We start from the raw sequence: 57,036 nt of genomic DNA on the forward strand, positions 1-57,036 counted from the left end.
ACTTTTTTATATGACAATGTTTCAGTCTTACAGTAGATTTCGAAGAGGAAGGTTCATCATAAGGTACATCCATGTTTTTAGATCATAATATACATATCTATTCATTAATTAACAATTATTTATTGTGTATTAAACAAAGTATTGTTATCTACTAATACTTCTATATATAATTGCTTAAACATATATACATGCATTATTTTAAATATTACATACTCTCTTATTAATGTATTTTGAATAAAAAATAATTTTAATATGAATTTATTTTTATGATTTTAGATGACTGTGTCTTCAGCTTGGTTGCGTTCTTGGATTGTAACATAATTATAAACTTCTCCAATTACTTAGATTGTTTTTCAATCATTGTTACATAAAATTTAATATCAAACGTTTAATAAAATTTTATTATTTTTTTTAGAAACCATTCAATGGGTAGCGGGTGGATTTCTTCTTCGCAAAGGGCGTCATTTGTCAAAAAGGAATTTACTTCAGGGATGCGACCCTGCCCACGCGAGCCTTGATTCTATCTTACTTCCAAGGATAGAATCATGTCCTTCCCTTAGCTTTTTAAAGTGAAACGCCCTATCCTTCTTTTTTTATTTTTTTTTATTTTACTTTGCTTTTTTTAACTCGCGATTTTGCAAGCATAGATGTGCACGTAGCATAGGAACTGAAACTGCATTAGAAGGGATGTCTACCACCACTATTAGTAAGACGGGCCCAGGGATTCAGTTCCTCAAGCTTGCAGTAAATATAGTACCGGTGGGCAAACTGTACGTGCAGCGTAAGTTCCTCGTAATATAGATTAGAGTCAGTGGATTAGTCCAACCGGTGGGATACCACTTAAAAAAAAACGTAAAAAGTTTCACTTTAAAAAGCCTACTTTTAAATTTCTTCCCTATCCCTTTGCTTTTCTTGTTGCAAGTTACATAGGAGGAGGATCACACCAAGACAGCACGAAGACCACACCAGGACAGCCCGAGGACTTAGTTATAATAAAGGATAGTGTAAGATAATTATTTTTGTAATTAAATGTATAATTAAATGTATAATTTACATGTATAATTTTAATCTATTTATTCTTCTCCCCTTAGCATTACACCCGTGTGACATTTATATTTAATGTATTTTATTTGTTCACAGGTTCCATGTTAATTCGATTCCATTCATATTTTACTCCTCTTTTATCATTTTGTTATTTGGTTTTCCACTTTTCTCTTAATTCTCGATAATAATTGCAAGGATTTTCCGAATAAAACTCTTAGGGTATGGCCTAAGAGTTGGGCTCATTAAAAAACCTTCTCGGGACTTTCATCTTCTATGGTTTCAATTTAATTCGGATGGGGACATCTTCAGGATGCACATCCCGGGTCTTCAGAAGCGGTTACCTCCTCGTGGTTAGACCTGGGCAATGGTATTTTACTTTCAGTATAATGTTTAACATATTTTATATGTTATTCATTCCATTGCAAGTAAAATCTAGCCAAAGACCGCTTACCATAAACATTATAATTGTAATTAGTTTCTTTTTACTTCCTAATTAATACCATATTCTTGTACTCCTTTCCTTGTTTCCTATTATCCATTTAATATACAGAAACTAATTACTTTATAATGTTTTTTAATAACTTTTATACATTTACAGGTAGTCCTTACCTAGAATTTCCCCCACCAACCATCACACATCTTCCCTACCTCTTTCACTTTCTTTCTTTTCCTTTATTTCAAGTATTCTCACATGAGTTAGCATGCATTCAAGTGAGTTTACTTAACTTTTGAGGTAGAACAACTTTTAGATTTCTTTCTTATTCACGATTTGATATGCATAGATGTGCATTTAGCATAGGGACCGAAGCGACATGTGTTGACGATTCAGTCACTATAGGTTAGTCAGGCCTCACCCCTCTGCTGTTAGAGTAATCGTCGATCGTTGCGTAAAGCCTAGGTTTCTCGTCAAAAAAAATTAGAGTCAGTGGATTAGTCCGACCGGGGGGAAACCACTTAAAACAAAAATCGGGAAAAGTTCCACCACAAAAGTTCTACTTTTCCTATTCCGTTTAATAATTTCTTGGCAGAATGAACTATGATGCCAAATTCTGTCCAAGAGAAGGAGGAAACGAACCCAAAGAGGACTAAGTTATGGTAAACGGTAGTAGAATATAATTATTTTTATAAGTAAATGAACTTTATTAATCCGTTTATTGTTTCATATAACCATTCCGTCCAAGATATAAGGAAACGAATCGTAGGAGGACTGAGTTATGGTAAACAGTAATATAAAATAATTATTTCTCAATGTAAATGAAGTTTTTTTTTCCATTTATTGTTTTCCTCGTAGCATTGCACATGTGTGATAATTATTTTTAATGTAGTTTCTTTTTTTTACAAATGCTATGGATTAACCCAAAATTATATACATTTATTTTTATTATACTATATTTTAGGTAGATTAAAAATTATTAAATATAAAATATTCGTAACTTGTGTAATTTTCGTATGTGCATATATTGAAATTATACTGAAATGTATTAGTTCTCAATAAAATCATTGATGTTGCTTGAATTTCATTCAGATGCACTCCTCGTTTTCATTTTCTTATTCAGTTTATTCAATCATTTTTCTTTATTTTTGATAGTAATTGTAAGGATTTTTTGAATTAAACTCTTAAGGTGGGGCCTAAGAGTGTGGCTCATTAGAAAACGTTCTCGGGGTGATCATTTTCTTTGGTTTTAATTTAATTCGGATGGGGACATCTTCAGGATGCACATCCCGGGTCTTCAAAAGCGGTTACCTCCTCGTGGTTAAACCTGGGCAATGGTATTTTATTTTCAGTATAATGTTTAACATATTTTATATGTTAAAGTAAAATCTAGCCAAAGACCGCTTACCATAAACATTATAATGATAATTAGTTTCTTTCATTTTCCTAATTAATATCATATTACAATTCATCTCATTGTTTTCCCTTTAATACTACCTTCATATTATATCCCACATTAAAATACTCGATTTATTTTATAGGAATACTAATTATATGCATTCTTTCAGTCGTTTTTGACGTGCAGTGCGGTCGGTAAACCACGTCTCGGTCGCGGTCGCGATAAAAAACTTTTTTATAGTTTACCATTTACTACTCATCGTCATCCTAAGGGTAGGATACCCATCGGGCATTCATCACTGAAGATTAAAAGTAAGTATAATTTTTTTATCACACATTTTCTATGATAATTTCGATGGTGTTTTATTACGACGACGATATTAATTGTTCTTTTTCATTTTCTGTTTCAGAACATCATTGCAATCGAGCGCGTAGGCAATGAGGTACTCGAGTGTTTGCATCGTTAAACAATAATCGGAAATTAGAGTCAGTGTTGTTCACCATATAATAAAATTTCGGTTTCGCGATAAGAAACCTATCTATAGTTTCTAGTTATAGTTCTAGTTATTAGATTCACGCGAGATGCATCACAATGGTGCCACTGAGCTTCATCCTATTGGAATGCATTGTAAGTATTCATTTCTATTTGCATTTTATTCGATTTCCTTTTGATACGATTTTGGATTATATTGTAAATAACTTATCGTTTTGTTCTATTTTATCGTTTTTTTATATTTTATCAACGGGTTATTTTCCTCTTCAAAGATGTGGAGAGAATTCTTCAAAGGATCTACGATGGATCTTCTACAATTGCAAACTAGGAAACTTTCCGATCGTTAGACTGCTATACTTGCTACGAAGTAGGAGTGTTTTGGAGCCATTGTAGAACTTCTTAAGACTTTACATACGTCTAGCAGCGCCAAAAATGCGCTAAAAGAAAAAAATTTTTTAATAGGGATAACAATAGAAATTAATAAAAATAAATAGTGCACATTGTTTATTGGTATTTAAACTTTCTAAAAAAATTTATTTCACTTTATTTTTACAAAAATTACTATACAAAAAATCACATGTTCCACAACACTAAGAAAAAAAAGTTGCTCCACGGTCTGCATGATATCTCCTGTAAATTTTGATCGATCTACAGAATATAAACAAATTCTTGTAAAATAAAGTTATAGTTATAGTTGTCGAGCCGGAATTTTGAATTTCGGAAAATTTAGCAATTTATGACAGTTTTAAAAAAAGTATGCGTTTTACGTCATAAATTTTATACTTTAATGATTTTTATAAAATTTTTAAATCAAAGTATTCAAAATCCGGCTCGACAACTATAGAGAAGAAGATTTCGAATATTTAAAAAAAAATCGCATTAAAAAATATTAAAAACTCTATGAGTTATCATGCCAACCATGGTGGAAAAAGTAGTTTCGAGAAAACGCGTTTAAAGTTTTAAGTGTCTCAAACAAAGGACAGCTATCTGTGCATCAAACTCTCGTCGGGCAGTCACATTTTCTACCATAACTTTGAATCTATAGGGAATTTTTACCATCGACTTTCACAGAAATAAGCCTAAAACTATAGAGAACAACAATCTGTTAAAAAAAACATCGATTTTTTGAAAATTCTGGACGTATGTAAAGTCTTAAGTGGTGAGTCAAAAATGTAAAGTCCCTCCGGTGTTCAATTATGTCGAGGATGAAAGATCCTAATCGCCACGAGCTACTGGTTGTAATTATTTATATAAATTATTGACGAGCACATGAGTAATTAATCTTTTGGAATTACTGATGAAAAGTGTATATTCTATTATCTATTTTATTAGTTCAGGATAGGGTCTTCTAGTCTCATCTGTTAAATTCGTTTAAAAAACATAGCAATTAATTAATACATTTTTTTCTCTTTGTGATTTGTTCGCATTAGTAGTGGTAAAATCGAGCATTAATTTGATCAATTTTGTGCCAAGAAAGCATGTAAAAATTGTTTTATATGCATTGCTGCGTAATTAGTTCATCAGTCGTGAATTTCAATATATCGATATTTCGATAATATCAATAAATAAAAAAGAAAAAACCTCAAGTTCGCAAAGGGATAGATTCCAGCAGTTGAGTGTTAGACGAAATCTCAGTTCTTTCACTGAAACAGCTAACTTAATAAAATGAATTATCTAGATTTTTTTATATATAAAGATTTAAATTAATCATTTAAAATCCTTAAAATCTCTTGAAAACTTCTTCCTATCAATTTTATCTATAAAACCTTAGTACTTTAAAATGAATTATAATAACATTTATATTAACACATACAGGTATCACACAAAACAATCAAGAATTGTTTTAATTAAATTTTAATTTTTCTTTTTGTTTCTGTTGATGTTTTTGATTTCAATGGGTGTGCAATGTACCTTCTTCAATCATTTTTATATTTTTACTGGTATCAGAAAGTAATTTAAAATAGTTAAAATATTACTTTCATTTTACTTTGATATAGCATCGTTTCACGAAAAAATAAAGTTACCGCTTGCGTAAGATAAAAGAATTTACATGAAATTTATTAAAATAAAAATGACGTCTAATCAAGTAAATAATGACTGGCTAAATAGTATAATCCTATACGTAAGTTAGTTTTCTCTTTCGCACTAATCTTATCTACTTATGCAATTAATTTATATTTGTCTTATCTAGAAGCTGTCCTAAATATATACATACAGCCTTCACTTTTTAGTTACGATTATTCAACTAATTCAATTTTTTTTCTTTTTTTCTTTAGATACTAAATTTGCGTAATATTTTATAATAATGACGAATACTTTAACAGTAATATATAGGCTAAAGACGGCAATAATAAACAATATAATAGATAAAAGGGCTATAACATCAGTGTCGTATCTTTGATACCACGGCTCATCTACGATGCTAGAACGGAGATGATTTGCTCCTTTATGACGAATAACATATTCTATCCACCAAATGACTTTTTCCATGGTGTCAAATGGTTTATCTTCAATGAGATTTTTAAGTTTCAACATGTTTTCTTTAAAGCTACAAATAACAAATTATAACAGTATATATTTTGTTTTTTACTATAACTGATGTTTCATGCAAAAGAATCTTATATTCAAACAAATTATTATAACTATGACTTTACCTTTTGTTATTTAAGACGTCTATAATCGCTTCGTTTAAAGCTTCTCTAGTCATTTGTAAAATGTCGACGCTCCTGCATACACCTAAGCTTTTCATTTTCATGACTATCATATCTTGATCAGCTGCTACTGGTATTCCAACAAGTGGTACTCCAAAGTGTATAGCTTCTTCAGTACTTTGAACACCACCTTGATAAACGAACAGCTTCAAATTTGGATGTGCTGCATTTTCATTTAGTAATTCATTAAACACAACATGCTAAATATTAGGTAGAAAATATAAAATCTCACAAGGATTAAAGGAATATAAAGATTCCCAGATACAGTACCTAGGATGTTTTGTTGTGGTAACCATTCTGCAGTATATATATTATTTGATATTTTTGCAAAGTTTCCCTTAAATTTCCATACAACCTTCATGGGTAAATTTGAGAAAACATGGAAAAATGAATTCAACAGTTTTTTCGGAAACGTTGATGGATTTACGTTTGTTCCAAGACTGACGTAAATGAAACCATTCGACGCGTTATCTATGAATTCTTTTAATTCCTAGAAAGAAATAATCAATACTACATCAGATTTCAAAATTTTATTATGAAAGAGAAAATTTTGATGCAAAAATAAAAAAAAGTAAAGTATTAGATGTATCATGGAAAAAATCACCTTCGATAAAGGTTTATTTCGAATATCATTTGATATGTGTAAACCACCAAAATTTATAACATTAGCAACGTTAGGCCGGGTAAATGAAATTTCTTCTTGCTGATTGGCAAATAGGATACTCATGTTCTTTTCTAATTCTATGATAGAAGGTATTTTTCCCAAATATTTTTCTGCAATTTCTTGTTGCGGTTTATACATTTTATTATTGCAAGTTACATGTATGTGCCACCATGTTACGACATAATTGTATACTCTTTTCCAAAAAGGAAAATTTAAACCAATGCTTTTACTCAACTCGAAGTTCGAAGGATGTGACGGTATCACAGGATTACCAACGATAAAATGAGATAATTGTGTAAGCGCTAACGAATACATACCTATAAATATATTAAACAAATATCAAATCCTTGGAGATTTTAAATGAAATAAGGCTTTAGAATAAAATTAATTTCTATAGTTTCCTTATCCTTTATATAAATTAGAAAATAAAATATAAGAACAAGTTTTAAGTTAATATTATAATCATTATATAAGAGAAATCATATTGTAAACTTTGCAAAGAAAGCAAATCTTGCTTTGTCTTTTTTTTACAATAAACGTTAGCAAGAAAATTAATGAAGAATTAAATTCTTATTATATGTTAAAATTACAATCGACATATCTATTTGGAGATAAATAAATATTTTATTATTTTTGGTAAAGAGATAATTATTCAAACCAGGTAAATTATTAAGGAAAATGATTAATTTGAAGAAAGAACATCATTTCTTGTGATTATTTTTTTCTTGTTAATAGTTTTGTTTATTTACTTTTCTTGCTTTTCTTTTTTTTTACTAATTTCATATTTAATCGTTTTTTAATGTAGAATTATTCATTTGCTTACCTATTAAAGGAGCTTTGAATCTGTGTCCAAATGCATAAATGGCTGGCGTTATTATTGCTTCAACTAAAACAAGATCAAACTTCTCATTGCTTTCAGGCGCGTATATCTTTTTAAAGTCAGGATGATCGAAAACATTTTCGGAGAAATTTTGTGCTATATCAAATAAATAAATCTTAACTATATCATTCCATGAGTGCGAAATTCCAGCTTCTAAGAAAATGCTATCTTTTAATAGTTTGTAACTATAACTGATGTCGATTTGTGTGAAATTTTTCAGATTTGTGTCGGTTATCGGATTTGGTGTAATTAAAGTAACTTTGTGACCTCGTAAACTTAAATGTTTGCAGATAGAATTATAAACTATTTGATGACTGTATGAAGGGAATGGAAAGATAGCTAAAATTCTTGCACTGTTTGTAATTCCAATGTTGATAATCAAAAGATATGTCACTAGTATAACGAATAATAATTTCATGATAATATATTTTCTTCTGACTTTTAAACCACCTAACAGCTATGCACTCAGGAGTGTACTGAAAAGAAAATATACGTCTGATTGTAATAGTACACAATAGACCAACTGATAAGAACTACTAATAGCTTTTTATACAATCCATTATACTTATATCCGAAATAAAATTTGCATTCTCAATTTATCCCGTTTTTGCTTCCTTTTTATACATATAGTATAATCAGAGTAATTAGAGAAAGACTATTGGATGATATAACTGCAGGAAGGTAGATATGCTAGCTCAGCTTATCTGTATACTATTATGCTGTCAAAGTTCACAGATTAGAATACTTGTAACGTTTCATTATAATTCTAATTTTTAGTGCTTACATTTAAGTTTCTTGGGCAACTATTTGTAGAAAAACTTACAAATGACTATGAGAATGTTTTCTCGTTATATGAGTAATTTTTGTACACGACAAATTTACCTAACTTAACGAAACATTTATAAAAAAATATATATTTTTGTATCATTTATTTGTGAACGATTATGAACAATGTTTTCATATAATACTTTAAAAATTAATTATTCAGAAAACTGATTTTAAATATAAAAAGTAAGTTATTATTGAATTACTCTCTAATGATAACATTTGGATAAATGGAAAAAAGTGAATTAATACAATTAGCTATTAGACGGTTCTCATCATACTCTGTTTTTACGAAGATTGTCTTTTTTTTTTTATTACGTATTGAATCTGAACATGTAATCGTTTTTGACTTTGTGTTAAATGCGTATAATACATGTTTAAAACAAATAAGAATAAGACAGCAGTAGGTTGTTCCAGCAAATTAAACTCGCTTAGTTAGTAGATCTATTCTTGACATAGTTGCTATATGTTTCAAAGAAGAACGTCCCTAGAAGGATGCAGGTTTAAAAGGTTAATACACGTGGCCGCTGTTTCATATGTCCAAGTCACTTTATATCGAAAGAATTTTCCATTTTTACAGAAAAGAATAGTTTCTATTAACTCGAAATATATGAAATAGGAAAAGAACGTGATAGTTCAAAATTAATAACAAGAAGTATAGAATGATATAGCACTAATGTTTATGACGTCTTCTTATCAACATTTTTCTTTGTATTATAGATGTGTCTAATCATTAAAATGGAGATTGTCTATTTATATCATGATTAGGAATTGGAAATATCAAAGATAAAGTTATACGGAACACGCAAATATTAACCCCCTTGACCTCAAGTCTTTCTACAGATATTTTTTCATAAGACCAAGGACGATTCCAATTATATATTTTTTACAATATTAATATGGTAAATTCCGTTAGTACTTTTTTAGAGCAAATGTCATTTTTAATCGAAGACTCTTTTCGCAAACTCGCATGTAGGAAATGTCCAAATAGCGTGTAATGTATTATAATAAACATGCAATATATTTTTTTCAATCATATTTATATTCTTATAAGTACTAGGAGGAAGCAAAAAGTTTTTTTTATTAAATTTATTTACTTTGATTTAAAATTGTTTTACGAAAAAATAACGTAAGCGTTTGCGAAAAAAAAGAATTTTCAAGAAATTTATTAAAATAAAAATGACGTCTAATCGAGTAAATGATGACTGGCGAAATAATACAATCATGAACGAGAGTTAGTTTTTTCTTTCACATTAGCTTTATCTGCTTATGGACTTATTTCTAAGTTTTCTTATCTAAAAGCTGTCCAAAAAATATATACAGTCTTCAGTTTTCAGTTACGATTATTCAACTAACTTAATTTCTTTTTCTTTTTTTATTGTATAATAAAGTTGCGTAATATTTTATAATAATAATGAATACTTTAACAGTAATGTATAAGCTAAAGAATGCAATTATAAACAATATAATAGATAATAGGGCTATAAATAACATCAGTGTCGTATCTTTGATACCACGGCTCATCTACGATGGTAGAACGGAGATGATTTGCTCCTTTATGACAAATAACATATTCTATCCACCAAATGACGTTTTCCATGGTGTCAAATGGTTTATCTTCAATGAGATTTTTAAGTTTCAACATGTTTTCTTTGTAGCTACAAATAACAAATTATAACAGTATATATTTTGTTTTTTACTATAACGGATATTTCATGCAAAAAAGTCTTATCTTCGAACAAATTATTATAACTATGACTTTACCTTTTGTTATTTAAGACGTCCATAATCGCTTCGTTTAAAGCTTCTTTAGTCATTTGTAAAATTTCGACGCTCCTGCATACACCTAAACTTTTCATTTTCATGACTATCATATCTTGATCGGCTAATACTGGTATTTCAACAAGTGGTACTGCAAAGTGTATAGCTTCTTCTGTACTTTGAACACCACCTTGATAAACGAACAGCTTCAAATTTGGATGTGCTGCATTTTCATTTAGTAATTCATTAAACACAACATGCTAAATATTAGGTAGAAAATATAAAATCTCACAAGGATTAAAGGAATATAAAGATTCCCAGATACAGTACCTAGGATGTTTTGTTGTGGTAACCATTCTGCAGTATATATATATTATTTGATATTTTTGCAAAGTTTCCCTTGAATTTCCATACAACCTTCACAGGTAAATTTGAGAAGACATGGATAAATGAATCCAACAATTTTTTTGGGAACAGTGATGGATTTGTGTTTGTTCCAAAACTGACGTAAATAAAACCATTCGACGCGTTATCTATAAATTCTTTTAATTCCTAGAAAGAAATAATCAATACTACATAAGATTTCAAAATTTTATAATGAAAGAGGAAATTTTAATGCAAAAATGAAGGAAAGTAAAGTAATAGATGTAACAGAAAAAATCACCTTCGATAAAGGTTTATTTCGAATATCATTTGATATGTGTAAACCACCAAAATTTATAACATAACGTTAGGCCGAGTAAATGAAATTTCTTCTTGCTGATTTGTAAATAGGATACTCATGTTCTTTTCTAATTCTATGATAGAAGGTATTTTTCCCAAATATTTTTCTGCAATTTCTTGTTGCGGCTTATACATTTCATCATTGCAAGTTACATGTATGTGCCACCATGTTACGACATAATTGTATACTCTTTTCCAAAAAGGAAAATTTAAACCAATGCTTTTACTCAACTCGAAGTTCGAAGGATGTGACGGTATTGCAGGATTACCAACGATAAAATGAGATAATTGTTTAAGCGCTAACGAATTCATACCTATAAATATATTAAACAAATATCAAAACCTTGGAGATTTTAATTGAAATAAGGCTTTAGAATAAAATTAATTTCTATACCTTCCTTATCCTTATTATAAATTAGAAAATAAAATATAACAACAAGTTTTAAGTTAATATTATAATCATTATATAAGAGGAATCATTTTGTAAACTTTGCAAAGAAAGCAAATCTTTCTTTGTCTTTTTTTTACAATAAAACGTTAGCAAGAAAATTAATGAAGAATTAAATTCTTATTATATGTAAAAATTACAATCTACATATCTATTTGGAGATAAATAAATATTTTATTATTTTTGGTAAAGAAATAATTATTAAAACCAGGTAAATTTTTAAGGAAAATGATTTATTTGATGAAAGAACATCATTTCTTGTGATTTTCTTTTCTTGTTAATAGTTTTGTTTATTTACTTTTCTTTCTTTTCATTTTTTTAATAATTTCATATTTAATCGTTTTTTAATGTAGAAATATTCACTTGCTTACCTATTAAAAGAGCTTTGAATCTGTGTCCAAATGCATAAATGGCTGGCGTTATTATTGCTTCGACTAGAACAAGATCGAACTTTACATTGCTTTCAGGCGCGTATATCTTTTTAAAGTCAGGATGATCGAAAACATTTTCGGAGAAATTTTGTGCTATATCAAATAAATAAATCTTAACTATATCATTCCATGAGTGCGAAATTCCAGCTTCTAAGAAAATGCTATCTTTTAATAGTTTGTAACTATAACTGATGTCGATTTGTGTGAAATTTTTCAGATTTATGTCGGTTATCGGATTTGGTGTAATTAAAGTAACTTTGTGACCTCGTAAACTTAAATGTTTGCAGATAGAATTATAAACTATTTGATGACTGTATGAAGGGAATGGAAAGATAGCTAATATTCTTGCACTGTTTGTAATTCCAATGTTGATAATCAAAAGATATGTCACTAGTATAACGAATAATAATTTCATGATAATATATTTTCTTCTGACTTTTAAACCACCTAACAGCTATGCACTCAGGAGTGTACTGAAAAGAAAATATACGTCTGATTGTAATAGTACACAATAGACCAACTGATAAGAACTACTAATAGCTTTTTATACAATCCATTATACTTATATCCGAAATAAAATTTGCATTCTCAATTTATCCCGTTTTTGCTTCCTTTTTATACATATAGTATAATCAGAGTAATTAGAGAAAGACTATTGGATGATATAACTGCAGGAAGGTAGATATGCTAGCTCAGCTTATCTGTATACTATTATGCTGTCAAAGTTCACAGATTAGAATACTTGTAACGTTTCATTATAATTCTAATTTTTAGTGCTTACATTTAAGTTTCTTGGGCAACTATTTGTAGAAAAACTTACAAATGACTATGAGAATGTTTTCTCGTTATATGAGTAATTTTTGTACACGACAAATTTACCTAACTTAACGAAACATTTATAAAAAAATATATTTTTGTATCATTTATTTGTGAACGATTATGAACAATGTTTTCATATAATATTTAAAAATTAATTATTCAGAAAACTGATTTTAAATATAAAAAGTAAGTTATTATTGAATTACTCTCTAATGATAACATTTGGATAAATGGAAAAAAGTGAATTAATACAATTAGCTATTAGACGGTTCTCATCATACTCTGTTTTTACGAAGATTGTCTTTTTTTTTTTATTACGTATTGAATCTGAACATGTAATCGTTTTTGACTTTGTGTTAAATGCGTATAATACATGTTTAAAACAAATAAGAATAAGACAGCAGTAGGTTGTTCCAGCAAATTAAACTCGCTTAGTTAGTAGATCTATTCTTGACATAGTTGCTATATGTTTCAAAGAAGAACGTCCCTAGAAGGATGCAGGTTTAAAAGGTTAATACACGTGGCCGCTGTTTCATATGTCCAAGTCACTTTATATCGAAAGAATTTTCCATTTTTACAGAAAAGAATAGTTTCTATTAACTCGAAATATATGAAATAGGAAAAGAACGTGATAGTTCAAAATTAATAACAAGAAGTATAGAATGATATAGCACTAATGTTTATGACGTCTTCTTATCAACATTTTTCTTTGTATTATAGATGTGTCTAATCATTAAAATGGAGATTGTCTATTTATATCATGATTAGGAATTGGAAATATCAAAGATAAAGTTATACGGAACACGCAAATATTAACCCCCTTGACCTCAAGTCTTTCTACAGATATTTTTTCATAAGACCAAGGACGATTCCAATTATATATTTTTTACAATATTAATATGGTAAATTCCGTTAGTACTTTTTTAGAGCAAATGTCATTTTTAATCGAAGACTCTTTTCGCAAACTCGCATGTAGGAAATGTCCAAATAGCGTGTAATGTATTATAATAAACATGCAATATATTTTTTTCAATCATATTTATATTCTTATAAGTACTAGGAGGAAGCAAAAGTTTTTTTTATTAAATTTAATTTACTTTGATTTAAAATTGTTTTACGAAAAAATAACGTAAGCGTTTGCGAAAAAAAAGAATTTTCAAGAAATTTATTAAAATAAAAATGACGTCTAATCGAGTTACTGATGACCGGCGTAATAATACAATCATATACGTAAGTTAGTTTTTTCTTTCACATTAGCTTTATCTGCTTATGGACTTATTTCTTAGTTTTCTTATCTAAAAGCTGTCCAAAATATATATATTCAGCCTTCAGTTTTCAGTTACGATTATTCAACTAACTTAATTTCTTTTTCTTTTTTTTATTGTATAATAAAGTTGCGTAATATTTTATAGTAATAATGAATACTTTAACAGTAATGTATAAGCTAAAGAATGCAATTATAAACAATATAATAGATAATAGGGCTATAACATCAGTGTCGTATCTTTGATACCACGGCTCATCTACGATGCTAGAACGGAGATGATTTGCTCCTTTATGGCGAATAACGTATTCTATCCACCAAATGATGTTCTCCATGCTGTCAAAAGGTTTATCTTCAATGAGATTTTTAAGTTTCAACATGTTTTCTTTGTAGCTACAAATAACAAATTATAACAGTATATATTTTGTTTTTTACTATAACGGATATTTCATGCAAAAAAGTCTTATCTTCGAAAAAATTATTATAACTATGACTTTACCTTTTATTATTTAAGACGTCCATAATCGCTTCGTTTAAAGCTTCTCTAGTCATTTGTAAAATGTCGACGCTCCTGCATACACCTAAACTTTTCATTTTCATGACTATCATATCTTGATCAGCTGCTACTGGTATTCCAACAAGTGGTACTCCAAAGTGTATAGCTTCTTCTGTACTTTGAAGACCACCTTGATAAACGAACAGCTTCAATTTTGGATGTGCTGCATTTTCATTTAGTAATTCATTAAATACAACATGCTAAATATTAGCTAGAAAATAAGCAGGATCTCAAAGATTGAAAAAATATAAAGATTCCTAGATATATTACCTAGGATTTCTTGTTGTGAAAACCATTCTGCAGTATATATATTATCTGATATTTTTGGACATTTTCCCTTGAATTTCCATACAACCTTCATGGGTAAATTTGAGAAAACATGGAAAAATGAATCCAACAGTTTTTTCGGAAACGTTGATGGATTTGTGTTTGTTCCAAAACTGACGTAAATGAAACCATTCGATGCGTTATCTATGAATTCTTTTAATTCCTAGAAAGAAATAATCAATACTACATCAGATTTCAATGATAATGAAAGAGGAAATTTTAATGCAAAAATGAAGGAAAGTAAAGTAATAGATGTAACAGAAAAAATCACCTTCGATAAAGGTTTATTTCGAATATCATTTGATATGTGTAAACCACCAAAATTTATAACATTAGCAACGTTAGGCCGAGTAAATGAAATTTCTTCTTGCTGATTTGCAAATAGGATACTCATGTTCTTTTCTAATTCTATGATAGAAGGTATTTTTCCCAAATATTTTTCTGCAATTTCTTGTTGCGGCTTATACATTTCATCATTGCAAGTTACATGTATGTGCCACCATGTTAAGACGTAATTGTGTACTCTTTTCCAAAAAGGAAAATTTAAACCAATGCTTTTACCCAACTCGAAGGAAGAAGGATGTGATGGTATCACTGGATTACCAACGATAAAATGAGATAATTGTGTAAGCGCTAACGAATACATACCTATAAATATATTAAACAAATATCAAAACCTTTGAGATTTGAAAAGAAATAAAGCTTCAGAATAAAATTAATTTCTATACCTTCCTTATCCTTATTATAAAATAGAAAATAAAATATAAGAACCAGTTTTAAGTTAATATTATTATCATTATATAGGAGGAATCATTTTTTAAACTTTGCAATCGTTTTTTAATGTAGAATTATTAATTTGCTTACCTATTAAAGGAGCTTTGAATCTGTGTCCAAATGCATAAATTGCTGGCGTTATTATTGCTTCGACTAAAACAAGATCGAACTTCTCATTGCTTTCAGGCGCGTATATCTTTTTAAAGTCAGGATGATCGAAAACATTTTCGGAGAAATTTCGTCCTACATCAAATAAATAAATCCTGAATATATCCTGCCATGAGTGTAAAGTTCTAGCTTCTAAGAAGTTGATATCTTTTAATAGTTTGTAACTATAACTGATGTCGATCTGTGTGAAATTTTTCAGATTTGTGTCGGTTATCGGATTTGGTGTAATTAAAGTAACTTGGTGACCTCGTAAACTTAAATGTTTGCAAATAGAAATATAAACTATTTGATGACTATATGAAGGAATTGGAAAGATAGCTAAAATTCTTGCACTGTATGTAATTCCAATGTTGATAATCAAAAGATATGTCACTACTGTAACGAATAATAATTTCATGATAATATATTTTCTTCTGACTTTTAAACCACCTAACGGCAATGCACTCAGGAGTATATTGAAAAGAAAATATACGTCTGATTGTAATAGTACACAATAGACCAACTGATAAGAACTACTAATAGCTTTTTATACAATCCATTATACTTATATCCGAAATAAAATTAGCATTCCTAATTTATCCCGTGTTTGCTTCCTTTTTATACCTATAGTATAATCAGACTAATCAGAGAAAGACTATTGGATGATATAAGTACAAGAAGGTAGATATGCTAGCTCTGCTTATCTGTATATTAATATGCTGTCAAAGTTCACAGATTAGAATACTTGTAACGTTTCATTATAATTCTAATTTTTAGTGCTTATATTTATGTTTCTTGGGCAACTATATATAGAAAAATTTACAAAAGACTATGAAAATATTTTCTCGTTATATGAGTAATTTTTGTACACGACAAATTTACCTAACTTAACGAAACATTTATAAAAAAATATATATTTTTTTGTATCATTTATTTGTGAACGATTATGAACAATGTTTTCATATAATATTTTAAAATTAATTATTCAGAAAACTGATTTTAAATATAAAAAGTAAGTTATTATTGAATTACTCTCTAATGATAACATTTGGATAAATGGAAAAAAGTGAATTAATACAATTAGCTATTAGACGGTTCTCATCATACTCTGTTTTTACGAAGATTGTCTTTTTTTTTTTATTACGTATTGAATCTGTACATGTAATCGTTTTTGACTTTGTGTTAAATGCGTATAATACATGTTTACATCAAATAAGAATAATAAGACAGCAGTAGGTTGTTCAAGCAAATTAAACTCGCTTAGTTAGTAGATCTATTCTTGACATAGTTGCTATATGTTTCAACGAAGAACGTCCCTAGAAGGATGCAGGTTTAAAAGGTTAATACACATGGCCGCTGTTTCATATGTCCAAGTCACTTTATATCGAACGAATTTTCCATTTTTACAAAAAAAAATAGTTTCTACTAAATCAAAATATATTTAATAGGAAAGGAACGTCATAGTTCAAAATTAATAACAAGAAGTATATAGAATGATATAGCACTAATGTTTATAACGTCTTCTTATCAACATTTTTCTTTGTATTATAGATGTGTCTAATCGTTAAAATGGAGATTGTCTATTTATATCATGATTAGGAATTGGAAATATCGAAGATAAAGTTATGCGGAACTAGCAAATATTAACGCCCTTGACCTCAAGTCTTTCAACAGATATTTTTTCATAAGACTAAGGACGATTCCAAATATATATTTTTTACAATACATATTAATATGGTAAATCCCGTTAGTACTTTTTTAGAGCAAATGTCATTTTTAATCGGAGACTCTTTTTACATAGTTACATGTATAAAATATTCAAATGCTGTTTAATGTATTATAAGAAACATGCAATATACTTTTTTCAATCATATTTATATTCTTATAAGTACAAGGAAGAAGCAAAAAGGTTTTTTTAATTAAATTATTTTACTTTGATTTAGAATTGTTTCACGAAAAAATAACGTTAGCGCTTGCGTAAAATAAAAGTATTTTCAAGAAATTTATTAAAATAAAAATGACGTCTAATCGAGTTAATGATGACCGGCGTAATAATACAATCATATACGTAAGTTAGTTTTTTCTTTCACATTAGCTTTATCTGCTTATGGACTTATTTCTTAGTTTTCTTATCTAAAAGCTGTCCAAAATATATATATTCAGCCTTCAGTTTTCAGTTACGATTATTCAACTAACTTAATTTCTTTTTCTTTTTTTTATTGTATAATAAAGTTGCGTAATATTTTATAGTAATAATGAATACTTTAACAGTAATGTATAAGCTAAAGAATGCAATTATAAACAATATAATAGATAATAGGGCTATAACATCAGTGTCGTATCTTTGATACCACGGCTCATCTACGATGCTAGAACGGAGATGATTTGCTCCTTTATGACGAATAACGTATTCTATCCACCAAATGATGTTCTCCATGCTGTCAAAAGGTTTATCTTCAATGAGATTTTTAAGTTTCAACATGTTTTCTTTGTAGCTACAAATAACAAATTATAACAGTATATATTTTGTTTTTTACTATAACGGATATTTCATGCAAAAAAGTCTTATCTTCGAAAAAATTATTATAACTATGACTTTACCTTTTGTTATTTAAGACGTCCATAATCGCTTCGTTTAAAGCTTCTCTAGTCATTTGTAAAATGTCGACGCTCCTGCATACACCTAAACTTTTCATTTTCATGACTATCATATCTTGATCAGCTGCTACTGGTATTCCAACAAGTGGTACTCCAAAGTGTATAGCTTCTTCTGTGCTTTGAAGACCACCTTGATAAACGAACAGCTTCAATTTTGGATGTGCTGCATTTTCATTTAGTAATTCATTAAATAGAACATGCTAAATATTAGCTAGAAAATAAGCAGGCTCTCAAAGATTGAAAAAATATAAAGATTCCTAGATATATTACCTAGGATTTCTTGTTGTGAAAACCATTCTGCAGTATATATATTATCTGATATTTTTGGACATTTTCCCTTGAATTTCCATACAACCTTCATGGGTAAATTTGAGAAAACATGGAAAAATGAATCCAACAGTTTTTTCGGAAACGTTGATGGATTTGTGTTTGTTCCAAAACTGACGTAAATGAAACCATTCGACGCGTTATCTATAAATTCTTTTAATTCCTAGAAAGAAATAATCAATACTACATCAGATTTTAAAATTTTATAATGAAAGAGAAAATATTGATGCAAAAATAAAGGAAAGTAAAGTAATAGGTGTTTAAGAAAAAATCACCTTCGATAAAGGTTTATTTCGAATATCATTTGATATGTGTAAACCACCAAAATTTATAACATTAGCAACGTTAGGCCGAGTAAATGAAATTTCTTCTTGCTGATTTGCAAATAGGATACTCATGTTCTTTTCTAATTCTATGATAGAAGGTATTTTTCCCAAATATTTTTCTGCAATTTCTTGTTGCGGCTTATACATTTCATCATTGCAAGTTACATGTATGTGCCACCATGTTAAGACGTAATTGTGTACTCTTTTCCAAAAAGGAAAATTTAAACCAATGCTTTTACCCAACTCGAAGTTCGAAGGATGTGACGGTAACACAGGATTACCAACGATAAAATGAGATATTTGCTGAAGCGCTAACGAATACATACCTATAAATATATTAAACAAATATCAAATCCTTGGAGATTTTAAATGAAATAAGGCTTTAGAATAAAATTAATTTCTATAGTTTCCTTATCCTTTATATAAATTAGAAAATAAAATATAACAACAAGTTTTAAGTTAATATTATAATCATTATATAAGAGAAATCATATTGTAAACTTTGCAAAGAAAGCAAATCTTTCTTTGTCTTTTTTTTACAATAAAACGTTAGCAAGAAAATTAATGAAGAATTAAATTCTTATTATATGTTAAAATTACAATCGACATATCTATTTGGAGATAAATAAATATTTTATTATTTTTGGTAAAGAGATAATTATTCAAACCAGGTAAATTATTAACGAAAATGATTAATTTGAAGAAAGAACATCATTTCTTGTGATTATTTTTTTCTTGTTAATAGTTTTGTTTATTTACTTTTCCTGCTTTTCTTTTATTTACTAATTTCATATTTAATCGTTTTTTAATGTAGAATTATTCATTTGCTTACCTATTAAAGGAGCTTTGAATCTGTGTCCAAATGCATAAATTGCTGGCGTTATTATTGCTTCGACTAAAACAAGATCGAACTTCTCATTGCTTTCAGGCGCGTATATCTTTTTAAAGTCAGGATGATCGAAAACATTTTCGGAGAAATTTCGTCCTATATCAAATAAATAAATCCTTAATGTATCCTGCCATGAGTGTAAAGTTCTAGCTTCTAAGAAGTTGATATCTTTTAATAGTTTGTAACTATAACTGATGTCGATTTGTGTGAAATTTTTCAGATTTGTGTCGGTTATCGGATATGGTGTTATTATAGTAACTTGGTGACCTCGTAAACTTAAATGTTTGCAGATAGAATTATAAACTAATTGATGACTGTATGAAGGAAATGGAAAGATAGCTAAGATTCTTGCACTGTTTGTAATTCCAATGTTGATATTCAAAAGATATGTCACTACTGTAACGAATAATAATTTCATGATAATATATTTTCTTCTGACTTTTAACCACCTAACGGCAATGCACTCAGGAGTATACTGAAAAGAAAATATACGTCTGATTGTAATAGTACACGATAGTCCAACTGATAAGAACTACTAATAGCTTTTTATACAATCCATTATACTTATATCCGAAATGAAATTTGCATTCTTAATTTATCCTGTTTTTGCTTCCTTTTTATACATATAGTATATTCAGACTAATCAGAGAAAGACTATTGGATTATATAACTATAAGAAGGTAGATATGCTAGCTCTGCTTATCTGTATATTAATATGCTGTCAAAGTTCACAGATTAGAATACTTGGAACGTTTCATTATAATTCTAATTTTTAGTGCTTATATTTATGTTTCTTGGGCAACTATTTATAGAAAAATTTACAAAAGACTATGAAAATATTTTCTCGTTATATGAGTAATTTTTGTACACGACAAATTTACCCAACTTAACGAAACATTTATAAAAAAATATATATTTTTATATCATTTATTATGAACATTTTTATATTATGATTATGAACATTTTTATATTATGATTATGAACAATGTTTTCATATAATATTTTAAAATTAATTATTCAGAAAACTGATTTTAAATATAAAAATTAAGTAATTATTGAATTACTCTCTAATGATAACATTTGAAAAAATGCAATAAAGCGAATTAATACATTTAGCCAGTAGACGGTTCTCATCATACTCTGTTTTTACGCGGATTGTCTTTTTTTTTATTACGTATTGAATCTGTACATGTAATCGTTTTTGACTTTGTGTTAAATGCGTATAATACATGTTTACATCAAATAAGAATAAGACAGCAGTAGGTTGTTCCAGCAAATTAAACTGGCTTAGTTAGTAGACCTATTCTTGACATAGTTGCTATATGTTTCAACGAAGAACGTCCCTAGAAGGATGCAGGTTTAAAGGGTTAATACACATGGCTGCTGTTTCATATGTCCAAGTCACTTTATATCGAACGAATTTTTCATTTTTATAAAAAATAATAGTTTCTATTAACTCGAAATATATGAAATAGGAAAAGAACGTGATAATTCAAAATTAATAACAAGAAGTATAGAATGATATAGCACTAATGTTTATGACGTCTTCTTATCAACATTTTTCTTTGTATTATAGATGTGTCTAATCATTAAAATGGAGATTGTCTATTTATATCATGATTAGGAATTGGAAATATCAAAGATAAAGTTATGCAGAACTAGCAAATATTAACCCCTTTGACCTCAAGTCTTTCTACAGATATTTTTTCATAAGACTAAGGACGATTCCAATTATATATTTTTTACAATATTACTATGGTAAATTCCGTTAGTACTTTTTTAGAGCAAATGTCATTTTTAATCGGAGACTTTTTTCGCAACTCGCATGTAGGAAATGTCCAAATGGTGTGTAATGTATTATAATAAACATGCAATATAATTTTTTCAATCATATTTATATTCCTATAAGTACAAGAAAGAAGCTACAATTTTTTTTATTAAATTATTTTACTTTGATTTAGAATTGTTTCACGAAAAAATAACGTTAGCGTTTGCGAAAAAAAAAGAATTTTCAAGAAATTTATTAAAATAAAAATGACGTCTAATCGAGTAAATGATGACTGGCGAAATAATACAATCATGAACGAAAGTTAGTTTTTTCTTTCACATTAACTTTATCTGCTTATGCACATATTTCTTAGTTTTCTTATCTAGAAGCTGTCCAAAATATATATATACAGTCTTCAGTTTTCAGTTACGATTATTCAACTAACTTAATTTCTTTTTCTTTTTTTTATTGTATAATAAAGTTGCGTAATATTTTATAATAATAATGAATACTTTAACAGTAATGTATAAGCTAAAGAATGCAATTATAAACAATATAATAGATAATAGGGCTATAACATCAGTGTCGTATCTTTGATACCACGGCTCATCTACGATGCTAGAACGGAGATGATTTGCTCCTTTATGACGAATAACATATTCTATCCACCAAATGACGTTTTCCATGGTGTCAAATGGTTTATCTTCAATGAGATTTTTAAGTTTCAACATGTTTTCTTTGTAGCTACAAATAACAAATTATAACAGTATATATTTTGTTTTTTACTATAACTGATGTTTCATGCAAAAAGTCTTATCTTCAAACAAATTGTTATAACTATGACTTTACCTTTTGTTATTTAAGACGTCCATAATCGCTTCGTTTAAAACTTCTCTAGTCATTTGTAAAATGTCGACGCTCCTGCATACACCTAAACTTTTCATTTTCATGACTATCATATCTTGATCAGCTAATACTGGTAATCCAACAAGTGGTACTGCAAAGTGTATAGCTTCTTCTGTACTTTGAAGTCCACCTTGATAAACGAACAGCTTCAATTTTGGATGTGCTGCATTTTCATTTAGTAATTTATTAAATACAACATGCTAAATATTAGCTAGAAAATAAGCAGGCTCTCAAAGATTGAAAAAATATAAAGATTCCTAGATATATTACCTAGGATTTCTTGTTGTGAGAACCATTCTGCAGTATATATATTATCTGATATTTTTGGACATTTTCCCTTGAATTTCCATACAACCTTCATGGGTAAATTTGAGAAAACATGGAAAAATGAATCCAACAGTTTTTTCGGAAACGTTGATGGATTTGCGTTTGTTCCAAAACTGACGTAAATAAAACCATTAGATGCGTTATCTATGAATTCTTTTAATTCCTAGAAAGAAATAATCAATACTACATCAGATTTCAAAATTTTATTATGAAAGAGAAAATTTTGATGCAAAAATAAAAAAAGTAAAGTATTAGATGTATCATGGAAAAAATCACCTTCGATAAAGGTTTATTTCGAATATCATTTGATATGTGTAAACCACCAAAATTTATAACATTAGCAACGTTAGGCCGGGTAAATGAAATTTCTTCTTGCTGATTGGCAAATAGGATACTCATGTTCTTTTCTAATTCTATGATAGAAGGTATTCTTCCCAAATATTTTTCTGCAATTTCTTGTTGCGGCTTATACATTTTATTATTGCAAGTTACATGTATGTGCCACCATGTTACGACATAATTGTATACTCTTTTCCAAAAAGGTAAATTTAAACCAATGCTTTTATTCAACTCGAAGGAAGAAGGATGTGATGGTATCACTGGATTACCAACGATAAAATGAGATAATTGTGTAAGCGCTAACGAATACATACCTATAAATATATTAAACAAATATCAAAACCTTTGAGATTTGAAAAGAAATAAAGCTTCAGAATAAAATTAATTTCTATACCTTCCTTATCCTTATTATAAAATAGAAAATAAAATATAAGAACCAGTTTTAAGTTAATATTATTATCATTATATAGGAGGAATCATTTTTTAAACTTTGCAATCGTTTTTTAATGTAGAATTATTAATTTGCTTACCTATTAAAGGAGCTTTGAATCTGTGTCCAAATGCATAAATTGCTGGCGTTATTATTGCTTCGACTAAAACAAGATCGAACTTCTCATTGCTTTCAGGCGCGTATATCTTTTTAAAGTCAGGATGATCGAAAACATTTTCGGAGAAATTTCGCCCTATATCAAATAAATAAATCTTAAGTATATCATTCCATGAGTGCGAAGTTCTAGCTTCTAAGAAGTTGATATCTTTTAATAGTTTGTAACTATAACTGATGTCGATCTGTGTGAAATTTTTCAGATTTGTGTCGGTTATCGGATTTGGTGTAATTAAAGTAACTTGGTGACCTCGTAAACTTAAATGTTTGCAGATAGAAATATAAACTATTTGATGACTGTATGAAGGAATTGGAAAGATAGCCAAAATTCTTGCACTGTTTGTAATTCCAATGTTGATAATCAAAAGATATGTCACTAGTATAACGAATAATAATTTCATGATAATATATTTTCTTCTGACTTTTAAACCACCTAACAGCTATGCACTCAGGAATATACTGAAAAGAAAATATACGTCTGATTGTAATAGTACAGAATAGACCAATTGATAAGAACTATTAATAGCTTTTTATACAATCTATTATACTTATATCCGAAATAAAATTTGCATTTTCAATTTATCCCGTGTTTGCTTCGTTTTTATACCTATAGTATAATCAGACTAATCAGAGAAAGACTATTGGATAATATAAGTAGAAGAAGGTAAATATGCTACCTCTGCTTATCTGTATATTATTATGCTGTCAAAGTTCACAGATTAGAATACTTGTAACGTTTCATTATAATTCTAATTTTTAGTGCTTATATTTATGTTTATTGGGTGACTATTTAAAGAAAGACAAACAAATGACTATGAGAATGATTTCTCGTTATATGAGTCATTTTTTACACTACAAATTTACCAAACTTAACAAAACGTTTATAAAAAAATATATTTTTGTATCATTTATTTGTGAACGATTATGATCAATGTTTTCATATAATAGTTTAAAACTTAATTTTTATGAAAACTGATTTTAAATATAAAAAGTAAGTTATTATTGAATTACTCTGTAATGGTAACATTTGAAAAAATGCAATAAAGCGAATTAATACATTTAGCCAGTTGACGGTTCTCATCATACTCTGTTTTTACGAGGATTGTCTTTTTTTTTTTATTACGTATTGAATCAGTACATGTAATCGTTTTTGCCAATGTGGTAAATGCGTATAATACATGTTTACATCAAATAAAAATAAGACAGCAGTAGGTTGTTCCAGCAAATTAAACTCGCTTAGTTAGTAGATCTATTCTTGACATAGTTGCCATATGTTTCAACGAAGAACGTCTCTAGAAGAATGCAGGTTTAATATGTTAAAACATGTGGCCGCTGTCTCATATGTCCAAGTCACTTTATATCGAACGAATTTTCCATTTTTACAAAAAAGAATAGTTTCTACTAACTCAAAATATATGTAATAGGAATGGAACGTGATAATTCAAAATTAATAACAAGAAGTATAGAATGATATAGCACTAATGTTTATAACATCATCTTATCAACATTGTTCTTTGTATTATAGATGTGTCTATTGTGAAAATAGAGTTTGTATATTTATATCATGATTAGGAATTAGAAATATCAAAGATAAAGATATGCGGAATTAGCAAGTATTAACCCCCTTGATCACAATTCTTTCAAGAGATATTTTTTTAGAAGATCAAGGACGAGTCTAATTACATATTTTTAAGAATCTTAATATGGTAAATTACGTTAGTACTCTTTTAGAGCGACTGAAATATTTAATTGGAGACTCTTTTCTCATACTCACATGTAGTAAATTTCCAAATGCTGTATAATGTATTATAATAAACATGCAATACACTTTTTTCAATTATATTCATATTCTTATAAGAACAAGGAAAAAGCCAAAAGTTTTTTTAATTAAATTATTTTACTTTGAATTAGAATTGTTTCACGAAAAAATAACGTTAGCGCTTGTGTAAAATAAAAGAATTTTCAAGAAATTTATTAAAATAAAAATGACGTCTGATTGAGTAAATGATGACTGGCGAAATAATACAATCCTATACGTAAGTTAGCTTTTTCATTCACACTAACCTTATCTACTTTGCAATTATTTTTTAGTCGTTTTATGTAGAAGCTGTTCGAAATATATATATATATAGTCTAAACTTTTCAGTTACGTTTATTTAACTAATTCAATTTTTTTTCTTTTTTTCTTTGGATAATAAAGTTGCGTAATATTTTATAATAATGACGAATACTTTAACAGTAATGTATAGGCTAAGGACGGCAATAATAAACAATATAATAGATAAAAGGGCTATAACATCAGTGTCGTATCTTTGATACCACGGCTCATCTACGATGCTAGAACGGAGATGATTTGCTCCTTTATGACGAATAACATATTCTATCCACCAAATGACGTTTTCCATGGTGTCAAATGGTTTGTCTTCTATGAGATTTTTAAGTTTCAACATATTTTCTTTATAGCTAAAAAAAAAATATTACTACAGTACATATTTTGTTTTTTACTATAACTGATGTTTCATGCAAAAGAATCTTATATTCAAACAAATTATTATAACTATGACTTTACCTTTTGTTATTTAAGACGTCCATAATCGCTTCGTTTAAAGCTTCTCTAGTCATTTGTAAAATGTCGACGCTCCTGCATACACCTAAACTTTTCATTTTCATGACTATCATATCTTGATCAGCTAATACTGGTATTCCAACAAGTGGTACTCCAAAGTGTATAGCTTCTTCTGTACTTTGAAGTCCACCTTGATAAACGAACAGCTTCAAATTTGGATGTGCTGTATATTCATTTAGTAATTCATTAAATACAACATGCTAAATATTAGCTAGAAAATATACAATCTCACAAAGATTGAAGAAATATAAAGATTCCAAGATAATGTACCTAGGATATTTTGTTGTGGTAACCATTCTGCAGTATATATATTGTCTGATATTTTTGGGCATTTTCCCTTAAATTTCCATACAACCTTCATGGGTAAATTTGAGAAAACATGGAAAAATGAATCCAACAATTTTTTTGGAAACATTGATGGATTTGTGTTTGTTCCAAAACTGACGTAAATGAAACCATTCGATGCGTTATCTATGAAATGTTTTAATTCCTAGAAAGAAATAATCAATACTACATCAGATTTCAAAATTTTATAATGAAAGAGGAAATTTTAATGCAAAAATGAAGAAAAGTAAAGTAATAGATGTAACAGAAAAAATCACCTTCGATAAATGTTTATTTTGAATATCATTTGATATGTGTAAACTACCAAAATTTTTAACATTAGCAACGTTGGGCCGAGTAAATGAAATTTCTTCTTGCTGATTTGCAAATAGGATACTCATGTTCTTTTCTAATTCTATGATAGAAGGTATTTTTCCCAAATATTTTTCTGCAATTTCTTGTTGCGGCTTATACATTTTATCATTGCAAGTTACATGTATGTTCCACCATGTTAGGACATAATTGTATACTCTTTTCCAAAAAGGAAAATTTAAACCAATGTTTTTATTAAACTCGAAGTTCGAAGGATGTGACGGTAACACAGGATTACCAACGATAAAATGAGATATTTGCTGAAGCGCTAACGAAGACATACCTATAAATATATTAAACAAATATCAAAATTTTGGAAATTTAAAATGAAATAAAGCTTCAGAATAAAATTAATTTCGATACCTTCCTTATCCTTATTATAAATTAGAAAATAAAATATAAGAACAACTTTTAAGTTAATATTATAATCATTATATAAGAGAAATCATATTGTAAACTTTGCAAAGAAAGCAAATCTTACTTTGTCTATTTTTTACAATAAAACGTTAGCAAGAAAATTAATGAAGAATTAAATTCTTATTATATGTTAATTTTACAATCGACATATCTCTATTTGGAGATAAATAAATTTTTTATTATTTTTGGTAAAGAGATAATTATTCAAACCAGGTAAATTATTAAGGAAAATGATTTATTTGATGAAAGAACATCATTTCTTGTGATTTTTTTTTCTTGTTAATAGTTTTGTTTATTTACTTTTCTTTCTTTTCATTTTTTTAATAATTTCATATTTAATCGTTTTTTAATGTAGAAATATTCATTTGCTTACCTATTAAAGGAGCTTTGAATCTGTGTCCAAATGCATAAATTGCTGGCGTTATTATTGCTTCGACTAAAACAAGATCGAACTTCTCATTGCTTTCAGGCGCGTATATCTTTTTAAAGTCAGGATGATCGAAAACATTTTCGGAGAAATTTCGTCCTATTTCAAATATATAAATCTTAAGTATATCATTCCATGAGTGCGAAGTTCTAGCTTCTAAGTAGTTGATATCTTTTAATAGTTTGTAACTATTACTGATGTCGAACTGTGTGAAATTTTTCAGATTTGTGTCAGTTATCGGATTTGGTGTAATTAAAGTAACTTGGTGGCCTCGTAAACTTAAATGTTTGCAGATAGAAATATAAACTATTTGATGACTATATGATGGAATTGGAAAGATAGCCAAAATTCTTGCACTGTATGTAATTCCAATGTTGATAATCAAAAGATATGTCACTAGTATAACGAATAATAATTTCATGATAATATATTTTCTTCTGACTTTTTTAACCACCTAACAGCTATGCACTCAGGAATATACTGAAAAGAAAATATACGTCTGATTGTAATAGTAAAGAATAGACCAATTGATAAGAACTATTAATAGCTTTTTATACAATCTATTATACTTATATCCGAAATAAAATTTGCATTCTCAATTTATCCCGTTTTTGCTTCCTCTTTATACCTAGGGTGTAATCAGACTAATCAGAGAAAGACTATTGGATGATATAACTACAAGAAAATAGAAGTGTTAGCTCTGCTTATCTGTATATTATTATGCTGTCAATGTTCACAGATTAGATTATTTGTAACGTTACATTATAATTCCAATTCTTAGTGAATATATTTATGTTTTTTTGTAAATTATTGATAGAAAATATTATAAATGACTATGAGAATGTTTTCTCGTTAAATGAGTTATTTTTTTACACGACAAATTTACTTAACTAAACAAAACATTTATAAAAAATATATATTTTCGTATCATTTATTAGTGAACGATTATGAACAATATTTTCATATAATAGTTTTAAACATAATTATTAAGAAAACTGATTTTAAATATAAAAAGTAAGTTATTATTGAAGCACTCTTTAATGATAACATTTGGATAAATGGAAAAAAGTGAATTAATACATTTAGCCAGTAGACGGTTCTCATCATACTCTGTTTTTACGAAAATTGTCTTTTTTTTTTTTTTACGTGTTGAATCTGTACATTTAATCTTTTTTTGCCAATGAGGTAAATGCGTATAATATATGTTTACATCAAATAAGAATAGAACAGCAGTAGGTTGTGCCAGCAAATTAAACTCGCTTAGTTAGTAGACCTATTCTTGACATAGTTGCTATATGTTTCAACGAAGAACGTCCCTAGAAGGATGCAGGTTTAATATGTTAAAACATGTGGCCGCCGTTCCATATGTCCAAGCTACTTTAAATCGAACAAATTTTCCATTTTCACAAAAAATAATAGTTTCTATTACCTCGAAATATATGAAATAGAAAAAGAACGTGATAATTCAAAATTGATAACCAGAAGTATAGAATGATATAGCACTAATGTTTATAACGTCTTCTTATCAACATTGTTCTTTGTATTATAGATGTGTCTATTGTGAAAATAGAGTTTATATATTTATATCATGATTAGGAATTGGAAATATCAAAGATAAAAATATTCGGAATTAGCAAATAATAACCCCCTTGACCTCAAGTCTTTCTACAAATATTTTTTCATAAGACCAAGGACGATTCCAATTACATATTTTTAACAATCTTAGAATGGTAAATTATGTTAGTACTCTTTTAGAGCGACTTACATTTTTAATCGGAGACTCCTTTTACATAGTTACATGTAGAAAATATTCAAATGCTGTGTAATGTATTATAATAAACATGCAATACACTTTTTTCAATCATATTTATATTCTTATAAGTACTAGGAAGAAGCAAAAAGTTTTTTTAATTAAATTATTTTACTTTGATTTAGAATTTTTCACGAAAAAATAACGTTAGCGCTTGTGTAAAATAAATGAATTTTCAAGAAATTTATTAAAATAAAAATGACGTCTGATTTAGTAAATGATGACTGGCGAAATAATACAATCCTATACGTAAGTTAGCTTTTTCATTTACACTAACCTTATCTACTTTGCACTTATTTTTTAGTCGTCTTATCTAGAAGCTGTCCGAAATATATATATATATATAAAGTCTAAACTTTTCAGTTACGTTTATTCAACTAATTCAATTTTTTTTTCTTTTTTTCTTTGAATAATAAAGTTGCGTAATATTTTATAGTAATAATAAATACTTTAACAGTAATGTATAAGCTAAGGACGGCAATTATAAACAATATAATAGATAAAAGGGCTATAACATCAGTGTCGTATCTTTGATACCACGGCTCATCTACGATGCTAGAACGGAGATGATTTGCTCCTTTATGACGAATAACATATTCTATCCACCAAATGACGTTTTCCATGGTGTCAAATGGTTTATCTTCTATGAGATTTTTAAGTTTCAACATATTTTCTTTATAGCTAAAAAAAAATATTATTACAGTACATATTTTTTTTTTTACTATAACTGATGTTTCATGCAAAAGAATCTTATATTCAAACAAATTATTATAACTATGACTTTACCTTTTGTTATTTAAGACGTCCATAATCGCTTCGTTTAAAGCTTCTCTAGTCATTTGTAAAATGTCGACGCTCCTGCATACACCTAAACTTTTCATTTTCATGACTATCATATCTTGATCAGCTAATACTGGTATTCCAACAAGTGGTACTGCAAAGTGTATAGCTTCTTCTGTACTTTGAAGTCCACCTTGATAAACGAACAGCTTCAAATTTGGATGTGCTGCATTTTCATTTAGTAATTCATTAAATACAACATGCTAAATATTAGCTAGAAAATAAGCAGGCTCTCAAAGATTGAAAAAATATAAAGATTCCCAGATACAGTACCTAGGATGTTTTGTTGTGGTAACCATTCTGCAGTATATATATTATCTGATATTTTTGGACAGTTTCCCTTGAATTTCCATACAACCTTCATGGGTAAATTTGAGAAAACATGGAAAAATGAATCCAATAATTTTTTCGGAAAGTTTGATGGATTTGCGTTTGTTCCAAAACTGACGTAAATGAAACCATTAGATGCGTTATCTATGAATTCTTTTAATTCCTAGAAAGAAATAATCAATACTACATCAGATTTCAAAATTTTATAATGAAAGAGAAAGTTTTGTTGCAAAAATAAAGGAAAGTAAAGTAATAGATTTATCAGAAAAAATTACCTTCGATAAAGGTTTATTTCGACTATCATTTGATATGTGTAAACCACCAAAATTTATAACATTAGCGACATTGGGCCGGGTAAATGAAATTTCTTCTTGCTGATTTGCAAATAGGATACTCATGTTCTTTTCTAATTCTATGATAGAAGGTATTTTTCCCAAATATTTTTCTGCAATTTCTTGTTGCGGTTTATACATTTTATCATTGCAAGTTACATGTATGTGCCACCATGTTATGACATAATTGTATACTCTTTTCCAAAAAGGTAAATTTAAACCAATGCTTTTATTAAACTCGAAGTTCGAAGGATGTGACGGTAACACAGGATTACCAACGATAAAATGAGTTATTTGTGTAAGCCCCATTGAAATCATACCTTTAAATATATATTAAATGACTATCACAATTTTGATGATGTAAAATAAAATAAGGATTTAAGGTAAGAATAATTTTTATGCCTTCTTTATCCTTATTACAAATTAAAATATAAAAGATTAGAACAAGTTTCAAATTCATATCAGATACAATGTAGCCTGATTCATTTTGCAAGATCGCAGAGAAAGCTAATCTTACTCTTTTGTTTTTAATTCCAAAACGATTGTAAGAAAAACAGTGATGAGGTAAATTCTTTTTTTATGTGATTACATAGAAATATGTAATATAAACGATTGAAATTCACTACACTATTGATAATTTTTATAGAAGGTCATCATTATTACCTCACTCTATAAAGATAATTGAAAATAGATAATGAATAGCAATACGTATTCAGATCAAGATTAAGAGATACTATTTAAATTCTGGATAAATAGATAATTATTCAAGTTAGTTTAATTTTTAAAGAAAATGATTTATCTAAAGAAAGAGAATATCATAAATTATAGAATTTATTCTTTTGAATACTTTAATTTATTTATTTTTCTTTCTTTTTATTGTTTAATAAATTCATATTTACTCGTTTATAAATATTTTATTTTTAACACGTTGCTGACACTTTTTACGTGATTCTTTTACCACGCCTACACTTTTTTTCTATTATGGGATGCATATTTTGTTGAAATTTTTTTTACAACTGATAAACGTCATTGTATTATTATGTTTAATCTATTTTTTATGGTGAGGTCACTGGTGGCCGTCGAGGCTCTATAGACCATTTTATAATTATTTGTTCCTTCTAAATACGGATGAGATTGAGAAATTTATAGCAACGAATAATTCCTGACCGTGACGATTGATTCTATTTACAGAGGACATATACAAAGACCAAAGGAACCAAGTTTCACGAAAAAATATATTATATTTACTCGGTTTATAATAGTCACAAACCCCTTCGTAGAACCTCCAACAGATTTTTTGGAATTTTCTTAAAATTTGTCTATTTTATATTTTCTTCGAAATTTTATCTTTGTTTGCAAGAATCTGAAAATGGATAGTTTTCAACAAGTACTTATGTTGTAAATTCAATTGTGTTATAGAAACAAGTAACTCCTAACTAATTTTTCTTGTAATAAAAAAATTATTTCTGCACGCTCTGTATGTCATAAGTTTCTTCAAACCCTCATAAGAACAATCGTATTATTTAAAAATTTATCAGAATCGATATTTACTCTGATTATGTATTTTTACTAGCGGTCTTGTTGAGGTCACCCATGACCTTATGGCAGTTAACGTGTTAATGTAGATATTTTCTTTCTCTTACCTATCAACGGAGCTTGGAACCTGTGTCCAAAGGCGTAAATGGCTGGTGTAAAGATTACTTCGACTAGGATAAGATCGAACTTTTCATTGCTATCAGGCGCATAGATCTTTTTAAAGTCAGGATGATCAAAAACATTTTCGGAAAACTTTTGTCCTATTTTAAATAAAAAATTCCCGAGTATATCCAACCATGAGTACATTGTTCTTGCTCCGTAGATGTTCAAGTTTTTATATAGCTTGTAATTATGACTAATGTCGATCTGTGTGAAATTTTTCAGATTTGTGTCGGTTATCGGATTTGGTGTAATTAAAGTAACTTGGTGACCTCGTAAGCTTAAATGTTTGCAGATAGAATTATAGACTACTTGATGACTGTATGAAGGAATTGGAAAGATAGCCAAAATTCTTGCACTATTTGTAAGTCTTATATTGATAGTCAAAAAACATGTCACTATTATAACGATTAATAATTTCATGATGATATATTTTCTTTTGTCGACTTTTAAACCAACTCACGACAATGCACTCAGAAAAATAAGTGAAATAAAATAAATGTTCTGATGAAATAATGCACGATAGACCTATTGTTAAAAACTCCAATAGCGTTATATGTAAGCTATTATATTTATTTACATTAAGAAACCAATTTTCTTTACATGCCGTCTTTGCTCGTTCTATATATGTTTAATGCGGTCAAACTGATTTGAAAATAAGTGTCGGATAACATTGGTGCGATGGGTTAGATATGCTCGCTCCGTCCATTTCCATATTTTATAAAGTTCATATAATAGAATCTTTTTAACGTTATCGTATGATTTCAAATTTATGATGCATACACTTATATTTTACGGTCAACTGTGGACAAAAGATACATTTAAACATTTTCCGTAATGATTTATCGCTATGAGTCACTAATTTACAAATCTGATTTACTTCAAAAAACAAAATGTAAAGCAAATGAATAAAATAATATATATTGTCGTATTATTTGTTATTGAACAATCATGAAATATGTTTTTAATTATTGGTGTTAGACCTAATTATTGAGGACATTTATTTTCAATATACAAAGTAAGATATTATTAAAGTGATGTGATATTAAAATTTGAAAAAATTGTATAAGACGCGTTAGTCGATTATGTCTATAAATGGTTCACATTATATGCTGCTTGAAAGTATTCTGTCTTCTTTCTTTGTTACGTATTGAATTAGAAAATGTGATCTTTTCCTTTTATAATGAAAATGTGTATAATATAAAGTTACATCAAACAAGAAAAAGATAGCAGACAGCCGCTCAGGTAATCAGACTCGCATATCCAGCCGATCTATTCTCGACATTACTGCTTTGTGTTGTAGCGAAAAATGCTCCTAAGAGGATTTAAGGTTTATTTAATAGAAATACTTCCATTTTACTTTGATTAAACTTGATATCATACAAATCTTTTATTTTAACAAAAAAGAATAATTTCTATTAACTCGTTATATAAAATAAAAAGAGAGCGTGACACTTCAAAATTGATTACGAGGAGTATAGAATGATAAAGCACTAATATTTATTACGTTTTCTTATCAACGTTTTACCTTGGATTAAAAATGTGTTTGTCGTGAATATGAATATCATATAATTATTTCTTAACTTATGAACTTGAAATGTCAAAGATAAAGATATGCAGAACTAGTAAATATTTCCCTTTTTCCTCAACTCTTTTTACAAATATTTTGCCAAAGGCCGCAATATATCAGGCTTACAAATGCAATCATTTGTAAACGTTAATGCTGATAGCTAGTAACAACATTGGTAGTATTGAAACATTTACTATCAAAGGATTACATCTCGTCGAAGTGCTTTAAAACAACACTTGGGCTCCTTCCACAAATCGGTCATAGAGACGGTATTGGCACTTATAATTTGTTTTAAGTATTATAAAACAAGAACCTCGTTTTTTTATTAGAAATTTCTGATATTATTCAATATAACAAAAAAGGAAAATGATAGAGAGTATTGCAAGATAATGCATCATATTTATCGCATTATTTATTTTCATCCCATTTTATAACTTGATATTAAAAGTGCGAAGTGTTATCAAGTTATCGATTAAAATTATTATCAGCTACATTCAATAAGTAAGTAAGTTTGTTCAGTTAAGTTAATTCAGTTAATTAAAAACTAGTTCGAATTTTTGTCCAGAAAAACCTTGTTTACTATGGTTGAATTTTTTTAAAAGAAACTTTACTGAATTCAATTAAGTAAGTTCGATAATGAAGTTTTATTAATTAATTAATCAGTAATAATATATTTTTCTTTTTGTTATAAGTGATTATTGTTGATTTTTATTCAAATACAAGTATAAGTATCGTTTTTAGAAAACTTTTATACATTCACTCTAACAACTATATCGAAGAATAATCTTTTGTTTTTCAAGTCGTCTTCAGATTCCTTTTAATCGTCGCTTCAATGAATAGCAGATAGATTTTTTCATTGTTGCTTTTTGTGAAAAAAAATCTATTTTTTGATGCGACTCTGCCTACGCGAACTATGATTTTCTCCTATCTCCAATAATTGGGAAAAATCATCTCCTTACCTATTATTTGACTCATCACACCTTCTCTACTTATTTCTTTTTCTTTCTTTTTCTTCTTTATTTTTTTCTTTTTTTTTACTCTGTCTCTTTTTCTCTATATTAAGTATACTCGCACGAATTATATACTCGTATTCTTGTTGATTTACTTAACTTTTGAAGAGTAGAACGAGCAAGAGACTTTTTGTTTTTTTTTGTTCGCAATACGTATGTATATATACTAGATAAGTATTTAACATTGAGGCAACACGTGCACGATAGTTATTTTTCTTTATATTTGTCAAGCATCAACCGTATATCTACTGCTAGAGTACAATTAATCTGCGCATGAAATGTAATTTCCTCGTAATAAAGATAAGAATTAGTAGATTATTCCAACCGGGAAACTACTTGAAACAAATCGAAAATAGTTCAACCTCAAAAATCTTATTTCTTTCTTTCTTTCTTATTCTTTTTATTGTTATTTTTTTTGGCAGTTTTAAGCATTGAGACGAAGTGTTATTCTGTTCAAGACGGAGGGAAAAGGAATGAAAGAGAATTGACAATAGATTAGGATAAGCAGTGATTTGAAATAATTATTTCTGAATATAAATAAAGTTTTTAATCAATTTATTATTTCTTCATAGCATCGCACATTTATAAGAATCATATATTGTTTAATTTTTATATTTTCATAGTTACTACATAAATATGTACATAGATACAGAGTCCTGTTAATTTAATTTTCATTTTATTTTTGATCAGGATAAGATTAATTTTTTAAAAGACGTAAAATAAATCCGTTTTAATATGATTTTTATATTTTTACAATATTACCTTTTTATTTCCTTTTTAATGACACTCGCAGTATACAAAGAGACTTGTACCCTATAAACTCATTACAATCTTAAATCTTATTTCTTCGTTTTTTGTAAACTAAAACCTTCAGATGGAGCTCTTGGAAGTGGCTTTTGCGTGAATAAGTTTTTTTCGCATAGATCTTTTTCGAGTTTATCGATCGTATAGATTCTTTCAAATCCATTTCTTTTTCTCTCTACACTAATTAGTGTTATCATTTTTTCATAGTTTCTATAATTGAAATACACGAAAAACGATTGGTTTTAAATAATTTCTATATTTAAACAGGTACTACTCGAAACAATCAGAAATTTCCATTTTACTTTGTTTCTGCCAATGCTTGATTTCAATGCCTATGCAATGCACCGCTTTCAATCATATTTACATTTTTAATCGAGTAAATGATGATTGGTGAAACTAGTACAATCCAGTATGTATGTAAGTACGTAAGTATATATGTAATATGTATATAAGTAACGAGTATGTAAGTTTTCTCTTTCGCATTAATATTATCTTACTCATGTACTTATTTTTTAGTTATCTTATCTAGAAATATCTATATACAGCCTTCAATTTTCAGTTACGATTATTCAACTAACTTAATTTTTTTTTCCTTTTTTCATTGTATAATAAAGTTGCGTAATATTTTATAGTAATAATAAATACTTTAACAGTAATGTATAAGCTAAGGACGGCAATTATAAACAATATAATAGATAATAGGGCTATAACATCGGTATCGTATCTTTGATACCACGGCTCATCTACGATGCTAGAACGGAGATGATTTGCTCCTTTATGACGAATAACATATTCTATCCACCAAATGACGTTTTCCATGGTGTCAAATGGTTTATCTTCTATGAGATTTTTAAGTTTCAACATATTTTCTTTATAGCTAAAAAAAAATATTATTACAGTACATATTTTGTTTTTTACTATAACTGATGTTTCATGCAAAAGAATCTTATATTCAAACAAATTATTATAACTATGACTTTACCTTTTGTTATTTAAGACGTCCATAATCGCTTCGTTTAAAGCTTCTCTAGTCATTTGTAAAATGTCGACGCTCCTGCATACACCTAAACTTTTCATTTTCATGACTATCATATCTTGATCGGATAATATTGGTATTCCAACAAGTGGTACTCTAAAGTTTATAGCTTCTTCTGTACTTTGAAGTCCACCTTGATAAACGAACAGCTTCAAATTTGGATGTGCTGCATTTTCATTTAGTAATTTATTAAATACAACATGCTAAATATTAGCTAGAAAATAAGCAGGCTCTCAAAGATTGAAAAAATATAAAGATTCCTAGATATATTACCTAGGATTTCTTGTTGTGAGAACCATTCTGCAGTATATATATTATTTGATATTTTCGCAAAGTTTCCCTTGAATTTCCATACAACCTTCATCGGTAAATTTGAGAAAACATGGAAAAATGAATCCAACAATTTTTTCGGAAACGTTGATGGATTTGCGTTTGTTCCAAAACTGACGTAAATGAAACCATTCGACGCGTTATCTATGAATTCTTTTAATTCCTAGAAAGAAATAATCAATACTACATCAGATTTCAAAATTTTATTATGAAAGAGAAAATTTTGATGCAAAAATAAAAAAAAGTAAAGTATTAGATGTATCATGGAAAAAATCACCTTCGATAAAGGTTTATTTCGAATATCATTTGATATGTGTAAACCACCAAAATTTATAACATTAGCAACGTTAGGCCGGGTAAATGAAATTTCTTCTTGCTGATTGGCAAATAGGATACTCATGTTCTTTTCTAATTCTATGATAGAAGGTATTTTTCCCAAATATTTTTCTGCAATTTCTTGTTGCGGTTTATACATTTTATTATTGCAAGTTACATGTATGTGCCACCATGTTACGACATAATTGTATACTCTTTTCCAAAAAGGTAAATTTAAACCAATGCTTTTATTCAACTCGAAGGAAGAAGGATGTGATGGTATCACTGGATTACCAACGATAAAATGAGATAATTGTGTAAGCGCTAACGAATACATACCTATAAATATATTAAACAAATATCAAAACCTTTGAGATTTGAAAAGAAATAAAGCTTCAGAATAAAATTAATTTCTATACCTTCCTTATCCTTATTATAAATTAGAAAATAAAATATAAGAACAAGTTTTAGGTTAATATTATAATCATTATATAAGAGGAATCATTTTGTAAACTTTGCAAAGAAAGCAAATCTTGCTTTGTATTTTTTTTTACAATAAAACGTTAGCAAGAAAAGTAATGAAGAATTAAATTCTTATTATATGTTAAAATTATATCGACATATTTATTTGGAGATAAATAAATATTTTTTTATTTTTGGTAAAGAGATAATTATTCAAACCAGGTAAATTTTTAAGGAAAATGATTTATTTGAAGAAAGAACATCATTTTTTGTGATTTTTTTTCTTATTAATACTTTAGTTTATTTACTTTTCTTGTTTTTCATTTTTTTAATAAATTCATATTTAATCGTTTTTTAATGTAGAATTATTCATTTGCTTACCTATTAAAGGAGCTTTGAATCTGTGTCCAAATGCATAAATGGCTGGCGTTATTATTGCTTCAACTAAAACAAGATCAAACTTCTCATTGCTTTCAGGCTAGTACATCTTTTTAAAGTCAGGATGATCGAAAACATTTTCGGAGAAATTTCGCCCTATATCAAATAAATAAATCTTAAGTATATCATTCCATGAGTGCGAAGTTCTAGCTTCTAAGAAGTTGATATCTTTTAATAGTTTGTAACTATAACTGATGTCGATCTGGGTGAAATTTTTCAGATTTGTGTCGTCTATCGGATCTGTTGTAATTAAAGTAACTTGGTGACCTCGTAAACTTAAATGTTTGCAGATAGAATTATAAACTATTTGATGACTGTATGATGGAATTGGAAAGATAGCCAAAATTCTTGCACTGTTTGTAAGTCCTGTGTTTATAATCAGAAGACATGTCACTATTGTAATGATTAATGATGTCATGATTGAATATTTTTTTATCGACTTTTTTGTTAGACGTTTGAACCAAATCACTACAATGATCTCCCGAAAAAAAGTGAAATAAAGTAAATGTTCCAATAAAATAATATAGGATAGACCAACTGATAAGAACTCTAATAGCTTTATATACAATCTATTACACTTATATTCACAATAAAATATCCATTCTGAATTTATCTTGTCTTTGCGCTTGCTCTACATACGTATGATACAATCGGACTAATCTGAGAAAGACTGTTGGATGATATAGGTACAAGAATAGATATACTATAATATATATATAAGAATAGATATACTAATTCCTCTTATCTGTATATTTGATACTCTCAAAGTTCAGTGATTAGAAACTTTTTGAACCCTGTATGGGCCCGTGTTACTTTCAGGTAACATGATAATTTTTCGGCATTTTAACAAATATTTTTAGGTTTTTTAATGAGATCAGTTGATATTATTTATGCTTCTGTCGGTGTTTACCGAATAAAAAATTATGTATATAATACTTTTGTTAAAACCGGAAAATGTTTTTTTCGTCTGAATATATAAATTTATAATTGTTGATTTTCAGTTCCAAACAAATTTTTTTTTATAACAAAAATTGGGCCCATAGATGGTTAACGTATATCGTATGATTCTATTTTAATGGTGGATAAACTTATGTTTTTCCTTCAATTGTGAATAAAAAACATTTAAATATTTACCATAATGTTTTATTTTTTTATATGAGTTACTTATTTACAAATCTGAATTACTTCAGTAAACAAGAGGAGAACATATTCAGTAATATATGAATTGTTTATTTTGAAAGTGGTGTAAGTTAAATGAGGTATTATATAAACGTATTGACGCTCAGTTAAATAAGTTGCTAAAGAATCCATCCATTCTTTACGTTTTCTTGGACTCTGTTCAATTACACAATAAAAAAAAAATAAATATATATTTTGATCAATTGAAGATAATAAATTATTATTTTGCAAAAATAGAACAACTTACTAATCAATGACTTATCATGGCATAAAATGATTTAAAATATAAACTAAATTAATAAATTCTTTTTCCTACTTTATTTGAGTTGGAATATTGTTACTTACTTTTGATACTTTAAAAAACGTAGGTTTTTTTAAATTCAATTCTTTCGTTCGTTTGAGATCAGCTGCACTCTCACGATTACAATTTTTTACTGCGCATACCCTGCCCATTTTTATTTTTCTAAATTTTTATTAATTGGATTTTTAATATTTTATTTTTGTTATTACTATTTTGTCATGGAGATTAAGAATTATTCGCTCACTTCACGCATCGGTACGTTACTATATTCAAAGCAGTACAAAATGAACATTATCGACACTAGTGGTGAAAAAAGAAAACTTAAATATACAATTTACGTGTACAGATTTTGGCAATTAATACGTTTGAGTTCATACTCCTTATGTAGTCTCCATGGCTATAAAAACTAAATTCTAACCCAGGCTAATCCAATTGTAGGAAGGGAGAACCTACATAACTTATCACCCATGCAATAGTTACGCTCCTATCTCGTTTTTAGTTCATATTTGTGCCATTCATGTCGCTGAAGTCTATCATACTTCGAGTGAAAGGTAGAGGACAATCTTCAATTTTAATCGAAATTTATGGAAATAGTAAGACAATAGTGGAGGAATTTGTAACTATTTTTCGAAATATTTTTATGTATATACTTATCTTCTCTTAAATAGTGTGTTTCAGGTTTAGTAATAATATGTTAAACGAGATTATGAATCTTGATGAAACATGAATTAAAAATGTAATAAAAATAAAATTTGTTCGTACGAAACATTATTTTGTATCGAAATAATGAAAACGTTTATTTCGATTTAAGTTAACGGGCAATTAAATCTGATACGTCGTTAGTTAATTTTAATAGCGTTGTTCGGTTTATATTGATTTGTTATATTAACTTTAAAAATGGCGGCGCAAGGTTTACCTACGAAAATGAAGGAATTACGTTTACCCATTTCAAGAGTTAAAACTATAATGAAAAGTTCACCGTACGTAGACACGGTTGGACAAGACGGATTATATTTAGTTACAAAAGCTACGGTAAGTTTTTCATGACAAATAATCGGAAGTTTAGAAGATGCAAATATATTCGAGTACGATGGTTAAGTCGACATGCGCATTTTGCGGCGGGATTATTAAAAATGTTGTTAATTCATATTATTTATTATCCTTTATTAAACTTGTATACATGAATATTAGAATAATATTTAAATATGTATTATTTGTCAATTAATAGTGTTTTAATCTTTTTAGGAATTATTTATTCATTATCTGACAATAGAGGCTCATATGCAAAATAATAAAGGAAATAATTTAGATTATAAGCATTTGGCAGAGGTAGTACAGACAAATGAAACGTTGGAATTTCTACGTGAAATAATGCCTCGAAAAATTACAGTAAGGCAATTTAAAGAGATGATGGCAGCCAAATCATCAACCAGTAGTTCTTCGGATGAAAGTAGCTCGGATTCAGATAGTGATAGTGAATCTGATACTGACTCTTGTTCTAATAGCGACACAAAGGATGATAATGAAAACTCATCGGCTAGTGAACATGAATTAGAAACACAAGAAAATGGTAAAAGTAGTTACAGTGATAAAAGTGATAGCGATGAGGAATCTAAGAGGTAGAAATAAGTGAATAGAATCTAATTCTATAACATTTATAAGTATTTTAGAAAATATTTTATCTACAATTTTTTATTTCTAAGACGTCTTAATAAAGAAATCATATTATATCTTTATGATTCTTATTCGTTAATAGATCTTATTATTTAAAAATCATTATTGAAGTTGAAGATTAAAAATATGAAAATTTAGTTAAAGTCTAAGATTAGCAGAAAATATAAAATTATTTATATTTTTACTCATACATACATATTCGATAACTTTTAGAAAACAAAATTTCTTTAAAAATAAATACATTTTATCATCTTTAAATTTCATACATTTCTAAAGAAAATTGTCATTTTCAATTTTTTTTTTATTTACGTTATAATGTCTTTTGTATAATGTATGTATTCATTTTAACATAGTGACAATTTCGATAATAAATTAAAAGCAAAGAAAAGTAGTATGTAATGTCTGCATTGCGTTATACTTTGCTTTCTCTGTAATTTTGTCTCATTTATTGACATTATAATGCATTATTATTATAAATAATTTGAAAGTATGTAAAATATTATGAGTGCCATATAAATATTTTTTAGTAACAACAAATAAAATTCTGATTTCTAATTATTAGAATTACACTGATGTATAAATACAAAATATTCTTGTCTAATTAACAATTTTACTCTTGATGTAATTTTATGGGCTTAGGCATTGAGAATGCATCGTAACAATCTTCATTTAATTTAATTGCCAGAAAATAGATTTCGGCTAAAGCAATTATCAATGCACATATTATGCCTAGTAATAATCTAAATCCAAAATCTAAATTACCAACTATTAACTCTACTCCAATAAAACCAAATGTGAATCCTGCTAGTACGGAGAAGATAAATTGTGCAACGGCAATCAGTTGTTTATTTATTTGCTTCACTGTAAATAAAAAATAAAATGGAATAAACATGTATTTGTAGATGTAATAGAATATTAATTAAAATATTATTTACTTTGATAGGCTATTGTATCTTCTGGTAATTCTTTACGTGTTGTATCAACACTTTTGGTCATAGCTTTGTATTCTCTTTCATTTTGTTGTGCTGTAAGTTTTTGTATCCTTGCTTCCAACTCAGGATTTCTAGGTGTAATTTTGGGCGTTGGCAATATTACATCAACGCCTTCTAAAATTTCATGCAAGTATACCTTTTGAGCTGTAATTTTTCTATACTCTTCTAAATATTTATTTAACCAATTAATATCATTTAATTTTAATAGAACATCGTTGCACTTCTTCCTACTACTTTTTTTTAAACTAGCGATACCAGGTGGAGCATTATCTACATCGGATACATTTTTCCAAACAAAGTCTATTAATTTTGTATTTGGTTTCAGGCATAAGGATGGATCATCAATAGTTTCTATAGGCATTTTTATATGTTCTAAAAATGATATAGGTATTTTTTCAAAAAATAATGTTAGTATTTTAATAATATTTAGTATTTATATATGTGGCACCGCTGTTACTATTCTAAGAATTTATTTGGAAGTAGTAAATGTTAGATATTGATCGAATCAAGGTGTAATGTGTAACTTTTTTTCTAAATCAATATAATATTCTTTGATTTCGTTTTCTTTGTCTTGAAAAGCTTTATCCACTTTTTGACATTTGTCACTCATATCATTTATAAACTTTTCCCATTCTGCTTTACGAATTTCTCTGCTATGCTGCAACGCAAGATCCTGCAATATAGGAGTAGTTTCAGAATAGTTACTGTATAAGTGAAGTCTTTTTTATTGTTATTTTTGAAGTACGTACACTGTCAAATTCTTCTTGTCTTTGAAGTACCCTTTCGCACATACTAAGCGCAACATCAATGTTTGCTTTTAAACTTGGTAAATGACAATCCCCAAGTTGCTCCGCACGGGGCAATTGATTTTGGTCTAGTTCGGTTGAATATTCAAGAATTTTAAAAAGTCTTTCCACTTCTCTGTCGTTTCTCTTTTCCTAAATGAATATCAATTTGCAAATATTTTAATTTTTTATAATAAAGCCTTATCGTGTAACTACTTCATTCATTTGTTAATATTGCAACATTATAGTATAAAGTAGATATATATAATACAAAAAAATGTTTAGTGGTTACAAATATTATTTAAATATATTATTATTACAAATATTAGGTTATAGGTATCAACGTAAAAAGAAAACTATGAAGTTTATACAAAATTATATTAGGTCAATACAAGAAGAAAATTTATTAGATTTCATTTAGGTAATAAAATGATTATTAATTATTGTTAAAAAAGAATATTAAATTTACCTGGAATTCTCGTAGAAAGAAATTTACTTCACCTTGTATAAATGGACGATGCTCGAAAAGTCTACTCCAAATTTCTCCCGTGTCTACGAAAATGTGATCTCGAGTAATATCATTATAAGCATCTTTTATATAATAACATATTATTAATTTTGAGATATTTTTCTTTCTAAATTTTGATATATGATTATATGTTCGCACCTTTGATAACGGACGCCATGCTGTAGCTGGAAACACTTTGTGAACGTAACAAAAACGAGTTCAATCATATGATCAAGCATGGTTTATTGCGCAGGCGTTTATAGCTTTCTCTAATAATTGATTTTTTCAAACAAAATAAATAATTAGACCAGAATAAAATAACGATTGAAAAAAGTAAAATTTGCAAAAATGTCTTTTAAGTATTTATCTTAATACAATTCATATTTTGAATGAAGTTTTTATTTCTTTAATTTATTCATTGATTATAATTCCATAGATTTACTTAAAAACAAACTTTTTATTAATTATGATGAAATATCGTTGTTATTGTGTAAAATATTTAAAAAATTATGACATACTACGTGTTTTATCGACATATTTGAATTCAATTTAATAGAGCGAGAAAATACGAACTTTTTACATTTTTATACAAGATTTTTTCTTTTTCTTTTTTAAAATATCCTTCTTACTTTTAATCAAAGATATTTCATAAGACTCCGACGTGATGTCTAGAATATTGTTGAACAAATTTAGTTTAATGTTACACGTAAATTACTGATTGTGAGAGGAGTAATTTTAGAAGAAAGGCATAATGTTTCGTAGAATTTGAAACGTTTGGTATTATGATCAATAAGAGCTTTTGAACGCAATGACAAATATCGATTCGCGATTTTTTTTAGAGAAACGATATCATTCATTGTTTTGTTACAAGATTTTGATTTATTTAATGATGAAATAAGATTAATGATCGTTAATTGGTGTATTGATATAAACAAATAAATTAAATTAAAATTAATGTATTAAATTAAAAAAAAAACAAGAACAAAGAGAAAATAATTTTGTACAAAATTCGAAATAATTTTACTGTTTTACCTATCGTCAATAAATTTTAAAGAAACTTACATTTTTACCATCTGTCGATTAACTGTAGTTACAAATGCAGTTTTTTGTTTTATTTTTAAATGCTCACGATATTTGATTTCATTTTTCAGATATTTATTATTTTAAATAATATTCCATTGAAATAAAATAATAAATTAGGAAAATAAATATTCCATTGGGAAAGAAACAATAATTTCTAGTTAATTTATCTTTGTCATCATTTATATGTATACATTTAAGCAAGTATATATTACTTATTTACGTACTACTTACATATTATATATCTTTGGTTGCTTTTCCAGTTCATGTCAGAGGAGAATTCGTAACGTGTATAATCTTTCCAATTAATTCACTAGTTTCCTTTCTGTGTGACAAACGTGCCGTTACTCTACGTCTTGTGGATCTTCCAAAAGGAAACTAACTACAGGAAGTTAGTTTAGTTTCCAATTCGACGAAAACCGCGAGAAACTGCAACGATGACTCGACGCCAAGTACTACGTGTCTGACTTATCGTCGATTTGATCACTTATCTATGTTCTCCGAGTAACAAGGGTTTTGATCAATGGTACATATACATATACATATATATATATATATATATATATATATATATATATATATATATACGTATACATATATATGTATAGGTAAATATAAAATGTATCTATATTTTCCTGAAACATTTTTGCTAATTAAGTTTTGGTTTTCCCGCTTTTTGAAAGTAATATAAGTAATGTAATATAAAAAAATTATGCACACGTATTTAAGATCAAAAGATACCTTTACAGTTGTTTGGGATATTTTTCAACTTTTTTAATGAATCTTTAGAAAGATATCAAAATCTATACTGATGAAGTATCGACAGAAGTCAGCGTAGGAGGTGAAGGAAAATGAGATAAGATCCTGATGTGAGATTACAGACAGTTTACCTACTAACGTATCGTGTAATCAAGTATTCTGAGGTTCACAGTGAAACATCACAAGCAACCTGGATGGCGTACACCTAAGTAAGCATACATTACGTAAATAATTCCAGTTGCAATACGATAATAATCAATACTCTTGCGTTATGGCACCTACGTATGTATATGCATATTTTATTAGCTTGTACTGAGAGATATGTCTGACATTTGCTGATTTATCCATTTACACGTTGAGTTGAAATTAGATTATGTTGTATGGTGGAATCTACCGTTGAACATCCATCCGTTTTAATCATTTCATCATATTTTTTATATTATATTTTTTAAATACACGAGTAATACAGCATTGTTCCAATTTAATTGTAGGAAGTATAATAAAATATATATATCTCAGATGAAAAAATTTCGTGGTAATCTAAATAAATGAAGCCATCTTTTGAGATTTGTACCGGTCAATAGCGAATTGGACAATAATTTCAAAGTCTCGGTCGGAGTCGGATAATAATGGATGCTTTCGAACGGAAAAAGGGATTAAAATAAATCGTGAAATGGAAGAGAAGAAAAAGATAATGAAGAACCGTGGAACAGAATACGTAAAATTAAACCGAGATCTTGGAAAGAGAACGGGGAAGTAAGAGTAGAAAGGTAATTAAGGAGTTTCGTTCGATAAATGATGAAAAGTCGAAGACAATAACGAGATATTAAAAGACGATGATCACTTATACATATATAATATATATATTTATATATCTTTTTTTATTTGTTTATTCATTCATTTATTTTATGAAATTATATGCATGGTATTGTAATGGCTATACGATTTGGTTGGCGACAGGCAAATTCAATTGTAAATTGTTTCGTTCATAGAATAGAAAAGCTTAATGGGTATCGAAAATTATTAAATAAAATTAGTTGTGCCCTAATGATTTACAACCTGATATTGAAATTACTAAATATACATATTCGGATAATTAAATGCAATTTACGTCGAGTTAATTAATATTTGTTTCATTAATTTTTTCAGTTTTACAATAACTCTCATTATTCTAATATCATTAGTAATAATGACGACAATTATTATTATATAGTTATCGTTCGTGTTTTATTTGTAGATGCAATTATTACTGATTATTTTAATGAGGTGTGTCAGGACGTAATTGAGTTTACTATTTGCGATGATTTTAAGTTTCTAAATTGAGTCAATCATTATTTGTTTTTCTTTCTTTCAGTAAATCTTTAGTTTTCTTCCTCGGATTTGAACTTACTAACGCAATTTTTATTTAACAAAGAATATTTGTAGTCATATCTTGTTATGAGAAGTTCAATCGTTAGTTGTATTTTAAAGACAGAAACTTTAAGAATTCCGTTTTAAAATTGGTTCTCTTGGGTAAAATAGTAAGCGGATTTTTGATTAAATATAGATAGAGAAAGTACTGTGAAAGTGGAAGAAAGAGAAAGAGAAAAAGAGATGGAGAGAAAAACAGACAGACAGACAAATAGGAAAGGATAAGATTTGTGAGCAACGAACTTACTTTACCGTACATTATAATATCGTTATTTTATTCCAATTATTCTTTCATTAAATAAAGTATCAAGAAATGTTCTTTCATTGAGTTTAAGAAACTTAATATAGTATTTTTGTTTGCATTTAAACTTATTACATTATGTTAACGTTACAAAGAGAGAAAGAGAGAGAAAGAGAAAGAAAGAGAGAAAGAGAAAGAAAGAGAGAAAGAGAGACATAGAGAAAGAGAGAGAGTATACAAGACTTTATCATGTTTTCCATAAGAATGTAAGTTGTTTGCATACGTTAGAATAGATTTTCATGTAAAACGGTGTAGAGAGAGAGAGAGTGAAAATATAATGAAAGATTATGTTGAAGTTTTGTATGTAAAGAAAACAAGATTATAGCGAAGGAAAAATATTTCAATTATAATCAAAATAGAGGAGTAAATGAATATATAAGTCATAATAAAATTTCTGACGTACATATCGTTAATCTTTATGAGAAAATTTACTATTATTCATAGCTTAATAGGTCTGTAGTAGGCTGATAATAAGGTTGGTTGCACGAACTTTGGTTCTGTGGATTTCATGTTAAAGGATTTCCCATGGCAATATCCTCTTTTCTCATACTGCAGAGAAAGCGAACAGCTTCTTCGTTGCCGGTCTTAAGCCGATCTGAACATACGTAAGCTTTTGCATACGGTACATGTATATATATAGTTAGATACGATGTGTTTGGGATTCGCACACGTTGCGTGTCAAGCCTAATGTAAACTCCTTGCAATTGTGTACTCGATATCATTGATATCATAGCCACCTAACTTGTGGATTAGAATATATGGACCTTTCAAAACCTATCAACATAGTTTATATTATATTTCCATGAATGGTCACGTTTATAATTAACGCAGAATCCTATCAACGTAATTCAAGGTATTACTTTTTTCTTTTAAACACATTATTTACCGGTAATCGATTAATATCTACACTGACAGCGTTTATTAATTGGTAGCTTAACTTGCAATAATAATAATAATAATAATAATTAATAATTATATTAATTATTATTATAATTTATATTATATATTATATTATATAATAATTAATTATTATAATAATAATAATTAATAATTATATTAATTATTATTATTAATAATTGCATTTTGTTATGTAAAATTAAAAAAGAAACAGAATAGTATATATACATGGACAAAATTTAACAATAATTATTTATTATTTTACATTACGCATAGAAGCTGTCGTTTTATTGCTAGATAAAGTGATTTTTTAAAATCGTACATGCGCTTTGGAATAGTGTAGTAATGAAAAATGATAATAGAAGATATGAATGTTCTTAGACACTAATTGTCTTTCCATTACTTATTAAAAATAATTTTACCTCTAATTTTAATTTTACCTACACAAATCTGCTGTTTTTTTGATTTCTGAATTATGATGACTCTGCAGTTTAACAAAATTAGATCCTGACTAAATTTTTTCTTACTCCTTTTCTCTTTTAAGTAGATTTTGTATCGATTTACAGAGACCTCGAGCATTATATTGAAGTCAACGTAGGGGTACTTTGGTCTGCCTCATGTCTAACAAATATAAGCAGTTAAGCATAGAAAGGGGTAGGTTAGGAAGACTTCAAAACGTAAGGTAGTTTGAGAGTAGGATTAGAGCATGTTTAGTTATAGAACAGATAAGTTTGACTTTACTCGATAACGGCAACTGTGAGAGAAGATTATCTGCTGGAACAAGCACTTACATTAACGTATGTATTATATTTATGTATATAGGGATACATATAAATGTACTGAATCGTCAGAAGAAATCAACAATTATATCGACCGTATTGTATCTTTTAAATTTGATCATATTTAATCTTCTTTTTTATTTATATTAAAAAAAGATGATTTTAGTATTAGATCTTTTTGATTATGAAAAAATTAACGAAATATGTACAGTGAGTTAAAGAAGTATTTATGTTCCTACTGCCCTGACCAATTTTTTTATTATTTATGTGAAATTATATATCTCTAACAATAAAATGCTCTCTTGTAAAAAAATTTCATATAACAAAATCAATTTGAAAGTTTAATAATTCAAAAATACATTTTTCTATAGAATTTTATAATTTTGCATTACAAGCGAATATCACTTATTTAAAGTTTACAGTGGTGGGCAAGTAACAGTGGTGGGCAAGTAAGAGTACTTCTGCGACTCGCCACATATTTTATTTATTTAATTTCTATTTTATTATTTGTAGTTGAGATTATACTTATTATTACTTCATTTTATTAAGAATAGTCAACATATGTACTGGGTGTTCAAAAAGGTTAGGACTAAACTTAAGTTTAGAAATTTTTTCATCTATTTGATTTCTCAATCAGTGATACGTAGTACAAGTTTGATCCCAACCTTTTTGGACACTCTATATATAGAGAGAGAGAGTGCGTAAATACGGTAAGATAGAAGTTCGTTACTGTACAGGAAACGCTCGATTGGATCACGAAATTTCCTCGCTCTTTACTTATTAACTTATTGCATCTCCTAAGTTCTATCTAAACTGATATTAATTATCGTGGTTACTCGACCCGATACGCGCTTTGCTTTTCCTTCCGACCTACTTTCTCATCTTCTCTCACTCTTATTTTTCTCTTTATTTTTAATTTTAAGTTATTTCTTTATTTTTATATTTCAGTTATATGTTTTTCAGTTTATATATTATTTTTATATTTTTTTACATTTATTTTAATGATACCGTTCGATTAAAAAATTTCAACATTTAACGAATGCTCGCGAAATTATTTCTTTATTAAGCTCATCTTTTCCTTATTCTGTTTTTCCTTCATTTTAATTAATTATTTTAACTGTCAGGACTCTAATGAAATGTATATTTTTATGTAACGTTTTTACACATTAATCGCTTTCAAAAATATTAAAATTATGTGGTTCCATGATAAACATTAGTTAGATAATGTTTGTGCATGAGTTTGTGCATGAGTGCACCAGTTATAATCGTCATTGTAACCTATTGTCCTGTGAATTAGTAATAAATATTTTAAACAACTTATTATTAAATGAAATAATATAGGTATTTTTTTTTATCTGATTTGATAAGTAATATTTAATATATTTTTATTTAATTATTTGTATTTTTGTATTATCCTATAAAGCTATTAGACTAGAACGCGTTGAAATCTGGACAATTGGTATTATTTGTGATGTAGTTGAAGATTCAATGCAAACATCGCTGGAGTAATAGCTGTGTGTTTTGGTACATTTAATTCGTATTTTATTTTTCAAAGCTTCGATTTCATTGAATCAATCTCGTTTATGACTATAAATGATATTAAATATTTCAATGTAATTTTTAAATATTGATTATTTTCAAGGATCATTTATGAGACTTGTATTTTATTAAATTGAAGGGGGGAGGTGACTCATATATTTTATGTTATCGTGAAAGACCGAAATTGGAGAATTCATATGGTCGCTTGTCAGAATATACGTCGGTAAAAGATCGAATATTTGGATTTATTCTTATAAATTAATATTTCGAACATACACCAAGCGACCATGTGAATCTTGACGTTCTTCAATTTTGGTCTTTCACGGTAACATATATACACGTATTATTTTGATTTTAAACGACGTAAAGAATAGTCGTATCGTGTTTGTTTTCCGTGTAAGAATTTATTCCTGGATAATTAAATAATAATTTATTACAAGAATTTTATATCTAATTAAATCTCATTTGATTTATGGGTTTTATGCGGTCGTAATCGTTGGTATTAATGTCCTTGAAATTAGGTAAGATGATTTGTAACCAAAATTAGAGGATCTTATATTTTTCTATGGTTGTGCTAAATTCAATCTAAATTTATTTACATGTTTAATTATTATTCATTTTCTTTTTGTCCTTCTGACAGATTATTTTTCTTTTTTTTTTAAATAATCAAATGAAATATTTAGATTTATTAAATAATTTGTTAAAAATGAAATGTTCCATTGAACCTTATTTGACCCGAGGGGGGGTAAGATGACGGGTAAAATTTGAAGTTAACAAAATTAAAAAAAAAATGAACGAGATATCCAATTGCAAAAATCTTATACAACTTTGTAGATAATAGTATAAAGAAGATATGATATAAATTTCATTAAAGTCGGTGTATCGTATTTCATCACCCTGGTGCCGGTTGATCGTGCAAGGATCTACGTAAACTAAAGCAAGTTAACTTTTAAAACATTTTTAGACTACATTTATTTTATAAGAAAATTTCTGTAAATTAGGCATTTCGCATCAGGGTTTTAAAAACGGGAACGTGTTTATTTTATAACTTATAATCCGGAATATTACATGAGCTTTTTCAATTACACAGTTTCAGCGATGAATGTTTTTTGGTACATAAACTTTTCGTGCATTTAGAGAATGCACTGCAATAATAGTTAGAGCACGAAGCAAAAAAGAAACTCTCACAAAATTGTGTTTCAAGAGTATAAATACTATTGCAGATGACGAGTCATTTTCGAAAGTTCATAACATGTTTAAACGTCTGGAGAATGATTCGTTGTTTTATATTTTTATTTCTTCCATTGTATTTATTTTTGCTTTTCAATAATTAATGTTAAACTTGAAAATAATGGTCTATTTGATATATTTGACATAAATATGTGTGCCACAATTTTTTCAATAATATATGTAATAGGTAGAATTTAAAGAGAGATAGGATATCGTGTATATACTAATTATATATAATAATAATAATAAAATAAAAAGATTAATTAAATATATTTTACATTAATTTAGAAATGTCGCTAGATAGTTGATCGTATTCGTATGAAATAATTTTTCCGCTTTTTTCAGCATCATTTTTCTACTCAAAGATAATGTATAATATAAAAATGGTGATCGATCGATTAGAGTAATCGATCTTTGGTACAATGAAATCACGTGGACATATCATCGATAATATAATATTATTTTTAGACTAGGTAAAAGAGTTGATCGATGCGACACTAGGATTTTTAAGGAGCTCGTAAATCGCCTAAGGATAAGCGTATCCTTTTCTTCTTCGAATATACATGTATATATAGACTTTTTCGTAGTTTCATAGTTTGACATAAACAAAAATTCCCCGGTGCACTAGAAAGCTGCTACTAGAGATTATTCTTACTCGTGTAATATTGCACGTAATGCAGTCCGTATTTCACGTAGAAATAACTCTAACATTTTATCGTGCAAGACCGAGAATGATAATACGTAGGAAAAAAAAATACATATTATTAAATTTTCGCAAAGATGATTAATTAATTATAGGACATAGTTATAACAAGAAAATCCGACGAATTATTTCATTGTGGTAAATAATTTCAAGAAGTCAAAACTTAACTCTTTGAATCATTAGATAATTAATTAAGTCATTCATTATTTCCATTTAATTAAAGATCGTTGAATCAAATCGACGAGAGTTTAAAAATTCTTTTCTTTCTTCTAACATCGTCTAATCTTAAATGTATAAGAAAAGAGATAAGAAAAATAAGAAAAGAGAATAAGATCCTTCAACGATCGTTTTTATCTTTCCTTCTTCGAGTGTAACGCTCGTTTCACAATCGCGCGGTGGAAGAAAGTTTAATACTCGTCTTCAGTTCACGCAAAGAGGATTAATATCAAAAAGAAAATGAGAGACTTCCGATGACTAGGCAGTCGTTTAATAGAAGAAAGAATTCTCTCTCTCTCTCTCTCTCTCTCTCTACCTTTTTTTTTTTATTTCTATCTCTCTATCTCATTAATCTAGAAAATAAGTTAAGGGCAAACATTAATTTAAAATATTCTAGAGTAGATTCTCGACCGATGAACGATGCTTTTTTATGAAAATTGTTAGATCTTCTTATAGAAGAAACATTAATTTCATCTTTTTTTTTATTCTTTCTTCTTTCATGTCGGGTATTACTGTCATAGTATTACAATGTTTCCTTTTATTGTATTATATTTTCAAGTACTACATCTACACGAGAAACCACGTGAACAATTTCTTGGACCGACTTAATTTCACTTTTGCACACGCAGCGTAGCTTTAATCATAGCAAAATCCTTTTCACGTTCTCTTAGTTAAACTCGACCGCGAGGGTTCTTCATATTTTTTTGTTCTTTTCCTTCCTTTTTGTTCTTTTTTTTCTGAAAACTTTTTCTCCTATTTTTTCTTTTTATTTTTTTTTTTTGAGTTTTCCTTTTTATCGTTGAAAATTTAAGTAAATATTTTATCCCTCGTGTTCACATATTCGCGATGGGATATCACATAGTGGCCATGCCCTCTTGGGATGCATCATTCATGCCGCGCGCCTACGGAAGAATAAATAAATTTATAAATAATACATGACCCCTTTCGTCCGCTTTCCTTCCTGGCTTGTACATCTCTTCGCGAAGATAGGTACTCCTTTATCACTCAAAGTATATAGATACGTATATAGATCTGAAGATATATATAGACATGTATATTCTACTTAATAGTTGGTTTCTTGGAGCAATGATACCACATTCGAAAATGTTGTTTCATATCGAAATCTAAAATTAAAGAAAAATATTCAAAGAAAATTGAATATTTTTGTTTCTTATAATTAATAACTTAGCGAAAAGTTAACTAGACGATTAAAAAAGTAATCTACGAAATAAAATAAATTTTACTTTAAGAGTATTGCATTAGGTGTAGAAATTAATTAGGTGCCTTTTAAAAAAATAAATTTAATGTCATATTAAGGCACTGAATTAATTTCTACACTTAATATAAATCAAGAGAGAAATTTAAAAGATATTATTTATAGAAAACTTTGATAATATTTTATATTCTTTGCACACAAAAGGGGAGTAGGTATTTATTTGAATATAAGTTAACGTTTAAATATCTATATGGTCTATACACATATTTATACGAGGATCTATATTTTACGAGTTAACTTTAGATGTTTATACGTATACAGGTAACGTAAATTTAATCGTAAAAATATCATAAAGTTGACTCTTTCTCCTCTTCCATCTTGAAAGTCTTATCGCAAGCTCGGAACGTCGTCGGTTTTGTCAATACTGATTGGTAGAGAAGGGGGACAAACGGGGAAAGAGTATATATACAACGTGAGCAGGCATATTATAGACATAGTTTGAGAAAGAATTTTCACGTTGATCGCATATTGTATATTCAGTCGTGGAGTAGCATCCTCATGAGATAACATTTTGTAGGTAAAACATCGTCCGTTTGCGTAAGTTCAGAATCGTAACTGTACAGGAAGTTAAAATTCATGGTTTTTCTTTCTTTCTTTCCCTTTTCTTCCAAATTTCTTAGAAAATAAATAGAACGATGCCGTACGAAGGATTTCCATATTCTCATGTTGATGTAATAAGCTTTCTCTCGTTTCGAGACAAAGCTTGGCCAAAGCCAAAGCTTATATATCCGATTTTCACGGTACGATCGATCTCTGCCGGTCCGTTGAGAATCCTGGTTAAATCAACGGGTCCATAAAATCCTTTCTCTCTCTCTCCCTCTCTCTCTCTCTTTCTCTTTCTCTCTCTCTCTCCCTCAAATTATTCTCCAGCGATTGTTCGTACGTTTATCGTTAGATACAGTTACTAGGTAGATGTTCTATCATGAATATTCCCTATATTTAGCATATATATTCTCTTGTATTTCTCTAACAAGATCGAAAAGCAAATTGATAAACCCTTTCGATGCCATTCCAAATGTAATTCCAAAACCAAAATCATTTCTATCCAATAATCATGATCATATCGTAGATTATAATATCTTCCAAAATTTTCTTTATTGTTTCTTGTAACATCGTAATTTGAATATTTGATTAAAACGTAACTTATGATTAAATATAAAAAAATATGATTTATTTTTCCGATTTGTATTCAGTCAAATTAGAAGCAATTCGCGTTACATGAATTATAGAGACAGAATCAAACTGTTTGACTTCCATTATTCTGCTGAAAGAGCCATCGTTGATCATCGGGTACAATTAGCGAATGCAGAAATGGCTCGTGTATGCAAATTTATCTGGTAATCCTGGAAAACTACATATACCACTGCTCTTGCACGATTTAATCACGCTACGTGAGCAATTCAATCTCTTATTTTCTTCTCTGTTGACCAATGTTGTTCGCGACAATATTACGGAAAGAGAAAGAGAGAGAGAGAGAGAAAGAGATGAAAAAAGAAAGAAGATTTTTAAATTTATTCTTCCCTTTTGTCTTTCCTATTTCTTTTCATTTTCTCGACGAATTTCTCCTTTGATGGCTATTCGTATCGTATCACGAACAAATTCATTTCATTCATTTTTTGGAAGGATATAAATGTACCACTCACTTTGTAAATTAGAACAAAGGGAAAAAAAGTTATCGGTTAATAGAAGAAGTGAAGTGAAAGGTAGCAAGCGCTTTCTCGATTGTAGAAAAGATGAAAAAGGGGGTGTGGTTATGGGTAGGGATAGGGGGGGTAGGTAAAGATTAAAGATACGAAAGGGACGAGTGGGGAAAATAATTTCCCTACGGCGTGATTAATGAATTTAATTAGAATTAATAATTAGTGTCACATAGAAGAAAAAAGTTTTCTCTTTTCATTTCTAACTTGATATCTACCTACTTACATGCATACATACATACATATATACATACATATATACATACATACATTTATACATATATAATATCATTAACCCAACCGACATGAATATTCTCCTTCTCCGTTTCTCGACACAATTAGTAGCGAATCTTTGTTAAACACGGCTCGTATAAGAGTTTGCGACTCATTAAGAACGTTTTATTAGTGACGAATGTTTTCGCATAACCGATCTACGAGAGTAGTGTTCGCGTCACGCGCGTTTCCCTGGAAACAGGATCGTGCCACACATATATATGTGTATACATATATTATATCTATTTTCCCTTACTATGTCTAATTAACCTCTTTGGTAAAACTACTCAACGACGATTCATACTGGCCATGCTCATTCCTTGCGAATCGAAATAACGAAAGGGAAATAAATTCTAATGAAAGTTAGAACAAAAAATGTCAACGCTAAGCAAGCTTCGCTAAGCTTCGTTTGTAGATGAGATTATTAAAGACAAATTTCAATAGAATTGTCGATGAG

The 57,036-nt window shown here is 28.1% G+C and overlaps 7 protein-coding genes, 1 long non-coding RNA gene and 1 pseudogene across 9 annotated transcripts; 1 reads left to right on the top strand and 8 right to left on the bottom strand.

Annotated features, from left to right (window-relative positions):
• Positions 1-5,618: 5,618 nt before the first annotated feature.
• LOC122516051 (UDP-glucosyltransferase 2-like) lies at positions 5,619-8,041 on the bottom strand. The gene is made up of 5 exons (XM_043633581.1): positions 7,567-8,041; positions 6,684-7,060; positions 6,350-6,569; positions 6,023-6,242; positions 5,619-5,916 (listed from the first exon to the last, which is right to left on the bottom strand). Exons 1-5 carry the CDS (start codon positions 8,039-8,041, stop codon positions 5,619-5,621), a joined length of 1,590 nt encoding a protein of 529 aa, XP_043489516.1.
• Positions 8,042-9,889: 1,848 nt separating this feature from the next.
• LOC122516052 lies at positions 9,890-12,226 on the bottom strand (annotated as a pseudogene).
• A 1,716-nt stretch (positions 12,227-13,942) lies between these two features.
• LOC122516053 (UDP-glucosyltransferase 2-like) lies at positions 13,943-16,116 on the bottom strand. The gene is made up of 5 exons (XM_043633582.1): positions 15,642-16,116; positions 15,049-15,425; positions 14,721-14,940; positions 14,394-14,613; positions 13,943-14,287 (listed from the first exon to the last, which is right to left on the bottom strand). The coding sequence occupies exons 1-5, from the start codon at positions 16,114-16,116 to the stop codon at positions 13,984-13,986; spliced, it is 1,596 nt and encodes a 531-aa protein (XP_043489517.1). The 3' UTR covers positions 13,943-13,983.
• Positions 16,117-17,687: 1,571 nt separating this feature from the next.
• On the bottom strand, positions 17,688-39,884 carry LOC122516186 (UDP-glucosyltransferase 2-like). Its single transcript, XM_043633800.1, is given in 6 exon segments — positions 17,688-17,941; positions 30,248-30,499; positions 30,605-30,824; positions 37,709-37,928; positions 38,043-38,419; positions 38,924-39,884. Coding segments are annotated over 6 exon segments (1,596 nt in total). The 5' UTR covers positions 39,399-39,884; the 3' UTR covers positions 17,688-17,889.
• On the bottom strand, positions 18,791-24,243 carry LOC122516189 (UDP-glycosyltransferase UGT4-like). 2 transcript variants are annotated; one of them, XM_043633805.1, is made up of 2 exons: positions 23,769-24,243; positions 18,791-18,846 (listed from the first exon to the last, which is right to left on the bottom strand). In XM_043633805.1, exons 1-2 carry the CDS (start codon positions 24,241-24,243, stop codon positions 18,824-18,826), a joined length of 498 nt encoding a protein of 165 aa, XP_043489740.1. In that variant the 3' UTR covers positions 18,791-18,823. The 2 variants fall into 2 exon arrangements, with proteins under 2 accessions (XP_043489740.1, XP_043489738.1); XM_043633803.1 differs by lacking the exon at positions 18,791-18,846 and adding an exon at positions 22,941-23,062.
• Positions 39,885-40,107: 223 nt separating the features above from the next.
• LOC122516192 lies at positions 40,108-40,832 on the bottom strand. The gene is made up of 2 exons (XR_006303506.1): positions 40,505-40,832; positions 40,108-40,315 (listed from the first exon to the last, which is right to left on the bottom strand). It is a non-coding gene; the product is annotated as an uncharacterized LOC122516192 (long non-coding RNA).
• A 138-nt stretch (positions 40,833-40,970) lies between these two features.
• Positions 40,971-42,196, top strand: LOC122516188 (chromatin accessibility complex 16kD protein). Its single transcript, XM_043633802.1, has 3 exons — positions 40,971-41,053; positions 41,129-41,492; positions 41,706-42,196. Exons 2-3 carry the CDS (start codon positions 41,358-41,360, stop codon positions 42,081-42,083), a joined length of 513 nt encoding a protein of 170 aa, XP_043489737.1. The 5' UTR covers positions 40,971-41,053; positions 41,129-41,357; the 3' UTR covers positions 42,084-42,196.
• A 515-nt stretch (positions 42,197-42,711) lies between these two features.
• LOC122516187 (transmembrane protein 199) lies at positions 42,712-43,489 on the bottom strand. The gene is made up of 2 exons (XM_043633801.1): positions 43,070-43,489; positions 42,712-42,995 (listed from the first exon to the last, which is right to left on the bottom strand). The coding sequence occupies exons 1-2, from the start codon at positions 43,485-43,487 to the stop codon at positions 42,745-42,747; spliced, it is 669 nt and encodes a 222-aa protein (XP_043489736.1). The 5' UTR covers positions 43,488-43,489; the 3' UTR covers positions 42,712-42,744.
• Positions 43,490-43,579: 90 nt separating this feature from the next.
• LOC122516191 (biogenesis of lysosome-related organelles complex 1 subunit 5) lies at positions 43,580-44,667 on the bottom strand. Its single transcript, XM_043633806.1, has 4 exons — positions 44,579-44,667; positions 44,381-44,463; positions 43,876-44,064; positions 43,580-43,799 (listed from the first exon to the last, which is right to left on the bottom strand). Exons 1-4 carry the CDS (start codon positions 44,595-44,597, stop codon positions 43,632-43,634), a joined length of 459 nt encoding a protein of 152 aa, XP_043489741.1. The 5' UTR covers positions 44,598-44,667; the 3' UTR covers positions 43,580-43,631.
• Positions 44,668-57,036: the final 12,369 nt, after the last annotated feature.

Source organism: Polistes fuscatus, unplaced genomic scaffold, assembly GCF_010416935.1.
Source record: "Polistes fuscatus isolate 324 unplaced genomic scaffold, CU_Pfus_HIC Scaffold2, whole genome shotgun sequence".
Classification (NCBI taxonomy): Eukaryota; Metazoa; Arthropoda; class Insecta; order Hymenoptera; family Vespidae; genus Polistes; species Polistes fuscatus.

What these genes read in the sequence shown, in the direction of transcription:
- LOC122516051 (XM_043633581.1), bottom strand. Translation starts at nt 8,041, where the DNA reads ATGAAATTATTATTCGTTATACTAGTGACATATCTTTTGATTATCAAC. An exon ending in GAAATAAACCTTTATCGAAG is followed by an intron (nt 6,570 to 6,683) that starts GTGATTTTTTCC and finishes ATTTCTTTCTAG; the next exon opens with GAATTAAAAGAATTCATAGA. An exon ending in GACGTCTTAAATAACAAAAG is followed by an intron (nt 5,917 to 6,022) that starts GTAAAGTCATAG and finishes TGTTATTTGTAG; the next exon opens with CTTTAAAGAAAACATGTTGA.
- LOC122516053 (XM_043633582.1), bottom strand. Translation starts at nt 16,116, where the DNA reads ATGAAATTATTATTCGTTACAGTAGTGACATATCTTTTGATTATCAAC. An exon ending in TTCACAACAAGAAATCCTAG is followed by an intron (nt 14,614 to 14,720) that starts GTAATATATCTA and finishes ATGAAAATGCAG; the next exon opens with CACATCCAAAATTGAAGCTG. An exon ending in GACGTCTTAAATAATAAAAG is followed by an intron (nt 14,288 to 14,393) that starts GTAAAGTCATAG and finishes TGTTATTTGTAG; the next exon opens with CTACAAAGAAAACATGTTGA.
- LOC122516189 (XM_043633805.1), bottom strand. Translation starts at nt 24,243, where the DNA reads ATGAAATTATTATTCGTTATACTAGTGACATATCTTTTGATTATCAAC. An exon ending in ATTCAAAGCTCCTTTAATAG is followed by an intron (nt 18,847 to 23,768) that starts GTAAGCAAATTA and finishes ATTTCTTTCTAG; the next exon opens with GAATTAAAAGAATTTATAGA.
- LOC122516188 (XM_043633802.1), top strand. Translation starts at nt 41,358, where the DNA reads ATGGCGGCGCAAGGTTTACCTACGAAAATGAAGGAATTACGTTTACCC. An exon ending in ATTTAGTTACAAAAGCTACG is followed by an intron (nt 41,493 to 41,705) that starts GTAAGTTTTTCA and finishes TAATCTTTTTAG; the next exon opens with GAATTATTTATTCATTATCT.
- LOC122516187 (XM_043633801.1), bottom strand. Translation starts at nt 43,487, where the DNA reads ATGCCTATAGAAACTATTGATGATCCATCCTTATGCCTGAAACCAAAT. An exon ending in AGATACAATAGCCTATCAAA is followed by an intron (nt 42,996 to 43,069) that starts GTAAATAATATT and finishes TTTTATTTACAG; the next exon opens with TGAAGCAAATAAATAAACAA.
- LOC122516191 (XM_043633806.1), bottom strand. An exon ending in TCTTTCTACGAGAATTCCAG is followed by an intron (nt 44,065 to 44,380) that starts GTAAATTTAATA and finishes ATATTCATTTAG; the next exon opens with GAAAAGAGAAACGACAGAGA. An exon ending in GACAAGAAGAATTTGACAGT is followed by an intron (nt 43,800 to 43,875) that starts GTACGTACTTCA and finishes CCTATATTGCAG; the next exon opens with GATCTTGCGTTGCAGCATAG.